At 41.5% G+C, this 72,089-nt stretch overlaps 4 protein-coding genes and 1 long non-coding RNA gene across 5 annotated transcripts in view; 3 read left to right on the forward strand and 2 right to left on the reverse strand.

The window, feature by feature from the left end:
• The first annotated feature begins 4,579 nt into the window (after window positions 1-4,579).
• On the forward strand, window positions 4,580-11,962 carry nr2c2ap (nuclear receptor 2C2-associated protein). Its single transcript, XM_071345032.1, has 5 exons — window positions 4,580-5,137; window positions 6,501-6,591; window positions 7,806-7,911; window positions 8,087-8,154; window positions 11,289-11,962. The coding sequence occupies exons 1-5, from the start codon at window positions 5,100-5,102 to the stop codon at window positions 11,409-11,411; spliced, it is 426 nt and encodes a 141-aa protein (XP_071201133.1). The 5' UTR covers window positions 4,580-5,099; the 3' UTR covers window positions 11,412-11,962.
• A 3,762-nt stretch (window positions 11,963-15,724) lies between these two features.
• LOC139540952 (uncharacterized) lies at window positions 15,725-19,735 on the forward strand. Its single transcript, XR_011668292.1, has 2 exons — window positions 15,725-16,139; window positions 17,967-19,735. It is a non-coding gene; the product is annotated as an uncharacterized lncRNA (long non-coding RNA).
• On the reverse strand, window positions 16,691-21,265 carry LOC139540949 (transmembrane protein 221-like). Its single transcript, XM_071345031.1, has 3 exons — window positions 20,569-21,265; window positions 19,887-19,972; window positions 16,691-17,741 (listed from the first exon to the last, which is right to left on the reverse strand). The coding sequence occupies exons 1-3, from the start codon at window positions 20,862-20,864 to the stop codon at window positions 17,209-17,211; spliced, it is 915 nt and encodes a 304-aa protein (XP_071201132.1). The 5' UTR covers window positions 20,865-21,265; the 3' UTR covers window positions 16,691-17,208.
• A 20,680-nt stretch (window positions 21,266-41,945) lies between these two features.
• LOC139540953 (myocyte-specific enhancer factor 2B-like) lies at window positions 41,946-59,034 on the forward strand. The gene is made up of 9 exons (XM_071345033.1): window positions 41,946-42,195; window positions 53,352-53,443; window positions 53,555-53,758; window positions 54,076-54,216; window positions 54,480-54,669; window positions 55,347-55,492; window positions 56,827-56,941; window positions 57,024-57,132; window positions 57,498-59,034. The coding sequence occupies exons 2-9, from the start codon at window positions 53,390-53,392 to the stop codon at window positions 57,820-57,822; spliced, it is 1,284 nt and encodes a 427-aa protein (XP_071201134.1). The 5' UTR covers window positions 41,946-42,195; window positions 53,352-53,389; the 3' UTR covers window positions 57,823-59,034.
• A 7,303-nt stretch (window positions 59,035-66,337) lies between these two features.
• Window positions 66,338-72,089, reverse strand: part of LOC139540954 (transmembrane protein 161A-like) — a 17,904-nt gene continuing 12,152 nt past the window's right edge. The window contains exons 5-12 of the mRNA XM_071345034.1: window positions 70,996-71,152; window positions 70,518-70,669; window positions 70,340-70,403; window positions 70,063-70,206; window positions 69,840-69,953; window positions 69,534-69,708; window positions 69,321-69,417; window positions 66,338-68,233 (exon numbers count right to left, since the gene is read on the reverse strand). Of these exons, the coding sequence (XP_071201135.1) occupies window positions 67,935-68,233; window positions 69,321-69,417; window positions 69,534-69,708; window positions 69,840-69,953; window positions 70,063-70,206; window positions 70,340-70,403; window positions 70,518-70,669; window positions 70,996-71,152 (1,202 nt within the window). The 3' untranslated portion in view covers window positions 66,338-67,934. The remainder of the gene's footprint in view (window positions 68,234-69,320; window positions 69,418-69,533; window positions 69,709-69,839; window positions 69,954-70,062; window positions 70,207-70,339; window positions 70,404-70,517; window positions 70,670-70,995; window positions 71,153-72,089) is intronic.

The raw sequence follows: 72,089 nt of genomic DNA on the forward strand, positions 1-72,089 counted from the left end.
TTGCCTGACTCTGACCTGATTATGAACCTGTGTCTACCCTGACCCCGAGCCTGCCTGTCACCATCCTGTACTTGCCTGACTCTGACCTGATTATGAACCTGTGTCTACCCTGACCCCGAGCCTGCCTGTCACCATCCTGTACTTGCCTGACTGACCTGATTATGAACCTGTGTCTACCCTGACCCCGAGCCTGCCTGTCGCCATCCTGTACTTGCCTGACTCTGACCTGATTACGAACCTCTGCCTGTCCTCGACCTGCCCTTTGCCCGTGCTATAATAAATGATTGAAACTGTACTCTCCGTCTCCTGTATCTGCATCTGGGTCATATCCTGAGTCGTGATAATCTGAACTGTGCAGTACAAGTTGAGTGCCCTTCCCTATATGCATGCTGAAAGTCAGTAGTTAACTTGTTCTTTAACAAATAGCATTGTATTTGTTCAAACACAATTCTCTCCATAAGTTTACTAAGAACAGGCAGAACTTATTGGGCCAGCAAAGGATGCTTTAATATATTTAGGCAGTGGAATTACTTTAGCTTCCTTCCACACCTGTTGACACACACACTCCTTTAGGCCTTTGTTAAAGACATGGCAAAGAGGTGGCAATACAGTCTGCTAGCATTCTCAATAGTTTCCCATCTGGGTTGTCTATACCTAGTGGCTTTTCATTATTGATGGATAACAACCATTTTCCCACCTCTTCCACACAATGGCAATCCTTGTCTTTCATTATTAGAGCTTCAATACACATATGATGGTTTACTGTTCAATGTTGTCATTTCACTTCTCAGTTTGTCCACTTTACCGGTGAAATAGTCATTGAAATGATTGGCTATATCAAAAGGTTTTGTTATAAATGACCCATCAACTTCAATGAACGATGGAGATGAATTGGGTTTTCTGTCCATAATATCATTTAAGGTGCTCTGAAGTATTTCCCCTTGTTTTTATGTAATTTATCTTGTTTTAGTCACAAAATTTAGTTTAGTCACAAAATTTCTCAATTGACAGTATGTCACCAATCAGCCTGACTTGTTTGCCACCTTTTTTACATAATTTCTTTCAACCATACAATAGTATGCCTACATGGATCCCTACACACAGGCTGCTTTCAAACGGGCAGCCCAATTCTGATCTTTTTTAAAACTTTTGACCAATCAGATCAGCTTTGAAAAAGATATGATGTGAAAAGATATGTGATCGGTCAAAAGACCAATTAGTGGAAAAAATGTCAGAATTTGATTTAAATGTAACGTTGCGTTAAACCCTAGATGCAGTAGTACCCCTAATAACATTTGTCACAATATCTTCCCTCCCTGGTATACAGAAAATACCCAAGCCCTGAAGCAAGCTTCCAGAAAACACCCGAGCCCTGAAGCAAGCTTCCAGAATATTAAAACGGAAATGGCACTCCACCAAACTGTAAGTTTTCCGACTAGCTTGGAAAGACAGTACAGTACAATATCAAAGAGCCCTCACTGCTGCTTGATCAGCCTACTTTTCCAACCTAATTGAGGAGAATAAGGAGGAGAATAACAATCCCCCAAAAAGTTTTGGTTCTGCCGTAAAGCTAACTAAAAAGCAGCATTCCCCAAGAGAGGATGGCTTTCACTTCAACAGTGATGAATTCCTGAACTTCTTTGATGAAAAGAGCAAGATCGTTAGAACGCAAATTACAGACTCTTCTTTGAATCTGAGTATTTCTCCAAAGCTCAATTGTCCTGAGTCTGCACAGAACTGCCAAGACCCAGGATCAATGGAGACACTCAAGTTTTTTAGTCATGTGTCTTTTGACACATTCACGAAAATAGTCATGGCCTCTAAACCTTCCAGCTGCATACTGGAGCCTATTCCAACTAAACTACTGAAAGAGCTACTTCCTGTGATTGGCCCTCCGATGTTGAACATAATAAACGGTTCTCTATCTTCCGGATGTGTACCAAACTCACTAAAAGTGGCAGTTATAAAGCCTCTCTTGAAAAAGCCAAACCTTGACCCAGAAAAAACAACTATTGGCCTATATTGGCCTATATTGACTCTTTTTTTAAAGCTGTTGCGCAGAAACTCACTGCCTTCCTGACGACAAATAATGTATACAAAACACTTCAATCTGGTTTTAGACCCCATCATAGTACCGAGACTGCACTCTTGAAAGTGGTAAATTACCTTTTAATGGCGTCAGACCAAGGCTCTTCACATGTCCTCGTGCTCCTAGACCTTGGTGCCGCTTTTGACACCATCAATCAGCAAATTCTTTTGGAGAGATTGGAAACCCTAATTGGTCTACATGGACAAGTTCTTGCCTGGTTTAGAATTAATCTGTCAGAAATATATCAGTTTGTCTCTGTGGATGGTTTGTCCTTGTTTCGGTGTTCCTCAAGGTTCCATTTTAGGACCACTATTGTTTTCACTATATATTCTACCTCATGGTGATGTCATTCGGAAACACAACGTCAACTTTCACTGCTATGCAGACAACACACAGCTTTACATTTCGATTAAACATGGTGAAGACGCAAAATTGCCTCCTCTAGAAACTGTGAAGGATCTCGGCGTTACTCTGGACCTCGATCTCTCTTTTGACGAACATATCAAGAATAATTCAAGGGCAGCTTTTTTCCATCTTCGTAACGTTGCAAAATTTTGAAAAAGCTAGTCCATGCTTTTGTCACTTCTAAATTAGAATACTGCAATGCACTACTCTCCAGCTACCCAGATAAAGCACTAATTATACTTCAGTTATTGTTAAATACGGCTGCTAGAATCTTGACTAGAACCCCAAAATGTGATAATATTACTCCGGTGCTAGTCTTTCTACATGTGGTTCCTGTTAAGGCTAGGCCTGATTTCAAGGTTTTACTGCTAACCTACAAAGCATTACATGGACTTGCTCCTACCTATCTCTCCAATTTTGCCCTGCCATACATACCTACACGTACGCTACGGTCACAAGTTGCAGGCCTCCTTATTGTCCCTTGAATTTCTATGCAAACAGCTGGAGGCAGAGCTTTCTCTTATAGAGCTCCATTTTTATGGAATGGTCTGCCTATCCATGTGAGATACGCAGACTTGGTCTCGACCTTTAAGTCTTTATTGAAGACTCATCTCTGCAGTAGGCCCTATGATTGAGTGTAGTCTGGCCCAGGGGTGTGAAGGTGAATGGCAAGGCACTGGAATGACGAACCGCCCTTGTTGTCTCTGCCTGGCCAGCTCCCCTCTCTCCAGTGGGATTCTCTGCCTCTGACCATATTACGGGGCCTCATCACTGGCTTACTAGTGCCGTTTCTAGGAGGAGTGCGTCACGTGGTGCCAGGCTTTTTTACGCTATACTCGACTTGAGCGCGTTGAGTCACTGACGTGATCTTCCTGTCAGGTCTTGCTCCCCCTTGGGCTTGTGCGGTGGAGGAGATGTTTGTGGGCTATACTCAGGCTTGTCTTAGGGTAGTAAGTTGGTGGTCTGTTGATATCCCTCTAGTGGTGTGGGGGCTGTGCTTTGGCAAAGTGGGTGGGGTTATATCCTGCCTGGTTGGCCCTGTCCGGGAGTATCGTCGGACGGGGCCACAGTGTCCTCCAACCCCCCCTGTCTCAGCCTCCAGTATCTATGCTGCAATAGTCTATGTGCTGGAGGGCTAGGGTCTGTCTGTTATATCTGGTGTAATTCTCCTGTCTTATCTGGTGTCCTGAGTGAATTTAAGTATGCTGCCTCTAATTCTCTCTATTCCTTCCCTCCCGGAGGACCTGAGCCCTAGGAGCATGCCTCAGGACTACCTGGCCTGATGACTCCTGCCTGTCCCCAGTCAACCTGGTCGTGCTGCTGATCCAGTTTCAACTGTTCTGCCTGCGGCTATGGAACCCTGACCTGTTAACCAGATGTGCTACATTGTCCCAGACCTGCTGTTTCCAACTCCAATTCAATTAAATTCAAGAGCTTTATTGGCATGGAAACATATATTAACATTGCCAAAGCAAGACCGCACCTGCTGTCTCGATCCGTAAATGCCCGGCTATAAAAAGCGAACTGACATTTACTGACCTGTTGCACTCTCTACAACCACTGTGATTATTATTTGACCCTGCTGGTCATTTGCAAGCGTTTGAACATGTTGAAGAACAATCTGGCCTTAATGGCCATGTACTCTTATAATCTCCACCCGGCACAGCCAGAAGAGGACTGACCACCCTTCAGAGCCTTGTTCCACTCTGGTTCCTTTCTTCCTAGGTTCCTGCCTTTCTAGGGAGTTTTTCCTAGCCACCGTGCTTCTACATCTGCATTGCTTGCTGTTCGAGGTTTTAGGCTGGGTTTCTGTTTAAGCCCTTTGTGACATCTACTGATGTAAAAAGGGCTTTATAAATATATTTGATTTTAACTGCGTGTGTTTAACTGCCACAGCCTTTAAGATTATTTAGACCTGGGCCTGCAAGTGAGCAATAGATACAGTGGCAAACTGAAATGCTTGTTTAGAAACTTTAGATTACTTGACAGGCTTGCAGCTTTTTTTTAAAAGGAGGATGTTCTTTGGGCTGACCTTGTAACATCTTTTGCACAGAGTTTATAAACCCAGAAGTTGCAACATCGCAAGACTTCCGGGACCACTTGTAAAACAGACCAGGCTGTGGTTTGGGGTTTGAGAAGTCATTGAGAGAAGTGAACAATTCTTCCTAAATTGTTAATTTTCTCGAAATATAAAGGGACAGCGTATATTCGAGCCAATGTCTTAAGTAGTTGAACATGTTATTACTCCAACCTCGTGAAAGTGACGAACTGACACGTTTTCATTTGTCAAAAACAACTTTATGTGAAAGGAGTGCCTTTGATTTGACGGCCTGCACGTGCGCAGTACGCATGAGCTTTGCTCGCCAACGTCGACTACAATTGCGATCGGGGATTTCTATTGGAGAATCAGTTTTAGCCGATCATACTGTACTGTCTTTGATATAAGCGCCATGGATGATGAGATATGAAAAAAAGAAAGGAACACGATTGCCATCTAGTGGAGAACGGGTTAATCGTGTTGAAGTCCTTTGCCAGTACCGTCGTACATAGAAGAGCTTAATCTCTATTACAATACGGCAATTTGCCCTCAGTTGTGAGATCAGACATGGCGTCCTCATTGATTTGCAGTGAAACACAAAGCAGGTAAGAAAACGTGTTAGTTTGGCATTTTAACACACTGTGTACGAGTAAGATATCTAACGTTATACCTTTAAATGTGTCGCCACATTCGATTAACAGTGGAAAATAAACGTGTTTGTGTTAGTCCCCCAAATAAGCCTCTGCCATTATGCTGAACTCAATTCTCGTATATCGAGGCGAATTGTGTTTTGATAACAGGTCGCGAGATTAGCTACAACGTTGTCCCCATCAGACTATTCTTGTAAAAATCCAACCTCCGACCTTTTCCTAATTTGTGGCGCTCAACTCGGTGCGAATGTGCATGGGCAAATGTAATCTGTTTATATAGTACGAACAACAAGAGGAAAAAGTCATACTTTTAATAAAAACGTCCAAATTAACCCCGCGGGGGGACCGCAGTTGTACGGGTAAGTGTTCTCAGAATCTACTGATCCAATGTTGTTGCCTGCTTCTCAGTCACATTACATAGTGATTCGATGAAGGCTTCTTCTGTATGGGGGAGTTTTGTTAAGAGCTCTGACGCTTGGTGGGACCCTCTGCTAACTGCGTCTCCTAACACCCGTGTCGGAAGACAGACGCCTCAAAGGCGTTGTAACTGAGAAATAGTGTGAAGCATCCGCTTGGCGTTTCCACTCACTACCAAATATGGTAGTAAGAGGAAGCACACTGGCGGGCAGTGGGAGAAGATGGTATCTGCAGATTTTGTCATTGAAACATTTGATCTCAATAGAGTTTGATGTTCACAAAACTGGAATCTATCATGAACAGAGTGGACTATGGTTTGTAGACTTTACCCTTTGCAAAAGTGTTAAAAAATCGCGTTGTTTAGAAAGAGTGCAAAGGTTAATTGTTGTTGCACATGCGCACTGCAAAGTGGGCGTTTCCTAATGGATATATGCAGATGACGCTAGAACGCGCCAATAGGATCTCGCTAGCTCTTGCTTAGCACTGCCCCCTCCTTGCTTGTTTTGCCCACTGGGAACTACAGGCTGTGGTCTATCTTGGTTTAGTTATATAAATCTTTGGAAATACTGTCAGCTGCAACTGTGTTAAATAATCATTATTTTGATGTGATTTGAATGTAGAGGGATTTATGTTTCTAGAACCATACCGCAATTGAGAATGGATTCAAGTTTAGATTGAGTATGTAGCTGTTTTGACTTCCAGAGCCAAATTGCCTTTAAACAGAACATGTAAGGTCCTCGGACCAACTACGCCTCGATAGAAGAGAATGGAATTGAGGCTTCCTCAGCTAAGCTCAATGCTGAAATCTCTCTTTAACATCCCAGAAGGAACATGGAGCAGTCCTGCTGCAGCATGATGATGTCATGACTGTAAAATTGCTGTGTCTTTTTGTTTTTTACAGAGTAAGCTCGGTTTTAAACAGAGATGTCAAGCAATTTGGGAAGAAGTACATGTTTGACTCAAATGAAGAAACTTGCTGGAACTCTGACCAGGTAACTACAATCACAATATAGCCACGCATACCTCAAAAGGGCCAGCATCGGCACATTCTTGTGTGTCTCTATTGCCTCTCCTTCCCCACGATGTGTGCACTTGTTCACTTCCCTTCAGGAATTTGAAAGTAGATGACTGGTATATGGATCTATCTCAGGCCAAGATTAATCTAATTCAATTGATGGGGAGTAGTGACTGAGTGCACACCTGGAGGAGAGATCATTAGGATGCACTATGTGGTTATGATATTAATACTAGTATTATTATTAGGCTACCCTTAGCCTCTGCTCACAAAGGTGAGGTGAAAGCCTGTTGCCAGAGGCTAGCTAGTAGCTAACCCATGACATAGGATAGCCAGAATTGTTTTGACCTAAGCTCAAAAATGTACATCTTTCCCTACAGGTCAAAACGCTCTGCTGCCATAATATAGGCACAGTTGAGCCGGTGTGGGATATGGTTAAAAAAGCATACCTCAATCCAGGGATGGAAGATATCGCTGTACTCCTAATTATCCCAACTGACAAATTGAGAAAATTTAAGTACTGCTAGTTTTGAATGAAACTGCCATTTTCATCCTCATGCTAGGCTAGCTAGGCTAAAGCAGCCCATTGGATTCCATGAAAATGCGACGTGTTGGGTTGAGTAGCTATGGAATCCAATGGGTTGCTTTAGCCTAGCTAGCCTAGCATGAGGACGAAAAAGGCAGTTTAATTAAAAATTAGCAGTATTTCATTATTCTCGATATGTCAGTTGGGATAATGGAATAATTAGGAGTACAGCAACATCTTCAGCGGTCTAAGGTACTGCATCTCAATGGTAGAGGCGTCACTACAGACCCTGGTTCGATACCAGGCTGTATCACAACCGGCCGTGATTGGGAGTCCCATAGGGCGGCACACAATTGGCCCAGCGTTAAGATTTGGCCGGGGTAGGCCGTGATTGTAAATAAGAATTACTTCTTAACTGACTTGCCTAGATAAAAAAATATAAAACCCTGTATTGAGGTGTATTTGTTTTATTGCCGTGCAGTGCCCACATTATGGCCTTTTGAGTTTTAGGGAGAGATGTACTTATTGCTGAGCTCAGGTTGAAACAATTAATATCATCATAATAATAATATGTGACATACAGTCAGTCATGCTCTACCAATTGAGCTACAGAGGACCATATTCTGGCTACCCCATAACACTGTCACTACTTTCCCTTTTTACAGGGTGATTCTCAGTGGGTTACTCTTGAATTCCCACAGCCCGTCAGAGTGTCCGAATTAAAGGTGCAGTTCCAAGGAGGCTTTTCAGGAAAAACATGCAGATTGGAAGGTAATACACAAACACACACACTCTTTTAGTCAGTGTATCACAATGAAGTTGTGATTTGAAATGATTTATATTATAACATTGTCATAATATGCTTTAATAACATATGTTTTTAAAAAGAGACAGACTCTGTCCATGTCAGCAATCCTGAAAATGTTTCTACTTGTTTTCCCCTCAGGAAGCCCAAAAGCTGGAGAACTGGCAAACATCACACATTTTTACCCTGAAGACAACAGCTCACTACAAATATCCTTCAATGTATTATTAAATGTCTCTAAAAATCATACCAGTTAAAATTAGTTGGTAAGTAAGCCTTGTCCCAGCCGGAAAGGCTCCTGCCCTACGGGCCAATCTCCTGTTTCTGTAGCGTGAATAGGGTGACCACATGTCCCGGATTGTGCTGGACAGTCCCGCATTTTGGCCATTTGTCCCGCAACCAAACAATCATGTCCTCCATTTTATCAATAAATTCAAACAAAACTCATTTACGAAAAAGGTTGATTTGTCCAGTATTTCAGTCAGACATTCCAACCTATCTTTTGCAGTCACGTTGTACTTTTGATAAGATAGTGTCTTGCAAAAGTATTCAGACCTCTTTTATTTGTTCCCATTTTATTGGTACAAAGTGGAATTACAATTGATTTAGTTGTCATTTTTTTGTCAACAATCTACACAAAATACTGTCAGTGAAAAAAAATTATAATACACATGTCTATATCTCCAATATAGCCGTTGCATCAGTATTCAGCCCCTTTGTTTAGTCAAGCCGAAATTAGTTCAGGAGTAAAATTTGTCTTAACAAATCACATAAGACATTACATGGAATCTGTGAAATAATAGGGGTTGACATGATTTTTGAATGACTAACCCTTCCTCTGTCCCCCATACAAAAACATCTGTAAGGTCCCTCAGTCAAATATTGAATTTCAAGCAAAGATTCAACTATAAAGACCAGGGAGCTTTTTGAAAGCCTCATAAAGAAGGCAGTGATTGGTAAATGGGTAACGATAACCAATCAGAGATTGAATATCTCTTTAAGCGTGGTCAAGTTAATAATTATAATGTGGATTATTTATTAAACTACCATTACAGATAGTCATTCTTCTGAACTGCAGGACAGGAATGAAACTGCTCAGGGATGTTACTGAGGCCATTGGTGATTTTAAAACCGTTACAGAGTTCAATGGCTGTGATGGGAGAACTGAGGATGGATCAACAACATTGTAGTGACTAAATGACCGAGTGAAAAGAAGAGAACAAATATACAGAATAAAAATATTACAAAACATGAATCTTGTATGCAACTATGCACTAAAGTAATACTACAACAAAACATGGCAAAGGAATAAATGTTTTCGCCTAAACGCTAAGCCTTATGTTTGGAACAAATCCAACACAACAGATCAAGCTTCTTAGTTTCAAGCATGGTGGTGGCTGCATCATGGTATGGGTATGCCTGACATCGGCAAATACTGGGGAGTTTTTCCAGGTAAAAAGAAATGGGATGGAGCTAGGCACAGGCAAAATCCTAGAGGAAAACCTGCTTCAGTCTGCTTTACACCAGACACTAGGAGAGGAATTCACCTTTCAGTAGGAGAATAACCTACAACACAAGGCCAAATCTACAGTGGAGTTGCTTATCAACAAGACAGTGAATGTTCCTGAGTGGCCAAGTTACAATTTTGACTTAAATCTGTATGACATTTATGGCAAGACTTGAAAATAGCTGTCTGGCCATGATCCCCAACATCCTGACAGAGCTTGAAAATTAAAAATATATATAATAATAGGGCAAATATTGCACAATCCAGGTGTACAAACAGCTTTTAGAGACTTACTCAAGAAGACTCACAGCTGTAATCACTGCCAAATGTGTTTCTAACATGTATTGACTACGGGAGCAGAATACTTATGCTACGACTGTATTTTAGTTGATTTTTTACGATGAATTTTTACAAATCTTCCACTTTGACAGTATTTTGTGTAGCTTGGTGACAAACAAATGATTTATCATTTTAATCCCACTTTGTAACACGAAATGTTAAGCGATCCAAGGGGTCTGAATACTTTTGCGAGGCAATATTTAAGTGCCTTTCAACGGGGTATGGTGGTTGGTGCCACGCACACCTGTTTGTATCAAGAACTGCAACACTGTTGCAACGCTACTGGCGATGTTAAACAATTCTCCAATTGTTGTTGAGTTCTGATATTATGCGCACCGTGAGACGTATGCCAGTGTCATATCATTTCGGTCTAAACTCCAGCTAAACTGAGAAGAAGGTAGCTGCATCCCAATATGACGACTGGAGAATGGGCGAGTGGATGTGTCAAAGGGAAAGTAGTGGGCGTGTCAAGCAGGCTGCTTTGGTTAGGCAGTTATGATGTAGCCTTTTTTTCTCTCTCTCTTACCACGCAACTACCGTACATTGAGCTACCATACCGCGAGAGTTTGGTTTTCTGTTTTTAAGCCAGAGGATGAGTCGTATTTCACTGTTAGTTTTGCACAAACATTTTTACATTTTCAGTTATAAAACTGACAATTGTTTATTTCTTTATTAAAAGTATTGATGATGGGTGTACTGTTGCTTCATGTGTTGTATGTGTGTGTGCTTACTGTGACTGTCACCCTCATATTTGGCTACAAATAGGTAGTAGGTAGTTCCCACGCCATTGCCGCACAGCAGCGCTTGTCAAGCGGGATCGAAGGGCACTGTTTCCCGGTGTTGTTGCCATTCATGCCCTCTCCATTGAGTAGTAGACTGTATGTATCATGATGACATCTAGATGGTTATCAATATTAGTTATTTCTTGTGTAGGCTGCTATCCTACTTGAAATTAAATCATGTGGGAGAAAATATGACTACGTTAGCTACCGCCGCGACATGACCGTGATACCCAGTAGGAAGCAATTCAAGTTGGCAGGCACGTCGATACAACACCAGTGCACTGGTCGCTGGCTTATCGACTCGTCGTGCAGCCCAATCAGCCACGCAAAACGGTCTTGAGTGGCAACAAATCTGCCCAATTAGTTGATTCACTTTCCATACACCCACTCCTTTTGACACACCCACTCAATCTATTCATTTAGGCTACACTGCCGCGAATGTCCTGCAAAATCATCCCTTTGTCCCACATTTGGTATTTTTAAATGTGGCCATACTAAGCGTGAGGTAGCCTGATGTACAAGCTACCTCAACTATTACAACTAGTCTTGTAATATTTGCAGAAATGTAAGTTGTAATAGAAAAGTTATGCCTGGCACTGGATACTGTAATACAGAAATGTTGATTTTAATGCTACATAGAGTACACAAAGCAGCTTTCAAACAATATTGTCCACTGCAGTTCTCCTACTTATCTGGTTCTTAACTCCACACCCACAGCTTTCCCATTCAGGAGGCCCACATGGTGCACAGGCTAAAAATAGTGTTTGAGAACAGTGCTGACTTTTTTGGGCGAATAATTGTTTACTCCTTGGATGTCCTGGGGGAAAGAGCTTTGTGACGTTTTTGTTTCTGCATGGGAGAGAGCAAGACCTACAGGGAAAGAGGGTGTAGTACCATTGAATAACATGACTGCTGGAAGACTGTACGACCCACATGAACTTTGGAATGGGAACCATATCTGACTATTTTTGGTGAGGACATTTTTAGTTGGTCACCTGCTTGCATCACAGAAACAACAAGGGGATAAAGGAGGACTCTGGATCTGGATTTTTATTGCAGCTTTACAGGCTTTAAGGTCACGTAACCACATGCCTATTGAAATGTTCTTGTGCCTTATTTGATTTGCCATTCCAAATGAACATTGTAAAATTCTTAAGCAATTTGTTTTTATTTGTTTACAATCACTTAATTTTTTTAAATAGATATTTAAACTTAGTATGATTGTCGTAAAAAAAAATACATATGAACGTCCTTAATATACAAAACATTTGAGAGGATGCTTACCTTTTTGTGTCTGATGGTGACAGCTAGGGCAATTGGACTATACCCAGAATCTGCCTCAATGTTCATGTCTGCCCCTTCTATCTGAATTAAAATCACATTACCATATTTATTTGTGCCACTGAGATGACTACGGTACTTTGGTTTTGGAAATTACCTTCATTTTAATTAATTAAACGTGTGCAGGGGTATGAAGCATCGTACCTAAGAGGGCCTTGGCATAGCTTATGTGGTTCCCGCAAACAGCGTAGAGGAGAGGGGTACCAGCATTCTTAAACACGACAGACATCCAATTAATAAAATGTGTGTTATTTCTGAAGGAATCAAGAGTCCTGGGGCAGTTATTTACACCATTTAATTATATAATTTACAACCTTACACAGTCATAAGCATTAATATCTATTGCATGTTGGAGAAGATATTTCACTATGACTGCATAGCCTCCAGAGCTGGCCAGGGTCAAGGCACTCTCCTGCTCCCATGCTATAGCACTAGGATCTGCCTCCCAAGACACACTACACAAGGACATAAAAGACAGGTTACAATCAACCACCACCCAGTTTATGACAGTTAATATACTGGCAAGTTTGATGTATAACTACATTAGGTACATAGCTAACATACCGGTACATACTGCTGTAATGATATGCTATGTGGTTCGTAAGGACAGTGTCGCTAACAAATTGTCAGCCAACATAACGTGTAAGGTAACTTATTTGAAAAGTCATTACTTTATTACATTGAGTAGCAAGCTACCGCGAGGACGTGCTCTATCGACTCTGCGGCTTGAGCATGCTTTTGGTGCAAAGTCGATAGCGCGCTGGACTTCGGGCAAGAAGGTTGAGGGTTCGAAACCTGCTCCCTGCTTGTTTCATTTGAAGTCGTGCACAATTATCAGTTTATTTGGTTTATATTGCCCATTCATTGTCAGAGACACAGTAGTGCATTGGGACCCAAAAGCATAATCAGTGCTCTAACTCCCCCTTGGTCATTAGGGCAAATCTGGTCTGTGATAGGAGTTTTTTTTTCCTTCACACCTAACTTGGCTATTAGACTATTCTTTAGTAAAGGTTGAATAGTATATTCAGATATTAGCCCCCCTCCCCAACTTGCAACAAATTGTTACTCCCATCTCATTCCTCACCCTCTTCCATGCGTCATTCTCCCCCTGAGTAGCTCGCTTGTGGGCGTGCAGGCGGGATATGGCAGCATTTTCGGTTGTGCGGCAAGAATTCTGCATAGCAAATTTGTATGAAGGTCTGGTTATTCACAGACAAATTGTTATATGCTATGGAGGTACATTTGTTTTGTGTCTTTTTGTCAAGCAAAACTATTTTCTTTTCAGTCAAAAAAAATTGTTCTGAAAGCTAAAACGATGCTTAAAAGTAAAAAAAAAATGTTGCTATCAAATATTTTGTGAAAGAGCGCAAAAAATGTTATTCCCCCAAAAATGTATTTGAAAACAAAACTCCAATTTAATTTCGCTATCAACCACGCTCCATTTTGGCAATTTTTGGAGTGTCAATTTGGGTGCAACCAATACTTTCTTTCCGACACAAAGGAAGCCATAGCGGATACCTACGAAGGTTAGCTCCTACGATTCAGTGTTGGTTCATTACATACAGTTGAAGTCGGAAATTTACATACACTTAGGTTGGAGTCATTAAAACTCGTTTTTCAACCACTCCACAAATTTCTTGTTAACAAACTATAGTTTTGGCAAGTCGGTTAGGACATCTACTTTGTGCATGACACAAGTAATTTTTCCAACAATTGTTTTCAGATAGATTATTTCACTTATAATTCACTGTATCACAATTCCAGTAGGTTAGAAGTTCACATACACTAAGTTGACTGTACCTTTAAACAGCTTGGAAAATTCCCCAAAATTATGTCATGGCTTTAGGAGCTTCTGATAGGCTAATTGACATATTTGAGTCAATTGGAGGTGTACCTGTGGATGTATTTGAAGGCCTACCTTCAAACTCAGTGCCTCTTTGCTTGACATCATGAGAAAATCAAAAGAAATCAGCCTAGACCTCAGAAGAAAATTGTAGACCTCCACATGTCTGGTTCATCCTTGGGAGCAATTTCCAAATGCCTGAAAGTACCACGTTCATATGTACAAACAATAGTACGCAAGTATATACATCATGGAACCACGCAGCCGTCATACCGCTCAGGAAGGAGACCTGTCTCCTAGAGATGAACGTACTTTAGTGCAAAAAGTGCAAATCAATCCCAGAACAACAGCAATGCATAATGAGTGCTCTAACTCCCCCTTGCGGTGGTCTGGAGCAATGAAGCCGTGACGCTGGGTACCTCTAAGTCCTGTGGTGTAAGCTCACAACTTTTAAAGGAGGAACCACTGTATATGTCAAGATAGAGAAGTGTGAGTTCCACGTATCCCAAGTTTCCTTCCTGGGTCACATTATCTCTCCCGCAGGCATCCAAATGGACCCCGTAAAGGTTGAGGTGGTTGCTGACTGGCCCTGTCCCACCTCACTCAAGCAGGTCCAGCGGTTCCTCGGGTTTGCCAATTTTTACAGGCGTTTTATTACAACTTTTGTGCAGTGCCAGCGCCTCTCACAGTCCTAACCCGCAAGTCCCAGACCCGTCTTTGCTGGACTCCCGAGGCTGACAGGGCATTAATGGAGCTCAAGGGACGTTTCACCTCCGGACCCATCCTCGTTCACCCTGATCCTAATCGCCGCTTTGTGGTAGAGGTGGATGCCTCGGATTGCTGCTTACTTAACACTTATTTTTCTTAACTGCATTGTTGGTCATGGGTAAGTAAGCATTTCACCTGTTGTATTCGGCGCATGTGACAAATACAATTTGATTTGATTTGTAAATTAGGTTAGTGTTGGCCATTGGCCTTATGCTGAAATCCCTCAGTGGTTTCTTTCCTCTCCGGCAACTGAGTTAGGAAGGATGCCTGTATATTTGTAGTGACTGGGTGTATTGATACACCATCCAAAGTGTAATTAATAACTTCACTATGCTCAAAGGGATATTCAATGTCTACTTTTTTATTTTTACCCATCAACCAATAGATGCCCATCTTTGCGAGGCACAGGAAAAACCTCCCTGGTCCTCCCTGGTCCCTGGTTGAATCAGTGTTTTAAATTCACTGCTCGACTGAGGGGTACAGATGAGGTAGTCATTCAAAAATCATGTTAAACACTATTATTGCACATAGAGTGAGTCTATGCAACTTATGTGATTTCAGCAAATGTTTACTCATGAACTTATTTAGGCTTGCCATAACCAACCGGTTAAATACTTATGGACCAAAACAGGCTGAAATTTCAGGCGGTCTTTTCAAAGAGCTTTTACACTAAAAGGGCATTGTAATTATTTTCAAAATGTCATAGCATTATTCCAACCTCATAGTGTGTAAATAAATCATCTTGAATAAATTAATGTGACATTTTTTATTTAAGAATCTAGACATAGTCCTAATTTTAGAGCACACTATAAGTATAAGGAGTATAATGACACTATTATATTGTCTGTATCATGTACGGTTCACGGATCATACGGTCTTACATTAGGCATATGAAAGACTAAAAAGGACCTAAAATGGCCACTTTATCACGATTTTCTCTTTTTTTTGTGATAAAAATGTAAAAAGCATGTCAAACATTGTTCCTCCCAATTAAGTTTCGATGTAAGAATTGGCGAAAATATTTTTTGCTGGCATGGAATCGCCCTTGTATTTATTTAACACATATTCATCTTTTCATTTCCAGTGCAGTGAAAAGCATGACAAACAGCAGCCTGCACTTCAAAAGCATAGATGGGCTCAGCCATCAGCATGAACGTACAAATCAGCATCTCCCAGGGGCGCAGGTAGGAGGCAGTAAACAACCAATTCCACTCACTTTGACTCTGGAACACAGTAACAATGCTGTGTATCTTTCATTTGTCTGATTGCCCACAAACCTCCATTCACCAGAGCTGAGGATTAAAAAAAAAATTACATTTCCCTGCTCAAGCTAAAGGGTGGAGTTGATGAGGCTGATAAACTTATTTTGAGTGAAAGCCAAGATAACCTGTTCATAGACATGGGCCACCATTTCTTGTGTTTGTTATTTTTCTTTGCAATCATCATCCTTTCTTTCATTACCCGTTCTTTGCATTATTATTTGCCATTATTTTTATGTTTCTCTAAGTTTTACGTTTTCTTCCTTATTCCCCCACACTGTCACATGCACACAGCTCACATGAAGCGACTGTAACGGCCATCGTTGCATGAAGAAGTGGACCAAAGCGCAGCGTGGTAAGTGTTCATGATTTATTAATAAAACTGAACACTGAATAACAAAACCAACAAAGAGAACGACCGAAACAGTTCTGTCTGGTGCAGACACAAAAAACAGAAAACAACTACCCACAAAACACAGGTGGGAAAAGGCTACCTAAGTATGGTTCTCAATCAGAGACAACGATAGACAGCTGCCTCTGATTGAGAACCACACCCTGCCAAACACACAGAAATAGAAAACATAGAACACAAAACATAGAATGCTCTGACCTGGGCGTGACAGTGACCCCCCCCTCTCCCATTCCTCCTGACACTCCACCACATCCCCCATCCACTTCCTCCTGACTTCTGAAAGACAGTCCAAGGTTAATAGTTCCTCAGGCATCACACTCAAAGCTATACTTAGCTTTAACTCGGCCACAAGGACTTCTAGGCACACACTTGAAAATCTGGAAAAGTGCACTAGAATGAACCTGAATATGCTATTAGACTACTGGTTTACATCAACTGTTCCACTTGATATGTTAGGACAGGGTGTTTTGTAACAACATACTCATGGTTTGAAATGATTTTTAAAAATATGTTTATTCACAGTTATTAAAAATGTTTTGTTTACAGTATGCAGACTAGACACTACAGCATTTCTCTATACATTGTGGAATACACAGTTTTGGCTATATATTTCATGGATCATTCTTGGTCTTTACCAAACACTTGAAAATGAAAGCATTTATTAGCAAATCTTTAAATTGTATAATCACATCGCAACAAAAGCATTAGCTGTAGCTAGTAAGTCACTAACATTTTCCATTGGAATACCAGTAAGTAATAGTGATGGAATCAAACATGGTCTGTGTGTAAAAAGTCATTAGGGATGTTAAGAAAGGTGTATTAAAATGACAATTCCACTGTATTGACATGTACAGTAATGTAGTAATTGTGCTTGGGTCATGGAGGGATAGCTCAGAGCTTTATATAGCTTCAGCTATTTTCTATCCATATTCTATCCGTATTCTTCAGAACGGTAGATAGTATGTGCGGAATTAACTAGCCTTGTGCTAACTGCGATGACGTGCAGTGCATCTCACACTAGAGTAGAGTCTTTACTGGAGGCCCCTGACTTGCGGGCCAGCACGCTTCTCATCTCATTGTTAATGCCATTCCATGGCTTAGACGGAGACTGCAGCGGCCCTGACTCTGTCGACAGGGTCCTGTGCATTCTCGAGCCACCCCCACTCCCACCACTACTGTAGCCCTCCTTGTCACTGCCGTGACTCTGTGGGCCGTGGGATGGGGAATGATGCTGGTGATGCTGCTTTGGGTCAGTACAGGGAGGGTAGGACAACTGTCGGTGGAGATGGGAGTTGTTGCGGTGCCTCCTGGGTTTGTCTCCGTCTTGGAACTCGCCGTGGCGGACGACAGGGGTGCACTCTCCGTGCTGGTTCTGGTACACGGTGTCAGTGTGCTCCCCACCATGGTAGTGTTGGGCGGTGCGGGCGGCTTTGACCAGTGAGTGAATCACGATCACCAGCAGAATCAGGATTCCTGAGGCCAGTACGCATGCGCTGGCGATGCCTGTCTCTACCTCAAACACCAGCAGCATGTAGATGGACATAGCTGCAGTAGAGAAAGGGACAGAGAGAGAGAGAGTGAGACTGACATAAAGAGAGAGCGCTGCAGAGTGACAGGTACAGAAAGACTAGTTTTTTACAATGTGAGAAAGATCACTTTTCAGGTCCCCTTTTCTCCCCGGGATGAATAACTCTAAATATTGTAGTGCATTGCCATAATTTTTTTGGTGTGTATTTTCCTCTATTTGACTCATGTTTGGTCATCTTTCAGCAGTTGAAGAACAACAGACCCAGGAGTGCTAAAAGAGGGAGGAGAGAAGCACAACTCTGGGATATGATGATGACGTTATGGAATTGCACAGCTCCCCCTGAAAGGGAGCTGTGGGATCAGGGGGTCATCCACCCTCCATTACAATGGTGCACTGCCTCCCACCTGAACTAGGCATTCACTGGAATGGAAAGCCAACAGCTTTGCCTTGCCAGGACCTGCCTTAAGACACGCCAGTAATGCACGTCTGTCAAATACGCCATTGTTTTGGGCCTTGTGTATCAATCAGTTGAAGGGACTCTGAAAGCAGTGACTTTTGCCTCTGCTGCAAATTAACTGGAGTATATTTGTAGAAATCTGAATGAATTTGTCCTTTCTAGGGTCACGCAAAGCTCTATTTGGTCCAATCTGTTATTGTTTAGCAGTTGGTCTGAACGGATATAATGTCTGATAAATTAATCTGCTTTAGCTAAATGAAAAGTGCTTTCACATGACGTTATGTGGGGTGACTACAGTGTTCATAATACTACCAAATATATATTCCAGACTTGGAATTGTTTCAACTCTCTACCCAAGGCTTTTACTTGCGACATAATTAAATGCACTAAAGAGTAACAATGGGTACATATTGAAGATGTGCATGCTCATCCCCAGAATATTTTCACGTGTCTATTTTCAAAGGATAAAGCTAAGAACATTAACAACTTCCTAGTTAAGAACACTTTAACAACATGGAAGAACATGAAACGGATTCTACAAGAACCAATATCACTTCCTAAAAGCACAACCTTATGGAACAATCCTTGGATCGCTTTTCAGAATTCACCGCTAAATTGGTTCACATGGGAAACTAAATGCATAGAAACCGTAAATTACTTGGTAACAGAAAATAAATGTATTTCCATTACAGGATTAAAAAGTAATTTTGGACTGACCAATGTAGATAGTTTCAAATACATGCAACTTAAAAGTTACATATCACAAAATGTTGATTTTAAATCATTTAGACATCAGAGCAACCTTGAGGGAATCTTATTTGAGTCAGAAAAGGAAGTTCATATGATAGGGAAGATATACAAAAGCGTGCAGAGAGCATATCCCACTGACAAGCTCTTAAAAAAAACTGTTGGAACCAAGATTTAAGAACTGATGTTGGCACAAGATGGAGGGAAAGTTGGAGCATAACTAAAGAAATTACAATTAACGAAAATGGAAGCTAATGTATGGCATTTATTATACAAGAGACAAAGTTCACAAATTCTACAGCACAAGGTAGGGTCATGTCTTAAGTCTAAAACAAATAATGAATCAATAATTCATGCTTTCTGGGAACGCTATGAAGTCCGGAAGTTATGGGCGGAGCTAGAAATGTGGCTGTCAGAAGTATTACAATGTAAATGTACTTTTAATCCATCTGTTTGCATATTTCAAGACAGCATGTGGGGGTGTAGTGAGATACCCGATTTGTTGGACGATTCTCTTCTCATTTTGAAAAGATGTGTACTAAAAACATAGAAATCAATCCACCATCATTAGCGCAACAGAAAAATATAATGATTTATTATTTAAATAATCAAAAGTGTGCGGGCATGAAACAAAATGGTGCAGTTTCAGGCCGTGTTGCGGAAAGTGATGCAGGCACTGGAGATGAGGGTTTGTGCTAGTGGGTCTGGGAAGGTGTGATGTAGTTGATGTTTGTATGATGTTGTTTGTATGTGTATGTATTGTTTATAAAATATAAAATTAAATCTTACAACAGCAACAACAACAAAGAATACTACCAAATATGTTGCAGTTTGTTACTCATGATATAGCCAATGAGTTTGTGGTGCCACTTGTAAAAAAATATTTGTAATTTTCTTCTGATTTCATTCAAACAGTTCATTATGGCCCTTTACTGTTTACATGTTTTGTCAGTCTTACCTGCTAAGTATACTGAAACCCCAAGGCAAAATAATCCAATGGCCACATGTCGGACAGTTTGGCTATGGAATAGGAACCAGTCTGCTCTATGGGAGGAAATGAAGAAAATGCCATCAGTGACAATGATGACATGATCATATGTTGATTGTATTGTTCAATTAGTTCACAATTATTTATTTGCACCAAAATAAATAAATGATTTCAATGTTCAAATTAGGCCTTCTCTTCTGTCCATTATTTTTCTATTATGAGATACTTTTCTTCTCAAAATTAGTTGGTTTATAGAATGCTTTGTCATTACTTGCACTGGAGTGCACAGAAGCTAGATCTATATGAAAGTCATAAAAAGCACAGAGACAATTCTAACCCAACGCGGGAAAGAGCTAGGCCACTGAGGCCACAGGCTGTGAACTGGGTGTACAACGAGGGAACGCTATTGTTTGTCGAACGCATACTGAGTTCAGATATAGGAGTAGGGTCGGTCAAGCAGCCTCTGTCCGCACCTGGTACACACGGAAAGTGGTGAATTTATAAGAATGTAATATTCTTACTTTAATTTCTGTCAATGTCAAACTTTAATATAATTGAAGCATGTTATTCAACAAAATTAACTGCAGGTGCATCAGTAATACAATTCTTGCCTACAACAAATACATTATCCTTAAAGTATGTTGATGTGTACCTTTCTGTATCTTCTCCTCTGCATATCTCGGTTGTAAAGTAGCTGTGCAGAAGGCAGACCATGACAGAGCTCAAATTGAGCGTGAGGGAGAGAGCAGAGAGCACCGTAGACACTGGCATAAGCACTGCCCAAACATTAGTTGGCACGATGGAGATGTTGGGGGGTGATTCCTTCACAGCAATCTGTTGTGACTGTATCTGGAAAATCAGAATGACTGATAGCAGAGACATAATCCCAGATAGGATCCCTAATGAAGACAGGACCATCAAAGACCGCTGGCTATAAACGTACCTCATATTTGGGCTATAAATCACAGATTGACATGGGCGCACCTATCTTTGGAAAAAGTTATCCCGGTCGGAATCTCCTTGATCCTCGTACACGCGTTATTTTTCGCAACCTCTTCAATCTGCCATATACTGTATCTGTAAAGAGTTGAAACAATTGTGAATAGGAAAAAGTAAGAAACCTGGGATTGAGAGAATTTGCGTGTTGTGCACAAGCACCCGATCCCCCGACCGAGCATGTGATGTTTTTAAAATCCCCGGATTAAAAACTTCGCAACAACAATGGATTTTTCAATTGGATTCTCCAAAACAATGCGTTTAAATGCTCGTCCGAAGCAATCCACTGCCGGAGGAAAAACTGTTTGCAAACTTTAGAAAACGGTTCACTTTCCTTTCCAAAACATGAATTACCCGCGCATGAATGCATTTGTTAAACATGTTAAAACAATTGCAGTAGTGCGCTTTGAATTTAAACTTCAGATACATTTGAAATGTGAGGAAAACATTGATCCCAAAAATGTATTTGATTGTGAGCAGGTCTATGATTTTTATTTATATTTGTTAGTCTAGGCTACAGTTATATATTTGGTGCAGTTTAATGCTATTGAAAATTAATAAGGATCCACCAAAATACATTAAGAAGCTCTTGCATGAAACACAAAACAATAACCAATGTAGACACTATTTAGTTCAGCCTGGTCTCAGAGAAAGCATATTATATGTTACTAAAATCTGTGAAACTCTGTTTAGTATGATATGCTACATTAGGCTCCGTTATTTGAGCCATTTAGTATGAGAAGGGAAAGGTTGCATGTTAAAATCTCATCACGGACAACATTTTACCTAATTAGCTACTTTGCAACTACTTCCTACTTTTTAGCTACTACTTAGCATGTTATCTTAGCATGCAACTACTTAGCATGTTAGCTAAGCCTTCCCTGAACAATAAATGTAACCCTTTAATCTAACTCCTAACCTTAACACCTAGCCTAGCTAACGTTAGCAAGAGCAAATTGGAATTCATAACATTTGATATGTATTGCACATTTGTAACATATTGGATGAATTTCAATTCATAACATATCATATGAATTGTTATTTGTAACATACTATATGTCCTACAATTCATATGACCACTATTATATTGGTAGGCCAATGTAATGTAACCTATACTAAATGGAGTGGCACAGGTTTTAGTAACATATAATACGTTTTGCTCTGTGACCAGTTTGCAGCCAGCTGTTTATTGGGATTAATTTCCAGGAGGCTTCTATTGCTTGATTTACAGGTAATGCCTAATTATAGAGGTTAAAGGTATCGAGAACTGATTAACTTCTTATGGGCAGGTGGGACGGTAGCGTCCCGCCTGGCCAACATCCGGTGAAATTGCAGAGCGCAAAATTCAAACTACAGAATTATAAATATTTAACTTTCATAAAATCACAAGTGTAATACATCAAAATAAAGCTTAACTTCTTGTTAATCCAGCCGCTGTGTCAGATTTCAAAAAGGCTTTACGGCGAAAGCACACCATGCGATTATCTGAGGACAGCGCCCTGCATACAAAAGCATGAAAAACATATTTCAACCAGGCAGGTGCACCACGAAAGTCAGAAATAGCGATATAATAAATGCCTTACTTTTGATGATTTTCTTCTGTTGGCAATCCAAAAGGTCCCAGATACATCACAAATGGTCCTTTTGTTCGATAATGTCCTTCTTTATATCCATAAAAACTCAGTTTAGCTGGCGCGCTTCAGTCAATAATCCACCCAGTTTCCCTCCATCAAAATGCATACAAAATGAATCCCAAACGTTACTAATAAACTTTTCCAAACAAGTCAAACAATGTTTATAATCAAACCTTAGGTACCCTAATACGTAAATAAACGATCAAATTTAAGACAGAGAATCGTTATTGTCTTTACCGGAGAAAAATACCAAAGAACGCGTTCTCTTCCACATGCTTGAAAACACTACAGCCAAAATGGGAGCCACCTAGAAAAACAAAAATTTCTGGCTAATTTTTCCAAAAACAGGCATGAAACGCCTTCTAAAGACTGTTGACATCTAGTGGAAGCCCTAGGAACTGCAATCTGGGAGGATTTCGCCTTATAATAAAAGTGACAGCCATTGAAAACAGTGGTAGGCTGAACATTTGTTGGGGGGGATGGTTTTTCCTTGGGGTTTCGCCTGCCATATCAGTTCTGTTATACTCACAGACATAATTTTAGAAACTTTAGAGTGTTTTCTATCCAAATCTACCAATTATATGCATATCCTAGCTTCTGGGCCTGAGTAACACGCAGTTTACTTTGGGCATGCTTTTCATCCGTACGTGAAAATACTGCCCCCTACCCAAGAGAGGTTAAGGGTTTATCATGGTCCAAAACATGTACATGTATGCACGGCAGTGTTCTAGAATATTGGACGGTTGACTTTCGTAGCCTACTTTTCTAATTCTCAGCACAGCTCAAGCAATTTCTTCAAATGTCAATACATTCAAATGAATAGAGGATGTGTACCAGAGACGCATTGGTTGGGAATTGTAGGGAGGTGCGTAATCCATCTGTGCGTCCCCACAGATGGTGGTCTCAGAGCCTTGTAGCTACTGTATTTCGAAATGGGACGCTGGACTATCGAGTCCTAACAGTGGTGGAAAAAGTACCCAATTGTCATACTTGAGTAAAACTAAATATACCTTAATAGAAAAGGACTCAAGTAAAAGTGAAAGTCACCCACTAAAATACTACTTGAGTAAAAGTCTAAAAGTATTTGGTTTTAAATATACTTAAGTATCAAAAGTAAATCTACTTGCTAAAATATACTTAAGTATCAAAAGTAAAGGTATAAATAATTTCAAATTCCTTATATTAAGCAAACCAGACGGCACCATGTTCTTGTTTTTTGAATATTTGGATAGCCAACAGTCAGACATAATTTACAAACAAATCATGTGTGTTTAGTGAGTTCGCCAGATCAGAGGCCGGGAATGACACGGGATGTTCTCTTGATAAGTGCGTCAATTGGACCATTGTCCTGTGCTGCTAAGCATATAAAATGTAACGAATACTTTTGGGTGTCAGGGAAAATGTATGGAGTTAAAAGTACATTATTTTCTTTAGGAATTTAGTGAAGTAAAAATGGTCAAAAATATAAATAGTAAAGTATTTTTACTTATGTACTTTACACCACTGCGTCCTAGACGATGAGAAGCGATAGTCCGGTGTCCCATTGTGACATAGCCAAGTGGCTCTGAGACTATGTACGCACAGCCTACTGTATAATGACAATATGGTCTTGTCTCCGCCCTAACGATGGGAGTCGTTGTCTCATGGAAGGATTTTGACAGGAGTGAACCCTCTTGAATCGCCTATTCCTCTCTGGCAAAAGCCAAAGAGTTCCTGAGAATTTGAAATGGAGTGGCCTCTCTCTCATCCTTGAAATCTCCCCCTTTGCCTCTCTCTCATCCTTGAAATCTCCCCCTTTGAATCCAATTAACTTTTCAATGGTTGCCTTGGAAACAAACACTGAAATACCCAGAGACAGCGCACTGCTGTTGCTCTGTTGGTTTGAGGCTACTGCGCTGTGCACTCACCAACCTTTCCTTTTTGGCCCCTATAGGAACCTTAATCCATTTCACCTTTGAAAACATTATTGTACATTAAATAGGCCTACTATTTATGTCCATCATCCATATAGACTATGGCTATGCCACTTTGGGTCATTAAATTCACCTCCATTTTCTGAGGTTTCTTTAAGTACATGAATGGTCTTTTTGATATAGTAAACAAATAAAATACCTTTTTGATTTTATGCAACAAAACTTTGTTGTTGTATTTGATTGATTCTGAAGTGTAGGCTATAGCACATGTAAAATCCCACAACACCCAAAAGCTCTACAAACCAAAGCTTATTTCAGGTATACTTTTTAAAATGTACTGATGCAGGTCTCACTAGCAGTGAGGGGTAAGGGAAATGTTCTCTGCGTGTGATTGTCTGACTCTATCTTGAAGACAGTAAGACAACTGTAGAGCAGCTAAAGGTTGGGGGTTTGGGGTAAAGGTCTGGCTCAATGCTGTTCTGATGGAGATAAGCTTGCGGCTATGAAAGTGCACACAACAAAGAATTGCTCTCACAAATGCACTCTGACCATGGAGTCTATTTCTGAATTCGACAGCCCCACCACACACACTAAAATGGCAGCCGCTGATGTTGTCGAAAGCAGAAGTGAGCAGTTTCAGGAAAACTAAAAAGAAGTCTAAATGTGAACACTTTCCAAAGGCTCCTTCATCTGACTTAGAATGTACTCTCTTTTTAATGTGATTCATAATGCTTGTGGGCATACATGCTATGGTCACGACACTGATATGTAAACTTTGTTACGCCATCGAAACGACTAACATACAGTATATCCTACATAATGAATAACCTTTAGACAGAGTGTCAACACTGCTTCTATGATTCTTAGCAGGTGGTTTTACTTTTATTTACAGGTGATGGTTGTGTTTATTCTCCACTGAATTGGGTGAATCTAGCTGCACACAGGGATGTAGCCTATAGCAGGGGTGGAAGCGGCCCTCTGAGATGTTGCTAACTCTTGCATCATAAAGGGCCTCCTTTAAGATCATCAAGTGTGTGTGTATGCATGCAACCGTGTGCTTGTGTGAGCACACATTGGTGTGTTTGTGTGTGTCTTTGAGTGGTGTGTGTGTGCGTAGTGCCTGCGTGTGTTAGGAGTGTCTCTGTGTGATTGCTCGATGTTAATAACACTTGTCCTTAAATAATTTTTAGGAGTAATGAAAGCAATGTGCCACCTCCCAAAAATAGTCAAGAATTGTGTAGCTCATATAAATGATTGAGTTATTACCTCTAAATATATCCATTAAGATAGTCCACATACTATCTTTTGGCATCTTTGAAGTGACAAATGGATACTGTAAATAATAAACTATGACAGTACTATGTTTGGCCTAAGGGATGTGGCTGTATTATTGAAGAGTCAAAGCCTTGATTAGCTGCATGAGATCAGTCAAATGGTAAGAAGGCTATTGTAGATCTAACAAAATCAGGCAGAACCAATAGAAGTAAGACTAGTAGGACTAGTAGGCAGTGAGATTCAATGCAGTGTGTTTAGAGATTGTAACACAGCTGAGTAAGTACAGAGCTATTGGATATGGGATCCTCTTATTGCCAGTATATTCACTCACCTATTGAAATGGACCAAAATAGAAACTGGACAAAGCGAAGGAGGAATCAAAGTTACCTATCAATAGAAAACCTTTAGAAAATCCCATGCATCATCACATCGTTTAAAGTTCAGTAGCCTTCCTTTCTTTTGATCATTTCATTTCTGTTTTTTTTTTATCCACCACTATTCCCTTCTATTCTTAGGCTGCACTATTGATCATTTACCTTAAATTATCTATCTACTGACACACCAATGTAACTGAGTCAACAAGCAAGTGAGCAAATAGGGAGCTCCTAGGATGTGCTGTGAGACAAAATGAAAGGGTTACTACAGTAGCTTATTTTTCATGTAAAGAAAATCGGTTATTTTAATGCACAATCCAACTCATGGCATACGAATGATAGGCTTTCATTAGAACATCTCTGACCAAGAACATTTTGTTTTGAAAACCCAAGACAGTGACCATCAATAGACATATTCTCTGTGGTTTACCTATGTTTTCTTCAGAAAAAGGCACAGAAAGCGCAATAGTCAAAAATAGCATATCTAAGAATGACACAGACCAACACCAGGCTTACTGTGTAGCTTATCTTGTGTCTGATCTCTGTTCGTGTGTTTATGTGTGTGTGTGTACAGTGGGGCAAAAACGTATTTAGTCAGCCACCAATTGTGCAAGTTCTCCCACTTAAAAAATATGAGAGAGGCCTGTAATTTTCATCATAGGTACACTTCAACTATGACAGACAAAATTAGAAAAAAAATCCAGAAAATCACATTGTAGGATTTTTAATGAATTTATTTGCAAGTTATGGTGGAAAATAAGTATTTGGTCAATAACAAAAGTTTCTCAATACTTTGTTATATACCCTTTGTTGGCAATGACAGAGGTCAAACGTTTTCTGTAAGTCTTCACAAGGTTTTCACACACTGTTGCTGGTATTTTGGCCCATTCCTCCATGCAGATCTCCTCTAGAGCAGTGATGTTTTGGGGCTGTTGCTGGGCAACACGGACTTTCAACTCCCTCCAAAGATTTTCTATGGGGTTGAGATCTGGAGACTGGCTAGGCCACTCCAGGACCTTGAAATGCTTCTTACGAAGCCACTCCTTCGTTGCCCGGGCGGTGTGTTTGGGATCATTGTCATGCTGAAAGACCCAGCCACGTTTCATCTTCAATGCCCTTGCTGATGGAAGGAGGTTTTCACTCAAAATCTCACGATACATGGCCCCATTCATTCTTTCCTTTACACGGATCAGTCGTCCTGGTCCCTTTGCAGAAAAACAGCCCCAAAGCATGATGTTTCCACCCCCATGCTTCACAGTAGGTATGGTGTTCTTTGGATGCAACTCAGCATTCTTTGTCCTCCAAACACGACGAGTTGAGTTTTTACCAAAAAGTTCTATTTTGGTTTCATCTGACCATATGACATTCTCCCAATCTTCTTCTGGATCATCCAAATGCTCTCTAGCAAACTTCAGACGGGCCTGGACATGTACTGGCTTAAGCAGGGGGACACGTCTGGCACTGCAGGATTTGAGTCCCTGGCGGCGTAGTGTGTTACTGATAGTAGGCTTTGTTACTTTGGTCCCAGCTCTCTGCAGGTCATTCACTAGGTCCCCCCGTGTGGTTCTGGGATTTTTGCTCACCGTTCTTGTGATCACTTTGACCCCACGGGGTGAGATCTTGCGTGGAGCCCCAGATCGAGGGAGATTATCAGTGGTCTTGTATGTCTTCCATTTCCTAATAATTGCTCCCACAGTTGATTTCTTCAAACCAAGCTGCTTACCTATTGCAGATTCAGTCTTCCCAGCCTGGTGCAGGTCTACAATTTTGTTTCTGGTGTCCTTTGACAGCTCTTTGGTCTTGGCCATAGTGGAGTTTGGAGTGTGACTGTTTGAGGTTGTGGTCAGGTGTCTTTCATACTGATAACAAGTTCAAACAGGTGCCATTAATACAGGTAACGAGTGGAGGACAGAGGAGCCTCTTAAAGAAGAAGTTACAGGTCTGTGAGAGCCAGAAATCTTGCTTGTTTGTAGGTGACCAAATACTTATTTTCCACCATAATTTGCAAATAAATTCATTAAAAATCCTACAATGTGATTTTCTGGATTTTTTTTCTCATTTTGTCTGTCATAGTTGAAGTGTACCTATGATTAAAATTACAGGCCTCTCTCATCTTTTTAAGTGGGAGAACTTGCACAATTGGTGGCTGACTAAATACTTTTTTGCCCCACTGTATGTGTGTGTGTGTGTGTGTGTGTGTGTGTGTGTGTGTGTGTGTGTGTGTGTGTGTGTGTGTGTGTGTGTGTGTGTGTGTGTGTGTGTGTGTGTGTGTGTGTGTGTGTGTGTGTGTGTGTGTGTGTGTGTGTGTGTGTGTGTCTACCCCGTCTGCTTCACTCCCTCATCCCTACATTCCACTCCTCTGGCCTGCTACCTCTCCTGCAGTAATAGCTGCCCGCCTTACAGTAGATTAAACTACTGTGTGTGTGTGTGTGTTTGTTTGTGTGTGTGTTCACCTAACACACCTAACACAAAGATGGGCAAGTTGCAATAGAACATCTTCAAGTGGAATGAAGTTGAAGAGTAACTGTATATGAGAGTATCAATGGCCTACAGGACAAGATGTTTCCAAGATGGCGTAGCAGACGTGGCTTGTCGTCTTCTCGTTTACTTTTTGTATTTTTTGTATATATTTCAAATTGTTTTCAATCTCTTTTCCATTTTTAAATTAAATGTGACACGGATCCGCTATTTTTTTTAGACCTTATAGCCAGAACCTCCATCAGAAGCTAGCCATCAGAAGCTAACCAGCTAATTAGCTTCTAGCTATTTAGTCATTGTTAGCCACTGCTAGCGGCTTTTACCTTCTGCACAGGCACCAGACGTTTTTTTAGCCTGGATAATACCTGCCAGTCTGCCAGTATCGGACTGTTTTTCTCCACTACAATGCCGGATTCCTGCCGTAAACCCTGGACCATTACTCCTGATCATCCCAGCTAGCTAGCTGCCACCAAGTGACCCAGCCCCGAAGTTAGCCCTGAGCCAGACCCAACTCCCGGCCTACTCTGTGATCACCCGGCTACTCAGCCGATGCTTCCCGGACTCTACCCCCAACACGGCTCCACTATTCCACCGGATACTTGCCGTAAGCTCTGAACCTTTGCATCGGATCATCGCTGATAGCTAGCTGCTACCGAGTGGCTATAGTGGCTAACGCCCCTGCCCCGAAGCTAGCACCAGTTAGCCGCGAGTCAGGCGCATTTACCGGGTAGCAAACTAAATTACTACAACTACAATACCTCTTTCGCCATCTGGCCCGGACCCTTTGTCGACACGGCTCCACGCCGTACCACCACAACTGGTCCGCAGACGTAACTCCATCCGCTGTGCCCTCAACCCGCCTTTGCCAGACGTCGGAGCAGACGCTTCTACTTACCCCGGCCTGCTAACTTTAAACGCCGTGTCTCCCGCGCGCTAGCGTAGTAACGACTACCCGCGGCTTCCCTGTTCCAATCTATTGCTGTTCACTGGACCCTATGATCACTTGGCTACATAGCTGATGCCTGCTGGACTGTTCATTAATCACGGTACTCCATTTTTTTTATTTTTTTTTATCTGTCAGCCCCAGCCTCGAACGCAGGCGCTGTGTGTAGTTAACCGACCCTCTCTGCCCATTCATCGGCATTTTACCTGTTGCTATTGTCTTAGCTGATTAGCTGTTGTTGTCTTACCCGTTGTTGTCTTAGCTAGCTCTCCCAATCAACACCTGTGATTGCTTTATGCCTTGCTTTATGTCTCTCTCAAATGTCAATATGCCTTGTACACTGTTGTTTAGGATAGTTATCATTGTTTTAGTTTACTGCGGAGCCTCTAGACCCACTCAACATGTCTCAGATACCTCCTTTGTCCCACCTCCCACACATGCGGTGACCTCACCCAGCATAACTAGCCCGTCCAGAGATGCAACCTCTCTTATCATCACTCGGTGCCTGGGCTTACCTCCACTGTACCCGCACCCCACCATACCCCTGTCTGTACATTATGCCCTGAATCTATTCTACCACGCCCAGAAATCTGCTCCTTTTATTCTCTGTCCCCAACACACTAGACGACCAGTTTTGATAGCTTTTAGCCGTATCCTCATCCTACTCCTCCTCTGTTCCTCTGGTGATGTGGAGGTTAACCCAGGCCCTGCGTGTCCCCAGGCACTCTCATTTGTTAACTTCTTTAACCGAAAAAGAAGCCTCCTCCCTAAATTTGTTTTACTCACTGCAGCACACTCTGCCAACCCTGATGTCCTTGCCGTGTCTGAATCCTGGCTTAAGAAGGCCACCAAAAATTCTGAGAATTCCATACCCAACTACAACATTTTCCGTCAAGATAGAACTGCTAAAGGGAGGGATCACGTGACCCCTGAACGAGATGGCCGCATGAACTAGGAGCTCCGCACAAGTAGTTTCCAATTCCTAATCTTACCTCCACTTCAAGTTTAAACTCATTTAGCTTTAGTCAAAAAGTCATGGAGGCTACAAAAGGCGACACTACAGGTGACATTTTTACCCGGACTCGAGCACTAGCGACGGAAAAAGCCTCCAAGAAGGCCAGGAGCAAGAGGACCCGTTCCCCCCCGAGGCCCAACGAAGGCCAACCTCGCACTCTGTCGAAGACATCTTTTCTGAGCTGAGATCCCAACGTACAGAACTCAACACTAAACTAGATGCCATTAACGCTCAGCTCAGTGCGATAGGGGGCAAGGTGACAATCCTGGAAAATGCTTTGCCTGACATAAACAACAAGATAACCATAAACGCGGGGCGCCTGGACGAGGCAGAGGGGCGAATCCTATCCACGGAAAACTTATTGACAGACGCCAAGGAAACAATAGCATATGCTAAAAAAAAAATTGAGCAGCTGGAAGAGAAAACAGAGGACCTGGAAAACAGGGGGCGAAGGAATAATTGTGTTCTATTAAATCTGGGCGAAAAAGAAGAGGGAAACATGCCACTGATCCGCTACCTGCAAGACAAACTTCCCGAGTGGCTCCACCTGTCCACCGACAGACCCATAGAACTCGAGAGAGCTCACCGAGCACTGAGGCCCCCACCAGCAGCCAGACAACCACCGCGCCCAATCACCATACGTTTCTTGAGATTCACCGACAAGGAACGAGTCCTACAGGCGGCGAAAACCAACACCATTACAGTGGGAAACGCCAAACTCATCTTGCTCCAGGACCTGTCAGCTGGAATACGCCGGAAGCGCCGAGAGTTTGACGAGGTGAAGAAATGCTCCATTGACCGAGGCATCTTTAGGGGATTCAAATACCCAAACGAGCTCAGGATTCTTTACCAAGGAGCCCTGCGACACTTCAAAACTCCCGAAGAGGCAAAACGTTTTTTGAAAGACAACCCCGGTCAATGAGAAATGGACCAATGACTAAATGCGATTACTATTATTACTAAAGGAGGTAAGACAACATATAGCCGATATCCAAAGACCCACCCGCCCTGCTAAATGTCATTATAGCCGTCTAATCTATATTTATGTTCCTTTAGCTGAGAGGGATAGGCTCCATATTATAACCTAGGCCTACTATATGTAGGCTGGGCTATTGATTTTATTTTCTCCCATTTTTAATGTGGTCTGGACGGGGGCTACGTTGTCATTTACCCAATGCGGGGCGGAGAGGATGAGGCATTTCTTTGGTGGGGAGGGGGAGACGTTGTGCGTTGCTAACTGTTCCCGTTTTTTTTGTTGTTGTTGTGGGAACACAGAATTGTGACTGAGCGGGGAGGTAATAGATCCAACGGGATATGTCGAGTTGTTTGGGAACTCGGCTGGGGTGTTCAGAGACTGTTATTTTATGTAAACCATTTATTTTCCTTTTATGTGAACGCAGCTGTAACTACTATCCACCTTTACCCAGAGATGACTTGCACTAAAGTTCGATTACTGTTCGATGACGATGACTAGTACCTTAAATCTATTGACATGGAACTGCCATGGTCTAGGTCATGCAATAAAACGGAAAAAGATACTATGTGCTCTAAAAAAGGAAAAAGCAGACATCGCGCTATTGCAAGAGACACACCTCTGTGATGCTGAACATGCCAAACTCCGCAGAGCTTGGGTGGGACAGGTGTATTTCTCATCTTTCAAATCCAACAGTAGAGGCACAGCCATACTTATCCATAAGAATGTTCCATTCATAATTGACAAAAACATATCTGATCCGGAGGGGAGATTTATTTTGATAACTGGGTCACTGTATGGGCAACCAATTACTCTCTTAAACATATACGCCCCTAACACAGATACTCCTGCTTTTATGTCGAAAATGATAACCCTGTTCAATGAGCATTGTGTTTCCTTTGGAGTGTTGGCCGGAGATTTTAATTGTACCCTGAACCCAACCCTAGACAAATCATCTCAAGTCCCCACCACAAATCCTAGATCTGCAAAGATGTTGAACTCTCTTACTAAAGAGATGGGACTGATAGATATCTGGAGAGAGACTAATAGCTCATCTATGGACTATACATACTACTCTAATGTCCATAACATCTACTCCCGTATAGATTACATTTTTATCCCAAAGAGTTTCATAAATTCAGCCACGTGTAGAATCGGACCCATAGCGCTTTCGGATCACGCCTTTGTCCACCTCCGCTTTGACCTCTGCAAAAACATCCCGAGGTCAAAGAGCTGGAAATTCAACACCTCCATGCTATCAAACGAAGCATTCCATACATTGGTAACTACATGGATAGACAACTACACACAAGACAACAAAGATTCTCCTGTTTCTCCGGCCACAATGTGGGACGCTGCTAAAGCCACACTAAGAGGTCATCTAATTGCATATGCTTCCTCTAAGAAAAAAGCAATGGAAGCACACAGGCTAGATCTGGAGAGGGAGCTGGAACGCTGTGAAAAAGTACATAAACAATCCACAGACAGCACCTCCTGGAGTCAACTTAAAGCAGCCAAAGCCAAACTGAATTTGGACTATACTCGGGAGATTAAAAAAAAAGTTTTCTTTACTAAACAGAAATACCATGAGTATAGCAATAGGCCTAGTAGATTGCTTGCTTATCAATTAAAAAAAGAGCAGTCAGAGCGTACAATTATGGCTATCCGAACAGCAGAGGACGAGGTCACATATGACCCAAAAAAGATCAATTTAACTTTTCATGATTTTTACTGCAAACTATATACCTCTGAGAGAAAACACACGGAAGCAGAACTCCACTCCTTCCTAGAGGGAATCTCGCTACCTAAACTATCAGAGACTGACCAAGAAGATCTCAACTCCCCCTTCACTCCTGAGGAGATCCTGGAGGCAATTACCTCCATGCCACCTAACAAGTCCCCAGGCCCAGATGGATTCCCCAGAGAGTTCTACAAAGCTTTTTGGCCCCAGCTTAGCCCTATTTTCATGCCAATGCTGGAGGATTTTTGCAAAAACGGAGTTCTCCCAGACTCAATGCGCACAGCTCGCATTACAGTGTTGCTCAAAAAAGACAAGGACCCCCTATCCTGCTCCTCCTTCCGGCCCATAAGCTTGTTGGATTTCGACTACAAAATAATTACCAAATTGCTGGCCAAAAGACTAAACACTCTTCTTCCCAAAATAATAAAAGCGGACCAAACTGGATTTATTAGAGACAGATACTCTTCTGATTACATTCGCCGTCTTTTTGATATTATTGATCAAGTAAACGCACAGAAGACCCCTGTCCTGCTGGCTTCACTGGATGCTGAGAAGGCGTTCGACAGGATGGAGTGGAGCTTTTTGTTCTCAGTCTTAGAAAAGTTCAATATGGGCCCAAACTTTATTGAATGGATCAAATCACTATACTCTCATCCAAATGCCATGGTGACTACTAACGGACTGAACTCTGACAGATTCCCTTTGGGACGGGGCACAAGACAAGGGTGCTCGCTATCCCCCCTGCTCTACTTGTTGGGGGCGGAGCCTCTGGCAGAGTTGATAAGGAGCAATTCAAGTATTACAGGTGTTCCTGCAGGCGGCCTGCAGCACAAGATTTCGCTTTACGCGGATGATGTCTTGCTCTACATATCCAACCCTGAGAAATCCCTTCCTCCCATTTTAGACACAATTGCTCAGTATGGCACGTTTTCAGGTTATAAGATAAATTTTAACAAATCCACTGTCTGCCCTCTCAATATTACACTCACCAGTTCTATGAAGACACTATGCCCATTCCAATGGAAGACACAGGGGTTTCAATACCTTGGGATATTCATAACACCAGATCTGAATAGGCTTTTCAAGGAGAATTATCTTCCACTCCTGGATCGAATCAAAAACAACCTCCAAACCTGGATCTCCCTCCCAATTAGCTTAGTAGGAAGAATTAATGTAATCCGTATGAACATCCTCCCTAGACTGAACTATTTATTTCAGATGCTCCCATGCTATCTCCCAGCTTCCTTTTTCAAAACAATTAACCAAAGCATCACCAAATTTATATGGGGCAATAAAAAACCTAGGATCAAGCTCTCCACTCTATCGAAACCTGAATCTAAGGGCGGTCTTGCCCTTCCCTCCCTTCAATTGTACTACTGGTCTGCCCAAATCCGCAACATGCTAACATGGATCACAAACAGACAAGAGTCAACGTGGATCCAGATAGAAGCCCAATCCTGTGGTTCATTGCCACTAAGCTCAACTATATTCATTAATAACTTTAGTGAAGTGGGCAACATAGCCAAAACATTTGTGATTTACAGCACCCTACTAGCGTGGAGGGACTGTAAGAAATACCTGGGCATCTCCTCCCAAATATGCTCTCACTCGCCTATAGTAGGCAACCCAGACTTGCCAAAAGCCCTGAGGGATGCCAACTTTAATCTTTGGCATACTCTAGGAATCAGGACCTTTTCAGACCTATTTCATCAGAAGACCACTACACTGAAATCCTTTCAAGAGCTCTGCAGTGAATTCAATGTGCCAAGATCCCATTTTTTTAAATATCTTCAAATTAGACATGTCATCTCCTCATTTACTTCCAAGAGGAGGTTTAGAACTCAGTTGAACGAAGTTGAAACCCTTCTTGTCACAGCACAATCCATTAAAGGCAAAATATCCTATATCTATAGACTCCTTTCTGAGAAAGGAGGCTCCTCCTTTACTCCTTTGAAAATAATCTGGGAAAAGGACCTTGGTCTGACTATCAGTGATGAGTTATGGGCGGAGGTTTGCGACAGGGTATACTGCTCCTCTACTAATGTAAAAATGAAAGAATCGAATTACAAATTTTTGTACAAATTTTATTACACTCCCTTGAGACTCCATAAAATGAAAACAGACATTTCTCCTAACTGTAAAAGATGTACCTCTGAAAGTGGAACCTATATGCATGTATTTTGGAGCTGTAGAGAGATTGCCAGTTTTTGGCAATCTATACATACTGCTGCACAGAAAATACTAGATGTACAGTTTGATATGACCCCGTGTCTCTATCTTCTTAATGCCCAGCAGGACTTTGTTCTTGATCCTGACAGAGAAAATTTGCTCATGACCATTACATACTTTGCTAAGAAATGTATCCTTCTATTGTGGGCCTCTAGTACCTCTCCTACATTTAAAATGTGGATTGACCAGATTGTTGACTTTCTCCCTCTTGAAAAGCTCACTTATGACCTCCACAAGAGACAGCCCAAGTTTGATAGACTCTGGTCTCCACTACTCCACTATATCTCAAATTGGACAGAGTGAATGGGGGGATCGGGGAGGTGAGCAGATGCGTGTTGTGTAAGGTGCTGTAAAATCTAAAAACTAATCATTGGCTCGTCATCTCAGCTAAGGCTGGAAATAGCAAATAAGAACCTTGATAGTGCTGCTGCAAGTTCTACATTTTAAATTTTGTTATAATTATTATTTGTGTGTATGTGTGTATGTATGTATATGTAGGTATGTATATATGTATATATATATATATATAACATATTTTTTTTTTTATTATTATTATTATTATTTTTTTTATTTTTTTAAGTCTGTCACATCTGTGAATGTGGAATGTGTTTGGTTGGTTGTTTGAAAACTTAATAAAACTTTAAATTGAAAAAAAAGAACTGCTAAAGGGGGAGGAGTTGCAATCTACTCCAGAGATAGCCTGCAAAGTTCTGTCATACTTTCCAGATCTATGCCCAAACAGTTTGAGCTACTAATTTTTTTAATTAATCTCTCCAGAAATAAGTCTCTCACTGTTGCCGCCTGTTATAGACCCCCCTCAGCTCCCAGCTGTGCCCTGGACACCATATGTGAATCGATTGCCCCCCATCTATCTTCAGAGTTTGTTCTGTTAGGTGACCTAAACTGGGATATGCTTAACACCCCGGCAGTCCCACAATCTAAGCTAGATGCCCTCAATGTCACACAAATTATCAAGGAACCTACCAGGTACAACCCTAAATCCGTAAACATGGGCACCCTCATAGATATTATCTTGACCAACTCGGCTGTTTTCAATCAGGATCTCAGCGATCACTGCCTCATTGCCGGCATCCGCTATGGGTCCGCGGTCAAACGACTACCCCTCATCATTGTCAAATGCTCCCTAAAACACTTCTGCGAGGAGGCCTTTCTAATTGACCTGGCCCGGGTTTCCTGGAAGGATATTGACCTCATCCCGTCAGTAGAGGATGCCTGGTCGTTCTTTAGAAGTAATTTTCTCACCATCTTAAATAAGCATGCCCCTTTCAAAGAATGTAGAACTAAGAACAGATATAGTCCTTGGTTCACTCCAGACCTGACTGCCCTCAACCAGCACAAAAACATCCTGTGGCGGACTGCACTAGCATCGAATAGTCCCCGAAAATATGCAACTTTTCAGGGAAGTCAGGAACCAATACACGCAGTCAGTCAGGAAAGCAAAGGCTAGCTTTTTCAAACAGAAATTTGCATCCTGTAGCTGTAACTCCAAAAAGTTTTGGGACACTGTGAAGTCCATGGAGAATAAGAGCACCTCCTCCCAGCTGTCCACTGCACTGAGGCTAGGTAACACTGTCACCACCAATAAATTTACGATAATCGAGAATTTCAATAAGCATTTCTCTACGGCTGGCCATGCTTTCCTCCTGGCTACCCCAACCCCGGCCAACAGCGCCACACCCCCCGCAGCTACTTGCCCAAGCCTGCCCAGCTTCTCCTTCACCCAAATCCAGATGGTAGATGTTCTGAAAGAGCTGAAAAACCTGGACCCGTACAAATCAGCTGGGCTAGACAATATGGACCCTCTCTTTATAAAATTATCCGCCGCCATTGTTGCAACCCCTATTACCAGTCTGTTAAACCTCTCTTTCGTATCGTCCGAGGTCCCTAAAGATTAGAAAGCTGCCGCGGTCATCCCCCTTTTCAAAGGGGGTGACACTCTAGACCCAAACTGTTAAAGACCTATATCCATCCTGCCCTGCCTTTCTAAAGTCTTCGAAAGCCAAGTTAATAAACAGATCACTGACCATTTTGAATCCCACCGTACCTTCTCCGCTGTGCAATCCGGTTTTCGAGCTGGTAACGGGTGCACCTCAGCCACGCTCAAGGTACTAAATGATATCATAACCGCCATCGATAAAAGACAGTACTGTGCACCCGTCTTCATCGACCTGGCCAAGGCTTTCGACTCTGTCAATCACCGTATTCTTATCGGCAGACTCAACAGCCTTTGTTTCTCAAATGACTTCCTCGCCTGGTTCACCAACTACTTCTCAGACAGAGTTCAGTGTGTCATATCGGAGGGCATGTTGTTCGGACCTCTGGCAGTCTCTATGGGGGTACCACAGGGTTCAATTCTTGGGCTGACTCTTTTCTCTGTATATATCAACGATGTTGCTCTTGCTGCAGGTGATTCCCTGATCCACCTCTACGCAGACGACACCATTCTGTATACATCTGGCCCTTCTTTGGACACTGTGTTAATAAACCTCCAAACAAGCTTAAATGCCATACAACACTCCTTCCGTGGCCTCCAACTGCTCTTAAACGCTAGTAAAACCAAATTCTTTCTTTTCAACCATTCGCTGCCCGCACCCGCCCGCCCGACTAGCATCACTACTCTGGACGGTTCTGTAGTGGACAACTACAAATACCTAGGTGTATGGCTAGACTGTAAACTCTCCTTCCAGACTCATATTAAACATCTCCAATCCAAAATTAAATCTATAATCGGCTTCCTATTTCTCAACAAAGCCTCCTTCACTCACGCCGCCAAACATACCCTCGTAAAACTGACTATCCTACCGATCCTCGACTTCGTCGATGTCATTTACAAAATAGCTTCCAACACTCTACTCAGCAAACTGGATGCAGTCTATCACAGTGCCATCCGTTTTGTCACTAAAGCCCCTTATACCACCCACCACTGCGACCTGTATGCTCTAGTCGGCTGGCCCTCGCTACATATTCGTCGCCAGACCCACTGGCTCCAGGTCATCTATAAGTCTTTGCTAGGTTAATAAGTTCCGCCGTATCTAAGCTCACTGGTCACGATAACTACACCCACCCATAGCATGCACTCCAGCAGGTATATCTCAGTGGTCATCCCCAAAGCCAACACCTCCTTTGGCCGCCTTCCCTTCCAGTTCTCTGCTGCCAATGACTGGAACGAATTGCAAAAATTGCTGAAGCTGGAGACTTATATTTCCCTCACTAACTTTAAACATCAGCTATCTGAGCAGCTAACCGATCACTGCAGCTGTACGTAGCACATCTGTAAATATCCCATCCAATCAACCTACCTCATCCCCATACTGTTTTTATTTACTTTTCTGCTCTTTTGCACACAAGTATTTCTACTTGCACATCACCATCTGCTCATCTATCACTCCAGTGTTCATTTGCTAAATTGTAATTACTTCGCTACTATGGCCTATTTATTGCCCTACCTCCTCATGCCATTTGCACACACCGTATATAGATTTTCTTTTTTTTATTGTGTTATTGACTGTACGCTTGTTTATTCCATGTGTAACTCTGTGTTGTTTGTGTCGCACTGCTTTGCTTTATCTTGGCCAGGTCGAAATTGTAAATGAGAACTTGTTCTCAACTAGCTTACCTGGTTAAATAAAGGTGAAATAAATAAAATAAAATATTAAAAAATAAAAAATCCTGAATGATAATCGTTTTCAAAGTTAAGTACAGTGGGTATCATAAGTACTCACCCCTTGGATTTCTTCACATTTTATTGTCTTACAAAGTGGGATTAAAATGGATTTAATTGTACATTTTTTCTAACGATGTACACAAAATACTCTGTAATGTCAAAGTGGAAGAAAATGTGTACTTTTTAAAAAAGATTAATGAAAAATAAAACACTAATATCAGCTACAATAGTCATTTACAACATTAACAATGTCTACACTGTATTTCTGATCAATTTGATGTTATATTAATGGACAAAAAATGTACTTAACGGTAGTGTATATTTATTTTTTAATCCTCATCAATCTACACACAATACTCCATAATTATTATAATATTTTTTTTTTTACTGACATATCATATTTACGTAAGTATTCAGACAATTTACTTTACAGTCTTGAGTCTTCTTGGGTATGACGCTACAAGCTTGGCACACCTGACTTTCTCCCATTCTCTCTGCAGATCCTCTCAAGCTCTATCAGGTTGGATGGGGAGCATCGCTGCACAGCTATTTTCAAGTCTCTCCAGAGATGTTCGATCAGCTTCAAGTCCGGGCTCTGGCTGGGCCACTCAAGGACATTCAGAGACTTGTCCCGATTCCACTCCTGCATTGTCTTGGCTGTGTGCTTAGGGGTGTTGTCCTGTTGGAAGGTGAACCACTACCACATATCTACAGTACAAAATCCACGTGTACTTGTGTATACTTGTGTATAGATCGAATCCCCGAGCTGACATGGTACAAATCTGTCGTTCTGCCCCTGAACAAGGCAGTTAACCCACTGTTCCTAGGCCGTCATTAAAAATACGAATTTGTTCTTAACTGACTTGCCTAGTTAAATAAAGGTAAAATAAATAAAAATAAAAATAAATATAGTGCGTATGTTATCATGTGTGTGTATGCATGTGTCTGTGTCTATGTTTGTGTTGCTTCACAGTCCATGCTGTTCCATAAGGTGTATTTTTATCTGTTTTTTAAATCAAATTCTACTGCTGCATCAGTTACTTAATGTGGAATAGAGTTCCATGTAGTCATGGCTCTATGTAGTACTGTGCGCCTCCCATAGTCTGTTTTGGCATGTCTTGTGGGGTATTGATGGGGGTCCGAGCTGTGCGCCAGTAGTTAAAACGCACAGCTCCGTGCATTCATCATGTCAATACCTCTCATAAATACAAGTAGTGATGAAGTCAATCTCTACTCCACTTTGAGCCAGAAGAGATTGACATGCATATTATTATTATTAGCTCTGTGAACATCCAAGAGCCAGCTGTGCTGCCCTGTTCTGAACCAATTGCAATTTTTGTAAGCCCCTTTTTGTGGCACCTGACCACACGACTGAACAGTAGTCCAGGTGCGACAAAACTAGGGCCTGTAGGACCTGCATTGTTGATAGTGCTGTTAAGAATGTAGATTATGGACAGGTGCTTTATTATGGACAGACTTCTCCCTATTTTAGCTACTGTTGTATCAATATATTTTGACCATGGCAGTTTACAATCCAGGGTTACTCCAAGCAGTTTACTCACCTCCACTTGCTCAATTTCCACATTATTTATTACAATATTTTGTTGAGGTTGAGGGTTTAGTGAATGATTTGTCCCAAATACAATGCTTTTAGTTTCAGAAATATTTAGGTTTAACTTATTCCTTGCCACCCACTCTGAAACTAACTGCAGCTCACCCTTCCATCACCAAACTTTTGGCAGAGATATGGCTTCATGTCATTGCATCATTTGGTATGTCCTTCAATAGCCAGAGAAAAACAGAATGAAGCCTTTTTACACGTGAGTGAAATCCTAAAATAAGGTTATAGGAATATTATTTCATAATTGACTATTTTAATCTGCTAATACTTTGTCATAATGTATTATTATTAATAATAATAATGTATTAATAATGTCATAATATCAATGTCTTGTCTTGTCATGTACAGTAATGTGTATAATGAAACTATCACATTTAACAATAACATAAAAACTAAGAAGCAAGCATGTCACATTGAAATGCAATTTGACAGTGGTGTAAAGTACTTAAGTAAAAAGTACTTTAAAGGATTACTTAAGTAGTTTTTTGGGGTATCTGTACTTTACTATTTATATTTTTGACTACTTTTACTTTTACTTCACTACATTCCTAAAGAAAATAATGTACTTTTTCCTCCATACATTTTCCCTGACATCCAAAAGTACTCGTTACATTTTGAATGCTTAGCAGGACAGGAAAATTGTCCAAATTCACGCAATTTATCAAGAGAACATCCCAGGTCATCGCTAAATTTGTAAATTATTTCGGAGTTTTGGAGAGTGTCCCTGGCTATCCTTAAATAAAAAAAGCAAGAACATTGTGCAATCTGGTTTGCTCAATATAAGGAATTTGAAATGATTTATACTTTTAGTTTTACTTTGATACTTAAGTATATATTTTAGCAATTAGATTTACTTTTGATACTCAAGTATATTTTAAACCAAATACTTTTAGACTTTTACTCAAGTAGTATTTTACTGGGTAACTTACTTGAGTCATTTTCTACGAAGGTATCTTTTACTCAAGTATGACTTTTGGGTACTTTTCCCACCACTGGTATTTGGGTAGTCAATTGTGACAGCCTTCATTGAACAGCCCTTCCAGTCCCTCGTCAACTGAAATGATTGCCATCAGGGAGGCGGAGCCAACGGGCACAGCCGAAAGGGCGGTATATGGTCATTTACAAATGGGCTGCAGCCAGCTGTTGCTGCTGGAAATGTGCGCGCGGTTGAAAGGAGCGCTCCTGAATCATTATCATCTCGCATCAGGTGGACTTTTCTAGCAACGGCACCGCGTATTCACTTCAACGACAACGAATAGTTCTTGAATTATTTAAAGACATTCCAAAAAATTGTAAAATAGACACTGCTGTCATATTTATCCGTCAATACCGGCTCAAACACAGAGTAACCTACAGTTAAGAACAGGGCAGAACGTGACACCGGAGAGATATCAAAGAACAGGTGAGCTGGGAGCGGTCATTGTTTTCTTCTTATCAAAACAATATACTGTACATTTAACCTCCATTCAGAGTTTCCTTAAAATTATCTGTGCTATTCTGAGAAAACTGTAAATTATGGCATAGGCTAGTAACATGCTATTACTGTTTAACTAATTTATAGTAGATAATTAGGAATGCGTAACTCTGGGACATAAATACTATTATTAACCGAGTATTTTTGCATCAGAAATGCAGGAATTATTTGGGAGTCTTATGTATTATTAACAACGACACATGCAGGCCTCACAGCTGTATTTATAGTGCTGTTGCCCAGTTGTATAATTTACTAAAGACTGTCATGTGCCTGGTTATGCTATATTTGACACAGTATTCCACTTGATAGGCTACATTCAAAGGGCCAATCATCGGGAGGCCTGTTTTTATTGATGGGTTCCTCTTGGTGAAAAGAGATAGGATCAATCAAAGATGTTTCTAATGTTAGCAAGAAGCTAGTTGTATTGTTCAGGCAGATTAAACGTGAGATTTCATCCAATAGAGAAAGTAATGGGAAAAGTAAGCCTAACCCTTGCATGACAAATAATAAATTTGCATTCTTTGGCTCTATCCCACTATGAGTCATCCCTAAGTCAGATCATATGTGTCATAATTGAAGATGAAAGGAAATGGATGGTGAGATTCTTACATATTTACAGTAGTGGATCAATAATGCCACAAGTGTACCTATCAAGACATAACACTTTCAACTAATTTATGTATCTACACATCATAGTAATGACTGACAAATACTGTGCCTAGCATAAGTATTCACCCCCTTGGAGTTCTTCACAGTTCATTGTGTTACAACGTGGGATTAAAATGTGTTTCATTGTCATTTCTGTCAACAGTGTACACAGACTATTCTGTAATGCCAACGTGGAATGAATGAAATAAAATAAAACATGTGAATATTATAAAACTAAAACACTAATATATCTTGATTAGACAAGTATTCACCCCCCGGAGTCAATACGTGTTAGAATCACCATTGGCAGTGATTACAGCTGTGAGTCTTTTTGAGCAAGTCTCTAAGAGTTTGCACATCTAGACTGTGCAATATTTGCCCATTATTCTTTTCAAAATTCTTCAAGCTCTGTCAAGTTGGTTGTTGATCATTGCTAGACAGACATTTTCAAGTCTTGCCATATATTTTCAAGCAAATTTAAGTCAAAACTGTAAGTAGGCCACTCAGGAACATTCACTGCCTTCTTGGTAAGCAACTCCAGTGTACCTTTGGCCTTGTGTTTTAGGTTATTGTCTTGTTGAAAGATTAGTCTCCCTTCCGGAGTCTGGTGGAAAACAGACTGAATCAGGTTTTCCTCTAGGATTTTGCCTGTGCTTAGCTCCATTACGTTTGTTTTTATCCTGAAAAGCTCACCAGTCCTTGTCAATGACAAGCATACCCATATCATGATGCAGCCACCACCATGCTGAAAAATATGAAGAGTGGTACTCTGTGTTGTGTTGTGTTGGATTTGCCTCAAACATAATTTTTTTTATTCAGTACAAAAAGTAGATTTATTTGCCACCCTTTTGGAGTATTACTTTACTGCCTTGTTGCAAACAGGATGCATGTTATGGAATATGTTTTATTCTGTACAGGCTTCCTTCTTTTCACTCTGTCATTTATGTTAGTATTGTGGATCCATCCTCAGTTCTCTCCTATCACAGCCATAAAACTTCATAACTGTTTCAAAATCACCATTGGCCTTATGCTGAAATCCCTGAGTGGTTTCCTTCTTCTTTGGCAACTCAGTTAGGAAGGACGCTTGTATCTTTGTGGTGACTGGGTCTATTGATTCACCATCCAAAGCCTAGTTAATTACTTCACCATGCTCAAAGGGATATTCAATGTCTGCTTTTAATTTTTTTAAATGACCTACAGTGCATTCTGATAGTTTTCAGACCTCTTGACTTTTTCCACATTTTGTTACGTTACAGCCTTGTTCTAAAATATAAAAAAATAAAACCTGATCAATCTACACACAATACCCCATAATGACAAAGCAAAAACAGGTTTTGAAATTTTTGCAAATATCTTACAAATTAAAAACTGAAATATAATATTTACATAAGTATTCAGACCCTTTACTCAGTACTTTGTTGTAACACCTTTGGCAGCGATTACAGCCTTGAATCTTCTTGGGTATGACGCTACAAGCTTGGGTCACCTGTATTTGGGGAGTTTCTCCCATTCTGCTCTGCAGATCCTCTCAAACTCTGTCAGGTTGGATAAGGAGCATTGCTGCACAGCTATTTTCAGGTCTCTCCAGAGATGTTCGATCGGGTTCAAGTCCAGGTTCTGGCTGGGCCACTCAAGGACATTCAGAGACTTGTCCCGAAGCCACTCCTGCATTGTCTTGGCTGTGTGCTTAGGGTCGTTGTCCCTTTGGAAGGTGAACCTTCGCCCCAGTCTGAGGTCCTGAGTACTCTGGAGCAGGTTTTCATCAAGGATCTCTCTGTACTTTGCTCAGTTCATCTTTCCCTCAATCCTGACTAGTCTCCCAGTCCCTGCCGCTGAAAAACATCCCCACAGCATGATGCTGCCACCACCGTGCTTCACCTTAAGGATGGTGCCAGGTTTCCTCCAGACGTGACGCTTGGCATTCAGGCCAAATAGTTCCATCTTGGTTTTGTCAGACCAGAGAATCTTGTTTCTCATGGTCTGAGAGTTCTCTAGGTGACTTTGGGCAAACTCCAAGCGGGCTGTCATGTGCCTTTTACTGAGGAGTAGCTTCCATCTGGCCACTCTATCATAAAGATCTGATTGGTGGAGTGCAGCAGAAATGGATGTCCTTCTGGAAGGTTCTCCCATCTTCACAGAGGATCTCTGGAGCTCTCTCAGAATGACCATCAGGTTCTTGGTCACCTCCCTGACCAAGGCCCTTCTCTCCCAATTTCTCAGTTTGGCCAGGCGGACAGCTCTAGGAAGAGTCTTCGTGGTTCCAAACTTCTTCCATTTAAGAATGATTGAGGCCACTGTATTCTTGGGGACCTTCAATGCTGCAGACATTTTTTGGTACCCTTCCCCAGATCTGTGCCTCGACACAATTCTGTCTCAGAGCTCCACGGACAATTCCTTCGACCTCATGGCTTGGTTTTTGCTCTGACATGCACTGTTAACTATGGGACCTTATATAGACAGGTGTGTGCCTTTCCAAATCCTGTCCAATCATTTGAATTTACCACAGTGGACTTCAATCAAGTTGTAGAAACATCACAACGATGATCAATGTAAACAGGATGCACCTGAGCTCAATTTCTAGTCTCATAGCAAAGACTCTGAATACTTATGTAAATAAGGTATTTTATTTGATATTTTTTGATTTGTCATTATGGGGTATTGTGTAGATTGATGAGGAAAAATATTAAATTAATCATTTTTAGAATAAGGCTGTAACGTAACAAAATGTAGAAAAAAGGAAGGGGTCTGAATACTTTCCAAATGCGCTGTGTCTACCAATTGGTGCCCTTCTTTTCAAGACATTGAAAAGCTCCCTGGTTTTGTGATTGAATCTGTGCTAGAAATGTACTACTGGACTGAGGGACCTTACATATAATTGTGTGTGTGGGGTTCAGAGATGGGGTAGTTAACCTCTATTATTGAACACAGAGTCAATGGAACTTATTATGTGATTTGTTTAGCAAATCTTTACCCAGGAACTTATTTAGGCTTGCCATAACAAAGAGGGTGAATACTTATATAAACAGGAGATTCTAGTTATTATTATTTATTTATTTATGTAAAAAAATATATATCTTCTCTTTGACATTATGAAATATTTTGTGTAGATAAATGACAAATAAAAATCACAATTAAATTAATTTAAAACCCAATTTCTTACACACCAACATGTGAAGAAATCCAAGGGGGTGAATACTTATGATAGGCACTGTATAGCCTTTATACGGTGCATAAATAATGTACATTTGGGGGGTGTATTGTGTGTGTCCTTCAGGCCTATATACAGGTACAGTAGTTCATTCCCATTGCATGTACAATTCCTTTTTAAATTATGCATATTTTTATTGAGCATTTTGTAAACGCTCGGGAACATTGAAACACTATTTGTATGGACTAAATTCATTTTAGATGATGCCAGTGGCTTAGTGGGTGTACATTATACTGTCACAACAGGGACGCAGGGTTTTCTATCACGAAGGAAAGATTTGCCGTGGAGCAAATATGTAAAGTGGAATCTGGTCCAGCGGCTGTTTTAAATGCATTTTATTTATGCTTACATTTTTATCCTTTCATTCAGCTCTGCAAAATTTTTAACTTGGAGCAAAGCATAGCCAACAGAGAATGTGCAAACATCAACAGAAAGGCACAAATTATATGGTTAGGATACATAAAGAAAAAAATATTTTCAAAGTAGAATATTTAACACAGTTTCCAGTAAAACACAGTATTTCCAATGCTTACAACAAATATTTGTTCATCGTGAACTGAAAAGTTTAAATTCTTTGCATGACTTGACAACATCTGTGTTTGTTATTCTTGTTCTCAAGTTGCTTTTCCATGGACAGCAATATGTTTGTTTCTGAAAGAGAGCATCTTTGATAGTTTAGTTTTATAATAAAACCACTAAACTTGGGCACTCAGTATTGAACCTGTTGCCCCTGGTGCAGTCATGACTACATCTCTGTCTCTCTCTCTCTCTGTCTCTGTCTCTAAGTTGAGACACGACACTATGGTCTTGACATGTCTCTGTGGTTCTCAAAAATCCCAAAGCTCTTCCAGAAAGATCAGGTGTCCTGTCCATAGTGTGTGTCTATTCTGACTCAATCCAAAATATACAGGCAATTTAATTATCTCCTGTTAAAATTAGCCAGATATTTCCTCACCTCTGCTGTGCAAATGTCCAGCCAGGGAGTCATTGCAAATAACAAAGCACATAAACTGTCTGACCCTGCTGTGTCACATTCGAGGTTTAAATAAACATGGGGTGAAATATAGATTTTTTTTAACCATAAATCAGTCTTGCAAATTGATACTGTATTGGCCCACTGCATTGCTTTTAGAAGATTTCACACAAACCTTAATCTGTGATAAATTCAGCGATGAATGAAGTGTTACATTTTTTATAATAATCTGCATTTTATGTCAAGGTTTGTTGAGTCAATAAGCGTTCGTGTTGGCATGTTTGCCTTGGCTTGGGGGGGGGGGGGGCTTTATGTATTGGGTTATGCAAATAGGATTCCTGCTTTCTATTTTGGTGCCTGGTTTCTCATCTTGCCATTGAACTGAAATGACTGGAGCATCAACAACTAATACTGAAAACACTCAGGTACTCAGGACCTCCCAGCTAATATTGTATGGTAGCGTTCATCTAAGAGTATGGTTCTCTGTTCACAGTTATAGGCCTTAAAGGGGAAATGTATGCTTTCTCCTTCTGCAAGGGGTGAACATTAGCAAGTTTCCATTTCATTTATTTAATGGAATGTGGAATGACACAGTTGTTATTGTCATGTACATATACAGCAATGATCCGTGTTCATGAGTAAGTTCCCATTTAACATTCACAGGAATTGCTATAATTAAAGCCAGTGTGTTAGTGAGAAGTATCACACCTCTGTATCAAGTCTTCCACTCACTCATATGAAGTAGTGCTACAGCGTTGACTGGTAATGACAAAACTGTTTGTTGTCGGTGTTCTTCACCCTGTGGTGTCCCAGTGAGACACTCAGCAATTCCTCTGGGGACAGCCAGGGTGTCTTTGGGAGAGAGGGCCTGACTGTGCTAGAGGCCTGCTCTGTCAGTGTGTATGGTCTCGTTTCCACTGTCTGGGCTCTGGGAAGGTGTCAGAGGAAGCTGCACTCTGTCCCTAGGAGCTCGAGACCCTGGGGCAACTGTGTGTGAGTGCAATTATTGCACTCTTACAGGACACAAAATACTTGTGTTATTTTCTACTCCACTTACTGTATACAGTATATTATCTATAGATTACCACAGGCATTTTCCTGGTCTTGAATACCATGGTCTCTTGAGTGGCAAAAAGTAATTGGATTCCATCCTATAGTGTGTGAACAAGATCATTGAAAATGAAAACCGTAACATTTGCTCTACCCCCCAAGGCAGCCAAATGTACATTCTCAACAACACTCCAATGTTTTTTACAGAGAGTGAAACTCAGGTTATGAGCCTGTTTGAGACCTCAAGTGGCGGTTGTCATACGGACTACGTTATCCAGAATTAGCTGACATTAGGCGTGTGCAGGTTTACTGGCTTCGTTGTTGGGGGTTTGAGAAACCATCAAAACAACGGTGAGAGGGCCAAGTCCTCACTGTTTAGAGGGGAGGTAAATGCTATATTTGCCCGGATGTGTGAGGGGGGTTGGGGGGTGGTGGTGTGTAATTCTGAGAGAAAGGAACTTTCTGTAAACCCCAATGTGATAAAGATCTCTCTGGCCTCACTGTAGCTCAGATCTTCTACTTCCCTCTACTGTCTTCATTTCCATCTGAGGCGAGATGCTCTCTTCTGCAGAACTGTACATGCTAGTCATGTAGAGTTCTCCTTTCAGTTGCAGAAAACTATAGTATTTTTTTATTCAGTACAATGCAAGATGATGCAATCATAATTGGTGCAGTCATTTGGTGTGTTCTTGATGGACCTCTTGTTTGTGCAATCCAATAGCTGAGCAGTTACAACTATTTTGCCCCAGTATCTGTTACTAGTTTGCTGTACTATAGATTTAGGAGACTTGTCTACTTTCTAATTCTGTCAGTCTTAATAAAGCACTATTATTCAGAGAAGTTTCACTAATCGAAAATGGAGTACCAACGATGGATATTTTTCAACACATTGATTGATTCTGTTCTATTTTACAGTTTGAGGTGTAAGTGTCTTGTCTTAGAGGCTGAGTCCAGTGGATACTTTATAAGGTAATGATAGGGGCACAGAGGTGGATTCCTCAGAAATGCCCTGAATGCCTGTGTGCCAAGCGTGGGCAAGGGGGCAGCGGGCACTCTGGGGGTCGTGGGAACACCGGCACCATATCCGCTCACTCACCATTTGGATGTGGCTTCTAAATATAGAGGTCATACGTGTCCAATATGAGAAGGGAAAACTCCTCTGGGCTTTGCATCAGTAGAGACAGTACAGTACAGTCAGTTACTGCCAGCTGAGGACCGGGACGCAGAGAGTTGTACTAGACCTAACTTTCGGATCTCAACAATGTACTTATCTTATGTGTAAAGTTTTTTATGATATATTGTGGATACTATTGTTATGCCCAATGTCATTTATAAATGTGACGTTCTTGATCTTGTATATTGTTGTGTTTACAACGCAATTATATACAGGCCAATGGTGATTTTGAAATAGTTACAGAGTTTAATGGCTGTGATTGGAGAAAACTGAGGATGGATGAATAACATTGTAGTTACTCCACAATTGTAGTTACAACACCATAGTGCTCTCAAAGCTCATCAATAAGCTAAGGACCCTGGGACTAAACACCTCCCCCTGCAACTGGATCCTGGACCTCCTGACGGGCCCCCCCCAGTTGGTCAGGGTAGGTAACAACACATCCGCCACGCTGATCCTCAACACAGGGGCATCTCAGGGGTGTGTGCTCAGCCCCCTCCTGTTCTCCCTGTTCACTCATGACTGCACGGCCAGGCACGACTCCAACACCATCATTAAATTTGCCGATGACACAACAGTGGTAGGCCTGATCACGACAACAATTAGGCAGCCTATAGGGAGGAGGTCAGAAACCTAGCCGTGTGGTGCCAGGACAACAACCTCTCCCTCAACGTGATCAAGACAAAGGAGATGATTGTGGACTACAGGAAAAAGAGGACCAAGCACGCCCCCATTCTCATCGACGGGGCTGCAGTGGAGCAGGTTGAGAGCTTCAAGTTCCTTGGTGTCCACATCACCAACAAACTAACATGGTCCAAGCACACCATGACAGTCGTGAAGCAGGCACGACAAACCTATTCCCCCTCAGGAGACTGAAAATATTTGGCATGGGTCCTCAGATCCCCAAAAGGTTCTACAGCTGCCCCATCGAGAGCATCCTGACTGGTTGCATCACTGCCTGGTATGGCAACTGCTCGGCCTCCAACAGCAAGGCACTACAGAGGGTAGTGCGTATGGCCTAGTACATCACTGGGGCCAAGCTTCCTGCCATCCAGGACCTCTATACCAGGCGGTGTCAGAGGAAGGCCCTGCACATTGACTCTCACATTGACTCTGTACTGGCACCCCCTGTATATATTGTTATTTTTTACTGATCCTCTTTAATTACTTGTTACTTTTATCTCTTCTTATCCATATATTTTTGGAACTGCACTGTCGTTTAGGGGATCGTAAGTTACCATTTCACTGTAAGGTCTACAACTGTTGTATTCTGCGCATGTGACTAATACAATTTGATTTGATTTGACAATACTAACCTAAATGAAAAGAAGGAAGCTTGTACAGAATACAAATATTCCAAAGCATGCATCCTGTTTGCAATAAGGCACAAAAGTAAAACTACAAAACATGTGGCAAAGAAAATATCTTTATGTCCTGAATACAAAGCGTTATGTTTGGGGAAAATCCAACAAAACACGTCTTTGAGTACCACTCTTCATATTTTCAAGCATGGTGGTGGCTGCATCATGTTATGGGTGCTTGTTATCGGCAAGGACTAGGGAGTTTTTCAGGATAAAAAGAAACAGAATAGAGCTCAGCACAGGCAAAATCCAATAGGAAAACCTGATTCAGTCTGCTTTCAAACAGACACCGGAAGACAAATTCCCTTTTCAGCAGGACAATAACCTAAAACAAAAGGCCAAATTAACACTGGAGTTGCTTACCAAGACAACACTGAATGTTCCTGAGTGGCCTAGCTAGAGTTTTGATTTAAATCTGCTTTAAAAATCTATGGCAAGACTTGAAAATGACTGTCTAGCAATGATCAACAACCAACTTGACAGAGCTTGAAGAATTACAAAAATAATAGCAGATATTGTGCAATCCAGGTGTGTAAAGGTCTTAGAGACTTACCCAGAAAGATTCACAGCTGTAATAGCTGCCAAATGTGATTCTAAGATATATATATACAGTTGAAGTCGGAAGTTTACATACACTTAGGTTGGAGTCATTAAAACTAGTTTTTCAACCACTCCACACATTTCTTGTTAACAAACTATAGTTTTGGCAAGTCGGTTAGGACATCTACTTTGTGCATGACACAAGTTATTTTTCCAACAATTGTTTACAGACAGATTATTTCACTTATAATTCACTGTATCACAATTCCAGTGGATCAGAAGTTTACATACACTAAGTTGATTGTGCCTTTAAACAGCTTGGAAAATTCCAGAAAATGACATCATGGCTTTAGAAGCTTCTGATTAGGCTAATTGACATACTTTGAGTCAATTGGAGGTGTACCTGTGCATGTATTTCAAGACCTACCTTCAAACTCAGTGCCTCTTTGCTTGACATCATGGGAAAATCAAAATAAATCAGCCAAGACCTCAGAATAAAAATTGTAGACCTCCACAAGTCTGATTCATCCTTGGGAGCAGTTTCCAAATCCCTGAAGGTACCACGATCATCTGTACAAACAATAGTACGCAAGTATAAACACCATGGGACCACGCAGCTGTCATACCGCTCAGGAAGGAGACGCGTTCTGTCTCCTAGAGATGAACGTACTTTGGTGCGAAAAGTGCAAATCAATCCCAGAACAATAGCAAAGGACCTTGTGAAGATGCTGGAGGAAACAGGTACAAAAGTATCTATATCCACAGTAAAACGAGTCCTATATCGACAGAACCTGAAAGGCCGCTCCGCAAGGAAGAAGCCACTGCTCCAAAACCGCCATAAAAAAGTCAGACTACGGTTTGCAACTGCACATGGGGACAAAGATTGTACTTTTTGGAGAAATGTTCTCTGGTCTGATGAAACAAAAATAGAACTGTTTGGCCATAATGACCATCGTTATGTTTGGAGGAAAAAGGGGGATGCTTGCAAGCCGAAGAACACCATCCCAACCGTGAAGCACGGGGGTGCTTTGCTGAAAGAAATATTTCATTTCACATTCTTAAAATAAAGTGGTGATCCTAACTGACCTACAACAGGGAATTTTTATTAGGATTAAATTAGGAGTTAAAATGTATTTGGCTAAGGTGTATGTAAACTTCCGACTTCAACTGTATATATATATTTATTTTTTTACAAATGCTAGAATTGATCTTACAGTTCGACATTACATTTTGTAATGTATTTTGTGTAGATCGTTGACAAAAATGACAATTAAATCAATTTTAATCCCAATTTGTAACACAACAAAATGTGGAAAAAGTCAAGGGGTGTGAATACTTTCTGAATGCACTGTACAAACATTCACTTATTTTCACTATAATCTTCTCAATCCCAACTGTCATTTTCAGCCCTCCCACTCAGTGGGCTGCCCTTAGTGAACTATATTATGTCCACATGACCAGGCCTGCCCGTATGTCTCTACCATCTTTTTTTCTGAACCTGAACATGGGAGAAGAGGGGGTGGTGTAGAACTTTCCCTTTTCGAAAACACAGTTTAACTTCCGCTGGTTTCACCAGGGCCTGTTGTACCTTACAAGCTGACTGGTTTATATTTGTAACCCTGCTAGCTCTGGTCCCAGGTTAACCCAGACTGGGGGGGTGTCAGACTGGTCTAACTTTATCCCCCATCGCCTCATCAGAGTATAAATAAACAGGCTGCCATGACAAGGGGGAAGGGTGGGACTTACATCGCTTAAACAAAACACATGCCATTTTCCCATCAGAATTGTCTGAAGGTTAAGACCCATACTGTACGGTGGTTGGTGCTCTTATTTTGATAAGGTTGAGTGGAACCACTGTATGGGCCTACCCGTAACCCTTTATGAAGTGGCCAGAGGTCTCAACCATATGGTTTGCTTTTTGAAAGTTAGCTAGGTTTGATTGTGTAATGGGCTGTTGATGTTGTCTTGAGATCTACAAAAGACTATATATCTCAATGGGATATCCTGATGAAATAAAGTTAACGTAAATAAACGTTTTCATTACTAGGATGACATTTACATGCTGTGCTGAAAAGGGGATGAGTTCAAATGACTGAGTTTAGATTTTTTTATATATATCTATTTTCACAGTGTTAAGCCATCTGTCAGACACGCAGACCGTAAACACAATGGGAAGGAAAAAAATACAAATCTCTCGTATCCTAGACCAGCGGAATCGACAGGTACAACTCTTTAATTATTCTATCACTTTTGATTGATTATTACATTTGACATGGTATAGTTAAACAGTCACAGAGCAAATAATACATGAACCAATATATTTCTGTTCCCAGGTGACATTCACCAAGCGTAAGTTTGGCCTGATGAAGAAAGCGTATGAGCTGAGTGTTCTGTGTGACTGTGAGATCGCCCTCATCATCTTCAACAGCACCAACCGTCTATTCCAGTACGCCAGCACTGACATGGACAAGGTCCTGCTCAAGTACACAGAGTACAGCGAGCCTCACGAGAGCAGGACCAACACAGACATACTGGAGGTATAAATACATTACAGCTCCACACATTACTCAACATGTTCTCCTATACGTATAGTAATCTGTTGCATAATTATATGCAAGGTTACAATTACATTAATTCCCAATAAAGACACACTGTTGAGAGTGCTTTGACGTTGGAATGCATACGTTTATGAAATGCTTACTTGGGCTCCCCCACAAAGCATTGAAAAAACAATGTTGGTACAGTCCACTTCTGTATTGTTAGGACATCCCCAAGAATCAATAGTATAAATAGTGCTGTAGTATCCTTGAGGTAATGCCTGTGTGCTGCTCTTTCCTCTGTCCTGCTACTGTAGACTCTGCGGAGGAAGGGCCTGGGCCTGGGCCTGGACGGGACAGAGCTGCTGGACACGGAGGAACCCATGCAGGTGGCAGCAGAGAAGTATGGCCCACACAGCGAGGGCATGGACCTCTCCCTGGCCCGCCAGCGCTACTACGTTAGTACTTACACTGGTCTTATCAGACAGATGCTGTCTGAGCCAAAGGCTGTACATTAACTAAAGTTGTTCCATTGATATCTTTTATTCTGTGAATAATGGCTAAATTTGAGAAAATTATTATATTGAACAGTCAAACCATTAATTTAACTCAGTGAACACATGTTGTACTCATAGAGACACTTTAGCTTTGCAATGCAGCTGCAATAAACCTAACTTTCAAATCTTAACTCAAACAGACACTCTCTCATATTTCTCCTCAGGCCACCTCCTTGAACTCACCAGAGGCCCAGTTCCTGGTGTCTACTGGCTGTGAGAATGGATACCCCAACTCCTCCAACCCCAGCCCGAGCTCCCACAGACCCCTGGCCTTCAAGCCCCTGGGCCCCAGACCAGGCTCAGCCAGCCCTGCAGGGCCCCACTGCCATGCTGCCTTCATGTCCCCACACTCAGGTGACCTGGCCCCCTAGTTCCTCTTTGCAAACATTCCTAGAGGGTTAGAGGGCGTGGATGAGTGTCCATGAGTGTGAGTCCATCTCAGTGCTGTGCAGCCAGCTGTGCACGCACACAGGAAGTGAATGTGTGTGTGTCTGTGTACGCACATATGTGTGTGCTGTCTGAAACAGTCCCCACAAGTGAAACAGTGTCTGGAGGCTGATCTGTGGTTTCTGAGCAGTGAGTGTGTTGCACCTGCTGGTCATCTCAGCTCAGCTCAGCTCAACCCCTCACTATTCACACCCTATAGTTATTAGTAGACATGCGTAGGGATGCCACTCAGTGGTGTGTGATCACAACCAAGCTTTGTAGTCAATTAAATCAGCATTTTGAAAGACTATATACTACTGTACGATGCTTGTAATATGCCCTTTTTATCAATACAGATCAGAGCTAAATGTATGGTAAAAATACGTATTATGCTTACTAAGTTAATGTGTGAATACATTTTTTGTTATCAGGTTGACATTAATAATGTACGTTTTGGTAATCTGAAGTGGCAGACTTCTATTAGAGATCCAAAATGTACTTTTACAGGCAGAGCGAGTGAGAGAGATTGAGAGAGAGTGATTGAGTGTTCTGTCGGTGAGTGAAACATCTTGTTCTCACTTCCTATTTGTGTTCTCTCTGTTCAGGTATTGGCAACTCTATGTTCTCCCATGGCAACCTGAGCCGGCCCTTGGAGATGAAGACTCCTCCCCCTTTGAATCTGGGCAGTGAGAACCGGCGGACAGAGAGCCACCCTGGCATGGGTGGCACACGCGCCAACTTTAGCAGTTCTGTAAGGATCTCTTAAATCCTACTTGTCAGTCATAACGCGAGGTTAGCATGAGGTACTGCAGTACTGCAGGCTACATAGTTCCACTACCACTCATGGTGATTATGAAGGAGCAATCAGAGAGCAGGGTTATGACGATGTCATTATGAAGGGACCAATTAGAGAGCAGTTATGAGGATGTTTTTACGATGGGACCAATCAGAGAGCAGGTTTAAGATTATGTAATTACGAATCGACCTATAAGAGAGCAGGGTTATGATGATGTCATTATGATGAACCAATCAGAGAGCATGGTTATGACGATGATATTACAAAGGTACCAATCAGAGATTAGGGTTAGGACAATGTTATTCTGAAGTGCCCAATTAGAGAGCAGGACTATGACGATGTCATTATGATGTGTCAATCAGAGAGCAGGGTCATAACAATGTCATTATGATGATATAATTATGAAGGACCAATCAGAGTACAGGGTTATGATGATCTCATTATGAAGGACTAATCGAAGAGCAGGATTATGACGATGCCATTACGAAAGGACAATCAGAGGACCAACCACACTCACATGGCCTGTATTGTTTTGTAGATAGCTTTTTTAAAGTAATTAATGAATAGATTAGGCATATTAACTTTGGATGGTGCCCACATTGACCGTGTCCACTCTTATAAATATCTGGGCAATTGGATTGATGAAAAGCTATCTTTTAAAAAGCATATTGATGAGTTAGTTAAGAAGTTGAGAATTAAAATGGGCTTCTTCTATAGAAATAGGTCATGCATCTCGTTAAATAGCAGAAAGCAGATTTTTCAGTCAACGTTCCTACCAGTTTTAGACTATGGCGACATCATCTATATGAATGCAGCTGCCACTACATTAAAGCCGTTAGATGCAGTTTTTCATAGCACATTGTGCTTTATTATGGGCGACAGGTTCAGTACACATCAACGCGTTCTTTAACAAAAAGTAGGCCGGCCCTCTTTGAAGTTGTGGAGGTCGATTTATTGCTCTCTTTTTATTTATAAAGCTCTCTTGCAAAAACTTCCCCCGTACCTAACATCATTACTAACTTTTAGACGTATGAGTTACCATACCCGGTCTCATGGATGGCTAACTCTGGAGATCTCTTTGGCAGTTCAAATTGTTAATTGGGAGCCTCTTTGCTGAGGAATGTGATCGTTTCTCTTGAGTGTGTTGTTTTGTGGTAATCTTGTATATTTGTATTATGTGGTATTTGTAAAGTGTGTATTTGCAGGGCTCCCTTGTAAAAGAGACCTTAGTCTCAATGGGACTCCCTGCTAAGACAAAGAAAAAATATCTCTCTCCATGTGATGTTCAGAGAGGCCTACTGTACCCGGGCATGCACCCAGGGAACCACATGCTGGCAATGGGGAAGACAGGTCTGCTGAGCCATGGTCTGGGGGGCTACAGCCTCTCCTCTGCTGGACCATCTGGTAAGGCTGCAGCTCTGCTCCTCTTAAATCTTCACCTGTTTCCTAGTTCGTGATTTACAATAATTCTCCTCTTCCCTCCCAGACTACAGTCACCCAGGTTTCTCCCATGCTGTGAGTCTACAGCGTGGGACAGTGAACCCATGGCAGACAGCACAACCACAGGAGCAGCATGTGCCTCACCTCAGCCCAGCGTAAGACCACTGATATTTTATTTAACTAGGCAAGTCAGTTAAGAACAAATTCTTATTTTCAATGACGGCCTAGAAACAGTGGGTTAACTGCCTTGTTCAGGGGCAGAACGACAGATTTTTACCTTGTCAGCTCGGGGGTTCAATCTAGCAACCTTTCAGTTACTGGCCCAACACTAACCACTAGGCTACCTGCCGCCCCATATACACCTTACTCAATTACTCAGTGTTCGCACAGTGATGGACTTGATAGTGTTGTGTGTCTACTAGTGGCCTCTATAGGAAAAATAGCAAGTGAGGATTCATTTCATACTATATCATGCATGCATATACCATTCTCTTTTCTCTGTCCGCTTGCTGTGTACCAGGATGTCCAGTGGAGGGTGCTCTTTTCCTTCTCAGTCCTCAACCCCCACCCCTCCTCACCCCTCCCTCAACCTCAGCATCAAATCGGAGCGCTCCTCCCCGGAGCACATCTGCTCCCCGACCTCTCCGCCCGTGCGCAACTTGAGGCAGCACTCTCCAATGAGCACCTCCAATTCCGCTCACCACACCCCCCAAGAGCCCTACCCAGCCAATGAGAGAGAGGATTTCCCCAAAGGAGGTGTTCCTTACCCGGCTCAGCACGGGGCAGAGGAGAAAGGAGGGCTGCCCCTGAGGCAATTAGAAATCAGCGATGGGTGGCAGAGATAGCTGGCAGCGACTACCACACACAAAAATCCTGCCACATGGTTTCCAACACACAGAGAGATGAGAATGGGGAGATGGGGTTCACTCGTTCACATCATCCCAGAGGAAAGAAAGACCCCCCTTAGAGCTGGGCTGGACTCTCCATTGTGGGCAATGAACATGTGGCACTGCCTCTCTGATCTTGATACAGTGAGGAGATACAGTGGGTGTGTTGTTGTGTTTGGTTGGTTTGTCTGTGTATTGGTTCAGAGGGGTGTCAAACCACACATCAATGTGGTTCTCTCCTCCTGCTTGTGATACATCACAGAGCAGGGGTGAGAGCATCAGTCATTTAGCCATATAACTTAGAGCACAGTGTTTCAGATTAATACTTCACATTCAGGTCCCCAGTTAATGTACATATATAACTTTAATGCTTAGTTTATCCTTGAGCTCAAAATCAATGAAGTGGTCAGCTCACAGGAGACCAATTAGGGAGCAGCAAGGTTCTATTCATCTATCATGGTCTCAATGGGCATGGCCTCGTGATAGTGAGTGGGAAGTTGGTCTGGATAGGAATTGATCACAGAAAAACAAAAATGTAATCTGCATTTATGGGTTTTTGTATTGAAAATCTGTGCATTTTTAAGTCTCTCAGGGATTTAGATCATTGGTTCCATTATAAAGGTTTAGTGTTGCTTTTTATGACTAAAATAATACTGAGCAAAGCTGTTTGTTTTTACACTATATCCTGCATAGTTTAGTTATTTCTTTTTAGACACTGGCCTTAATCATGTAAAATTATGACATCAATTTAATTTTTGCAGTTGTAAAGCAAATTTCCTGCAATTCTACACATTTTGGTATCATATGATATCTGGGGGGAGCCCGACCTCCAGGTGGCCCCCAAACCCTGCGTGCCCGTTTGGTAATCCAGCCCTGCAAAAGCTATTTATTCATGTGTGGAAAGGGAACCATTTGATTAATTGTCAGTGGGGCAATGGGAATAAGGTATGTTGAGAATCAGACACCTATCAAAGAAGCTGCGTAAGTTAACTTTTGTCTATGAAAAAAACAAGACACTTTTTATTGCTTGTGTGAGTTTGTGTTTTTGATTATTCTTTTTTTAATGATGTTTGTGTATTATGCACTGGATTTTTGGTGTGTTATTGTTTCATTTATCCATTTTGTGTTTAAAAGTTTTAAAAAGTATCATGTAAAATGATCTTGTATCCATTTTGTTTCTCATTGTGGGTTTGTGTGTACATTGAAGTTAACAATTTTGTCCACAAGAGGGCAACATATTTCACACTATCACTCTGGAGGCAAGACAGAATGCAGGACAGAATCAGCCATTACTAGTGGTTGTTAATTATCTGACAAAAATGACAGGTTCAAGCAGTAGACTGTGACGGTATTAAGATAAAACTACATCATTTGTGTATTGAAGACATACACATAGCCGGTATATGAGCACTTCAAGTTCTGGTTGACAACATGAAATGAATTTGTATATATGTGTCTATATTGACACAAATTACACTGAACAAAAATATAAACACAACATGTAAAGTGTTGGTCCCATGTTTCGTGAGCTGAAATAAAAGATCCCAGAAATGTCTCATACACACAAAAAGCTTATTTCTCTGAAATGTTGTGCACAAATTTGTTTACATCCCTGTCCGTTAGCATTTCTCCTTTGCCAAGATAATCCATCCACATGACAGGTGTGGCATATCACGAAGCTGATCATTACACAGGTGCACCTTGTGCTGGGGGCAATAAAACCCATTATAAAATGTGCAGTTTTGTTACAGAACGCAATGCCAAAGATGTATCAAATTTTGAGGGAGTGTGCAATTGGCATCCTGACTGCAGGAGTGTCCAGCAGGGCTGTTGGCAGAGAATGTTATGTTAATTTCTCTGCCGCCTCCAACGTAATTTTAGAGAATGCTCGTCGTCCTCACTAAGGTCTTGACCTGACTGCTGTTCGGCATCTTAACCGACTTCAAAGGGCAAATGCTCACCTTAGATTGCCATTGGCATGCTGGAGAATTGTGCTCTTCACGGTTTCAACTGTACTGGGCAGATGGCAGACAACGTGTATGGCGTCGTGTGGGCAAGCGGTTTGCTGATGTCAACGTTGTGAACAGAGTGCCCCATGGTGGCAGTGGGGTTATGGTATGGGCAGGCATAAGCTACGGACAACAAACACAATTGCATTTTATCGATGGCAATTTGAATGCACAAAGATAATGTGACGAGATCCTGAGGCCCATTGTCATGCCATTCATCCGCCGCCATCACCTCATGTTTCAGCATGATAATACACGGCCCCATGTCGCAAGGATCTGTAAACAATTACTGGAAGCTGAAAATGTCCCAGTTCTTCCATGGCCTGCATTTTCACCAGACATGTTGAGCATGTTTGGGATCCTCTGGATCAACGCGTACGACCACGTGTTCCAGTTCCCGGCAATGTCCAGCAACTTTGCACCGCCATTGAAGAGGAGTGAGACAACGTTCCACAATCAACAGCCTAATCAACTATATGCGAAGGAGATGCATGAGGGGAATGGTGGTCCCACCAGATACTGACTGGTTTTCTGATCCACGCCCCTACCTTTTTTAAGGCATCTCTGTAACCAACAGATGCATATCTGTATTCCCAGTCATATAAAATCCATAGAATAGGACCTAATGAGTTTATTTCAATTGACTGATTTGCTTCTATGACTCAGCAAAATCTTTGAAATTGTTGCATGTTCCGTTTATATTTTTGTTCAGTATATTTCAACTGTGGATAAATGTAGAACGTGAAAAACATTATTCTTGCATACATTCACATTTGACATATTTTCTAAACACAGGTTATTGCAACACATCAATAGTATCAGCGCTGGCTGTATTTATCAAAACAGCCCATGGCTTCATACTTATTTTAATGATGTGGCTGTCTTTTAATAAACATGATTTGACTTGTATGTTATTTTGACCACCTGAGGGCTGTAAATCTAATTGACTGATATAAAATAAAATAAAAAGTGATTTAGAAGTCACAGCATGTCCTTTGATGTAAATTAATCTGAAGACAGATACAATGATATTTGCCATGTGTATCTATCTTTCATGTGTCCATTGAAAACATCTGGTCACTCATTATAATGTCAGACCACTCTGTCAAACCACCAGGTTCCAGCTGAGGGGAGAACAAGAATGGAGGAACACTTAAAAAGCCAAAAAGCTTTCAACATTAAAAGACAGTGTGCATACAGTACACAATGCCTTACAATCACAGCTGGACATCACATACAGTGAATACACTTCTATATTCCTCCCTATAGAGCATTTCCCTGCAATTTAGACTAACTAGGAGGAAATTGGCTAGAATTATCCCTTTCCCACACTGTGTCAGCACACCCTCTCTGCTCCCCAAATGAAAAGAGTGTCACAGGGGTCGTGTCTGGGCAGCTCCCTTGAGGATAGGGCCAGTCTGCAGGCCATGTCTGAAATCTCCTCTGCCTGGTTGCTGCCTGGTCCCTATAGCAACAGCCATGGTGGCTGCAGGCGGCAGACATGGGGCCTCCAAACACATGCACATAATTAATGTGATTATATAGATATGTCAACCCTGTCACCTTCCAGTTCATTAAGCTGGACACTCTCCCAGACCTGTCAGAGGCTAGTAGAGGCCTAGGCCTGCCTGGCCATATACAACGCTTTGCATTTGCCTTTTACCTGGAGGGACAATCAGAGCCAGCTTAATGCAGGGGCTTACTGGGGCTGAAGCCCCTGGGCCCCTGGGCCCCGGCCCGTGGGGGGCCCAAGAGGCAGCAAATAGTAAAAAAAGAAATAGCCTGCTGCTAATCATCAGATGGGAGGAGGAGAGAAGGTAGGGGGCCCATGTGGGTAACTGGGGGGCCCTGCCTTGATTGGGTAACTGATTTTTTAATATATATTTTTTTATATAATAAACTGCATAATAAATCAATGTGACTGGTCAATTGTGTGAGTCAGGGTCTTGGCTCAAATTTCTATCCAACCACAGTGGTTGGATAAAAAATTGAGCCTAGCCCCTGACTCACACAATCTCTCGATGTTCAAAATAAACCAGAGAGCATAATTTATCCACAGAGGATCAATAGTTCATAAAAAATAACTGTGGAATAAGTTTTATCACAAGCACATACAGGTATCCGCCAAAATTAAGGAAAAGTATTTGCCCCATTTTCATATTTTTGCATATTTTTGATACTGAATGTTATCAGAGCTTCAACGAAAACCTAATATTAGATAAAGGGAACCTGAGTTTACAAATAACAAAAAAATTGATACTTTATTTATTTATTTAATTAACAAAGTTATTCAACATCCAATATTCCTGTGTGAAAAAGTAACTGCCCCCTTACACTCAATAACTGGTTGTGCCACCTTTAGCTGCAATTCCTGCAAACAAATGCTTCCTGTAGTTGTTGATCAGTCTCTCACATCTCTGTGGATGAATTTTGTCCCACTCTTGCGCAGCTGGGTCATGCAGCAAGACAATGATCCAAAAACACAATCAAGTCTACATGAAAATGGCTAAAAAGCAACAAATTTGAAGTTTTTGAAAGGCCAAGTCCAGACCTAATCCCAATTGTGGCAGGATTGAAATGAGCATTTCATGCTTGAAAACCCACAAATATCGCTGAGTTAAAGCAGTTCTGCATGGAAGAGTGGGACAAAAATCCTCCACAGTGATGTGAGAGACTGATCAACAAATGCAGAAAGTGTTTGGTAGGAGTCATTGCAGCTAAATGTGACAACCAGTTATTTAGTGTAAGGGGGCAATTACTTTTTCACACAGGGCCATTGGGTGTTACATAACTTTGTTTATAATATAAATGAAATAAGTATGTAATTGTTGTGTTATTTGTTCACTCAGGTTCGCTTTATCTAATATTAGGTTTTGGTTGAAGATCTGATAACATTTTGTGTAAATAGTTTTTCACAGCACTGAATGTATCATATTTCTATGGTTGGTTGCCTTTTGCAGAATTAAAAATACAATCCTGGGAAAAACGCACAGTTTGGAAGCAAATGCCTACCGCTGAAAAGAGAAGTCTGTAGAACCAATAGAAACAATGTTTTCTCGACAACTCCCAATTTGTAGCTAACAGAAGCACTGTTTTTCAAAGTAGTTTATCTTGAGATAGGCTATTGGCACGACGAGCGCATCGGCCATCACCATGAGTAGCCTATAGGGCCAGATTAAGAAATCATAGGCCCCAGGGCTTTGAGTTCTTTTCGATTTGTGGTACATTTACTGTTTAAGAAAAATACCCTTTATAATAAAGCCATAAAAACATTTGCCATGTGGCATAGGCTACAGTTGAGTACATGTGTTTTTTGGATTTCCACACATGGAGACATTTTTAGCAGCCTTTTAAAAACGTTTACATGACAGAAGACATTAATTGAATCTTTTTTAATTTCACACAAATGACCAAAATGAGTGGCTACTCTGACACTGACAAGCTAAGATCAATCTGGTCTTCAATTCAAACAAACAATAGCCAGGCCAATGAAGCGACACACACATTGTACAGTATTAGGAGGAAATATATACAGTATACAGTATATATATAACAAAGGCTACAGTAGGCTACTAAATCAAATTTCCATTGGCACACTGACTTACCTAATGATGAAGATGAAGCCAAAGGCTCAACTGTAGCCTCTGCCACATGGCAAGCATTATTATGGCTTTATTATAAAGGGGCTTTTTCTTCAACAGTACATTTACTCCAGCATCAAAATGCATCTTGGTGCACAGATTTGTTTACAGAAAATGATGGTGTACTCGGAAGGGGGGGCTATAACAACAAAGCCCCAGGGCCTATGATTTCTTAATCCGGCAATGGAGGGTTTGGTGTGAATGTTAGGGAGAATATTCTCCCAATGAAGTCAAAGTACTCAGATTAGCTGTTTTGCCATCATTGTAGGCTCCATGATTTCAAAAGCATCACAAAGGCAAATGAATGGTGAGATAAGACAGGGGGGAAATACTTGTTAAACATTTCAAAGTTTTCCAGCACATCATATAAAAATCTATTGTTAAACAGTCAAAGTATTATGTTATTGCAAGAGACATCAGAATCAGAATCTCAGCCATCCATAATACACAAGGTTCCAAGGTGTTAACTGGTCCCCTCTCTGGTAAGTTTTCTCAGTGTTTGAGCACGATTTCCTCCATTGAAGCATATTCCAACTCACCAGCACATAAAGGCCCAGACAAGGGGCCGTCCCTCTCTAAATTGGGCATCTTTGTGGGTTTTGACTGGATGTGGAAGTCAAATAATATCTCCAATAAATCATGTCAGCTCTGATTAACCCCCTGCGGGCCTCAGTCTGTCTGTGACACATCTGAGGGAAGGCTTTGTTACTTATTGCCAGGGATATCTGACAGAAGTTTGCTGTACAATATCAATCTGTTTTTAACAATATTATTCCACAGTAGGAGTGATATCCAGAAAAAAGATACAATTTGAGATGCGGAATAATGTTACATCGTGACACTGCATCACATTGCTAAAAAGATAAATTAAATTGATCACACTAAAATCAAAATATATTTAACACAAATACAGTGGGGAGAACAAGTATTTGATACACTGCTGATTTTGCAGGTTTTCCTACTTACAAAGCATGTAGAGGTCTGTAATTTTTATCATAGGTACACTTCAACTGTGAGAGACAGAATCTAAAACAAAAATCCAGAAAATCACATTGTATGATTTTTAAGTAATTAATTTGCATTTTATTGCATGACATAAGTATTTGATCACCTACCAACCAGTAAGAATTCCAGCTCTCACAGACCTGTTAGTTTTTCTTTAATAAGCCCTCCTGTTCTCCACTCATTACCTGTATTAACTGCACCTGTTTGAACTCGTTACCTGTATAAAAGACACCTGTCCACACACTCAATCAAACAGACTCCAACCTCTCCACAATGGCCAAGACCAGAGAGCTGTGTAAGGACATGCGGGTTAATTGTAGACCTGCACAAGGCTGGGATGGGCTACAGGACAATAGGCAAGCAGATTGGTGAGAAGGCAACAACTGTTGGCGCAATTATTAGAAAATGGAAGAAGTTCAAGATGACGGTCAATCACCCTCGGTCTGGGGCTCCATGCAAAATCTCACCTCGTGGGGCATCAATGATCATGAGGAAGGTGAGGGATCAGTCCAGAACTACACGGCAGGATCTGCTCAATGACCTGAAGAGAGCTGGGACCACAGTCTCAAAGAAAACCATTAGTAACACACTACGCCGTCATGGATTAAAATCCTGCAGCGCACGCAAGGTCCCCCTGCTCAAGCCAGCGCAAGTCCAGGCCCGTCTGAAGTTTGCCAATGACCATCTGGATGATCCAGAGGAGGAATGGGAGAAGGTCATGTGGTCTGATGAGACAAAAATAGAGCTTTTTGGTCTAAACTCCACTCGCTGTGTTTGGAGGAAGAAGGATGAGTACAACCCCAAGAACACCATCCCAACCGTGAAGCATGGAGGTGGAAACATCATTATTTGGGGATGCTTTTCTGCAACGGGGACAGGGCGACTGCACGGTATTGAGGGGAGGATGGATGGGGCCATGTATCGCGAGATCTTGGCCAACAACCTCCTTCCCTCCGTAAGAGCATTGAAGATGGGTCGTGGCTGGGTCTTCCAGCATGACAACGACCCGAAACACACAGCCAGGGCAACTAAGGAGTGGCTCCGTAAGAAGGATCTCAAGGTCCTGGAGTGGCCTAGCCAGTCTCCAGACCTGAACCCAATAGAAAATCTTTGGAGGGAGCTGAAAGTCCGTATTGCCCAGCGACAGCCCCAAAACCTGAAGGATCTGGAGAAGGAGGAGTGGGCCAAAATCCCTGCTGCAGTGTGTGTAAACCTGGTCAAGAACTACAGGAAACATATGATCTCTGTAATTGCAAACAAAGGTTTATGTACCAAATATTAAGTTCTGTTTTTCTGATGTATCAAATACTTATATCATGCAATAAAATGCAAATGAATTACTTAAAAATCATACAATGTGATTTTCTGGATTTTTGTTTTAGATTCCGTCTCTCACAGTTGAAGTGTACCTATGATAAAAAATTACAGACCTCTACATGCTTTGTAAGTAGGAAAACCTGCAAAATCAGCATCAAATACTTGTTCTCCCCACTGTATATCAGATTGTTGGAAGAATAAGTGCAGTGAAATTATCAACGATTTAAATATTATCCACTCTGGAGGTTAAGGTCAGAGGTGAAGGTCAATTCAGCAGCTAGATACCATTGTCATGCATGATTTATTTTGTCAAATGGTGAATTAACTTTGAAAAAGCCCTTTTATCTTCCTTATCTCCCACAAAATATGATATACAAGACATAAGTCAGTGGGAGAAATGAAAAGCTGAAATTTATATTAAAACATTTTGCTGGGATAATTAAAACATGTGATATTGGCATGACTAAGGTGTGATTAATCACCGATAATAAGAAGACAAGATTTAAAACAAGAGTTTAATAATTTCATATGCCAGTAACATTTTCCACACAGACAACAGAATAAAACACATTTTGTATACAACTAAAAGTTCAAACCATGCATTCATAAGTCTTTTGTTGAAAAAAACATTTTCATACAAACCACACAACGTAAAATGATTAGCGAACAATCATTCAGATTTTTTTTTTTTTTAACACAGAAATCACACTTTCCAAAAACAAAACGACCCAAAAGTCCAACAGCACGACACCTGTACCTTTCCAACATGATCAGTGGCAATAGAGTATAAATAAGTCAATTTAAATAACAAACCGTTGACACTACAAATCAGCAACACGTTTTAGGCAAGATTTGTTCTAAGCCTACATCCGAAAAAGGGGCAATCTGCAGTTGCTACATGAAATGTTTTACTTATAAATTGTACTCATTGATTCTTGAAGAATATAACTTATTAATGCCTCATGAGCTCAGTTCAACCCCATCAGAACCAAAATAAGCTTGTTTGACTCCAATGTTTGTAAACAAAGTGTATAGAAAAACTATATAGCCTCAAAACACGGTTAAAACTATAATTTTGATATCATGGATGGTCAGTCCTTGCATCCATAGCTCTATCTATACATTTGAGAGTGGTTACATTTCTCCCTCCCCATCCCTCAGCTTTTACCGAAACAGGGTGGGGAAGGCGCTTTGTTATTGTTTCAACTGCTGATTGACGCTTTAAGTGTAAATGATTGTTTGGCAGCAAAACAAACACAGGAAATACTTTGTTCAAACAAATTCAACTGACAAACTTTGTTGGGACTGAAAGATGGTTGCTAATACAGGGAAGATTTGCCAAATCCAGGCTGGGCTGGAGTGTTATTGAATGCTACAGATAGACAGCTGTTATCACCAGTCTACTATTTTGCAGAAAAAAAATGTATATCTTATCATTGACTCAAAATCCCTGAGTTTCCAGGCACTTAGAATTCTCCACTGAATATCTCCATTAAACACAGTAAAATATCCTCAGTGCTTTGTTTTAAAAGGTGGGTAACTAATGATTAAGGAGAATGGACGGTCGACTGGTGATGACTGCTGAATAGACTGAACTCCACGGGTTCATTACAATCAGTACGTTACAGCAGAACTAAAGGACGAAAATAAATAAAGCATCAAGCACTTCTGAAATCAGCCTCTACTAGCAAACTAGGCTGGAAGTAGTGGTACCTTTTCCTACTAGAAACAGCTCATTTGCAACATTTCCTGATACTGTGTGATATATATATTTTTTTTAAGTAACACTGGCTTCAAATGCATTTGTTAAAACAGAGAAATGTGATACATAGCAGTTGGACAGAATCCAGTCCACATTATACATCATTTCATCATAGTCCTGGTCAAGGTCTAAGGGTCTGACTGGGCCCACAGGACAACAAGGTAGTAGTAGTAAGGTGTCAGCATGTCAGAAACCATCACATCCCTTTTGATATCGGTGACACCTTTGTTACAGTAACAAACAGGAGCACACATCCTGTCCATATGTTGTATGGATTTTGACCTGCCTGGAACACTGGGATGGTGTTGGCTAGAGATAAGCGTAGTGTAGTCCTCTTCAGTTCTGCATGAGGTACTGGTGGAAGTAAATGCCAAACAGGCTGCTGATGACTTGGCAGGCGGCCACCCACCAGGTGAGGAAGGCAAAGAGGCCTCTGAAGAAGAGGGGGGTGAGGACTGAGCGCAGGGCCGAGAAGCCCTCGGTTAGACGGGCCACCGTGGCCTGGATATCCTCCTCCATGTCCTCCACCCCCTCCTCGTCCTCCTCCAGCCCTGGCAGGACGGGAGAGACCGTGGGCATTACCAGGGCAGGGGTCACCCCCGGAGCCTGCTCTGCGCCACTCCACGAGAAGTCACCTGAGATACAAAAAAGACAGTAGGAACAAATGGGTGTTACAGCAAGACATTTGAAAGGCACAATTGAAATACATTACATTTCCATGGATTAAGCATTGTGATGAAACTGTTGGTATATTATCATAACTCCATATTGTTAAATTATAGAACGCAGATTCTCAGCATTTACGAAGGGCCACCTAAGGCCTCACTAAAAATCGAATGAGAATTTGTTGTTCGCGTACAGTTTAGCAGCTGTTATAGCAGTGTACCAAAATTCTTATGCTACTAGCTCCTAACAACGCAGTCAAATACATAACCCATCTACAATTTAGCCCAAACAACTACCTCTTTACCTACTGTATTTATTTATTAATTTATTTTGCTCCTTTGCACCCCATTATTTCTGTCTCTACTTTGCACTTTCTTCCACTGCAAACCAACCATTCCAGTGTTTTTTTATTTTTTATTTTACTTGCTGTGTTGTACTCACTTCGCCTCCATGGCCTTTTTATATTTTTATTTATTTATACATATATTTGTTTGCCTTCACCTCCCTTATCTCACCTCACTTGCTCACATTGTATATAGACTTATTTTTTTTTCACTGTATTATTGACTATATGTTTGTTTTACTCCATGTGTAACTATGTGTTGTTGTATGTGTCGAACTGCTTTGCTTTATCTTGGCCAGGTCGCAATTGTAAATGAGAACGTGTTCTCAATTTGCCTACCTGGTTAAATAAAGGTTAAATAAAAAAATTAAAAAAAATGTCAAACAGCTAACATGTAAAGAAAAATACAACAACAAAAAAGGCAAGAAATCAAGAACGGCAGGATGAATCCAATTAACAACCCAAATAGCACTGAAGCAGTATCAAAATGCAATCTATGCAAATGCACATCAGTGGAATTTACACAACAGCTAAGAATGACATGCACAGCAGTAGATATATTATAGTGAGATATGAAGAATCCAGTATATAAATAAATATGCAGTGTGTATAAATAATGAAAGTATTTATTAGAATATAAGAAAAAGCGATGAATACATTTTTTTTTGCCTCAAAGCTAGTTGTTGCCATGTTAGGTACTGTACATGTCTTACCAAGGGCCTTCAGAGCCAGGGTAGAGAAGAGGATGAGTAGAACAGGGACCATGTACTGCAGGGTGACTATGGTCAGGTAGCAGAACACACGGGTCACCTAGAAGGACAACAACGTCAAAAGACTCATGGGTTTAAGGTCTCATCTGGTTCTCCAAACAACTCAAAAGAATTCCTTTAACATGAAAACGTTGCCATTTAGATGTGTTGTCGGACCTTCCTCTGGATGTCGATGGCGGCAATGCGCCCCGCCTCCTTCTTCATCTGGTCCACCCACTTCTGGGAAAGGTTGAGGTAGGCTTGCATGTGGTAGCGGGTGAGGGCCAGCCTCAGGCAGCACAGAACCACCACTGTCCACAGACGAACACTGTCAAACACCGCGCTTGACATACTGGGATATCACACACACACACACACACACACACACAGGAGATCTGTTAACACTTTGAGAAGGAATCAGCACAAGGGTGCCAAATTGCCACATTTGTAATATTGGAGTCTAGGAAACAAACACACACTTACAGGGTGACTGAGGTCTTCCCCATTGGAGCGTTCCCCAGGAAATCCCTAGCAATGGGTTTGATCCACAACACGATCACCACCACTGGGCCCAGGAAGCTCATGTGCAACAACATTCTAAGGGAAGCAGAAAACAGCACAACAACCAAACAGTAAGACATTACTAGTCAGTGGAACCAGTTGGTTATTTGGTTTCACAGTTAAATAAGTGTTTATGTGTTCTTACTGGATGAATGGGCGGTCTGAGTTCATCTGAACTGCGTCCAGGTGGGTCTGGGCTAGACGGAGGCCAGGGAAGGCCAGCAAAGCACCAATAAAAGCACAAATAGCAGCCAGACCCAACTTCACAGTCAGCTTGGTCACAGGGACTCTGATGGGAGTCCAAATATAATAGCAAACATTAAAAGGGGCACATTTGCCAACACAGATCACTAAAAGCTATTCTATGGGCCCAAGATGTGATTTTTTTATTTTTATTAACTGTCCAACTAAAAGATACTTACGACCACTCAGCAAAGCCTTGATGTTTTGCGAAAACCTCAAGGTTGTCAAAAAGACTGTTAAAACCTGCAATACAAAACATGAAATAGGCCAAACTGAAATGATAAAATTAACGAAATAAATGTGTTATACATAGCCTAATGGGGCGTGCCATAGTAGGGGTTAATGTAGTGCACATACCAGGCTCCAGGCCAAACTCCAGGTAGTCCTCTCTGACCACCAGCACCAGCATGGCCACCAGCAGAGACAGGAAGCCAAAGGCCAGGCACACTGAGCGCTCGCCTCCCTCGTCAGACCTGAAGTAGTGGCCCATCAGGGAGTGGAGGGTTTTCCTGTGAGAGTTAAGGGAAACACAGGGACAACTGGACAGTCCTTTGGAAACAAAACAGCTCCAATCAAGGAGCAGCACAATATTGATGCATCTGAGTATTTTTCTGGCACAGTACATGTTTGGGTTATTCATTTACCAGGGCCCCACTTTGTAGAAAGTTTTTACATAATAACATTGGCAAGTACAGTGAGTACAACTTCAGTTAGTCTAAGTTGACATTGTAACATAGTACTTAGAGCCTTTTTCTTAGGAATAGTTCATAATATTACTTTTTCAAAATTGTAATACAATTGTGGGCTTCCAGAGCGAGGGTGAACTGAAGGATACAGGCAGCAGAGAACGGTCAGCACACACCAGATGGCCCCAATGTGGACCTCCTTGGCGGGGTCCACTACACAAAAGTAGCCCTCAGTGAAAAGGTAGATGCCCATGGCATACACTGCAAAGTCAATCAACCACTGGTACTCCAGGAAGAATCGCAGTACTGAGAATTGGAAAGGAGAGGCAAAGCAGAAACATTGTAAGGAAAAGATAAGGCCTAAAATACAAAGCCAGCTAAGGCTTGGATGGCATTTCAGTTTGCAGTAGTGGTGAAAAAAACAGCTAGCTGGAGCTCGTCTGAGCGGTCGGCCACATCCTTTCCCCTATACAAGTCCATTCCTAATTGTAACAAAGATTACCCCTATGATATGTGTGTGTGCGCGCGCACAACTGTGTGGTGGTGATCAAGAGACAACACAACTCTGGATATGGACACATCTGCCTTGTTCTAGCCTGACAGCCTGTAGTGAGTCAGAACCTTAACAATCAGCATTACGTACTAGCGGTGAGGGAATTCACAGCCGACTGCTCAGACGAGCTCCAGCTAGCTGTTTTTTCATGGTTCTTCGAATCGTTGGGATTCTGACCTGGCTACAGTGATGGCGTACCAGTGAGCTGCGAGGCCTTATGCACCTCTCACATCCTACAGTTGTCCAACCCAGCTCCAGGCCTCCTCAACAGTCAGGGAGTGACCACACTAGGGTTGGGCGATAACCAGATTTTTACGAGGACCTGCGTCATGTGCAGGAAGAGATCAGGAGGGCGTACTCACCACCGCGGGAGCACCATTACTGACGCTACTCTCCTGACCGTCACCACTCTAGGCCCCCCGGTTAGAGCCATCGTCCCCACCTTGGGAGTGCCGAGTCCGCCAGGCTCCCTACTCCACGAGAGAGACACTACTCCACGAGAGACACTACTCCAGGGGGAGCACTTGCCACCTCCCTGGGACCGTTGGGACTTCCACTATGTCAAGAGGTGACCCAGTTATTTACCAGATCGTCGTCACTCAGGACCCCCTGGCTGGAGGCGTATCTACAGTTGAAGTCGGAAGTTTACATACACTTAGGTTGGAGTCATTAAAACTCCTTTTTCAACCA

This window comes from Salvelinus alpinus, chromosome 16 (genome assembly GCF_045679555.1).
Source record: "Salvelinus alpinus chromosome 16, SLU_Salpinus.1, whole genome shotgun sequence".
Lineage (NCBI taxonomy): Eukaryota > Metazoa > Chordata > Actinopteri > Salmoniformes > Salmonidae > Salvelinus > Salvelinus alpinus.

Bases quoted from the DNA above. Each gene is read 5' to 3' on its own strand.
- nr2c2ap (XM_071345032.1), top strand. From the start codon at position 5,100: ATGGCGTCCTCATTGATTTGCAGTGAAACACAAAGCAG. The intron at 6,592-7,805 runs GTAACTACAATC...CCCTTTTTACAG, and splicing joins CTTGCTGGAACTCTGACCAG to GGTGATTCTCAGTGGGTTAC. The intron at 8,155-11,288 runs ATATCCTTCAAT...CTCCACACCCAC, and splicing joins AAGACAACAGCTCACTACAA to AGCTTTCCCATTCAGGAGGC.
- LOC139540953 (XM_071345033.1), top strand. From the start codon at position 53,390: ATGGGAAGGAAAAAAATACAAATCTCTCGTATCCTAGACCAGCGGAAT. The intron at 56,942-57,023 runs GTAAGGCTGCAG...CTTCCCTCCCAG, and splicing joins CTCCTCTGCTGGACCATCTG to ACTACAGTCACCCAGGTTTC. The intron at 57,133-57,497 runs GTAAGACCACTG...GCTGTGTACCAG, and splicing joins GTGCCTCACCTCAGCCCAGC to GATGTCCAGTGGAGGGTGCT.
- LOC139540949 (XM_071345031.1), bottom strand. From the start codon at position 20,864: ATGAGGTACGTTTATAGCCAGCGGTCTTTGATGGTCCTGTCTTCATTA. The intron at 19,973-20,568 runs GTACACATCAAC...TTCCTCCCATAG, and splicing joins AGAGGAGAAGATACAGAAAG to AGCAGACTGGTTCCTATTCC. The intron at 17,742-19,886 runs GTAAGACTGACA...TCTCTACTGCAG, and splicing joins GGTTTCAGTATACTTAGCAG to CTATGTCCATCTACATGCTG.